General features: G+C 35.2%; 5 protein-coding genes across 8 annotated transcripts; 4 read left to right on the top strand and 1 right to left on the bottom strand.

Annotated features, from left to right (window-relative positions):
- Positions 1-19,329: 19,329 nt before the first annotated feature.
- Positions 19,330-23,270, top strand: LOC115994406 (G-type lectin S-receptor-like serine/threonine-protein kinase At4g27290). Its single transcript, XM_031118544.1, has 7 exons — positions 19,330-20,642; positions 20,768-20,893; positions 21,652-21,809; positions 21,911-22,121; positions 22,248-22,485; positions 22,560-22,710; positions 22,792-23,270. The coding sequence occupies exons 1-7, from the start codon at positions 19,346-19,348 to the stop codon at positions 23,083-23,085; spliced, it is 2,475 nt and encodes an 824-aa protein (XP_030974404.1). The 5' UTR covers positions 19,330-19,345; the 3' UTR covers positions 23,086-23,270.
- An 18,653-nt stretch (positions 23,271-41,923) lies between these two features.
- LOC115949694 (serine/threonine-protein phosphatase 7 long form homolog) lies at positions 41,924-46,339 on the top strand. Its single transcript, XM_031066982.1, has 5 exons — positions 41,924-42,342; positions 44,875-44,965; positions 45,079-45,471; positions 45,684-46,248; positions 46,335-46,339. Exons 1-5 carry the CDS (start codon positions 42,071-42,073, stop codon positions 46,337-46,339), a joined length of 1,326 nt encoding a protein of 441 aa, XP_030922842.1. The 5' UTR covers positions 41,924-42,070.
- Positions 46,340-49,638: 3,299 nt separating this feature from the next.
- LOC115949693 (COMPASS-like H3K4 histone methylase component WDR5A) lies at positions 49,639-52,368 on the top strand. The gene is made up of 3 exons (XM_031066981.1): positions 49,639-49,734; positions 51,752-52,095; positions 52,176-52,368. The coding sequence occupies exons 1-3, from the start codon at positions 49,639-49,641 to the stop codon at positions 52,267-52,269; spliced, it is 534 nt and encodes a 177-aa protein (XP_030922841.1). The 3' UTR covers positions 52,270-52,368.
- A 1,403-nt stretch (positions 52,369-53,771) lies between these two features.
- LOC115949691 lies at positions 53,772-56,225 on the bottom strand. The gene is made up of 3 exons (XM_031066980.1): positions 56,039-56,225; positions 55,290-55,819; positions 53,772-55,190 (listed from the first exon to the last, which is right to left on the bottom strand). Exons 1-3 carry the CDS (start codon positions 56,223-56,225, stop codon positions 53,772-53,774), a joined length of 2,136 nt encoding a protein of 711 aa, XP_030922840.1.
- Positions 56,226-58,552: 2,327 nt separating this feature from the next.
- Positions 58,553-61,792, top strand: LOC115994407. Of its 4 annotated transcripts, none has more exons than XR_004093206.1 (5): positions 58,553-58,909; positions 60,485-60,561; positions 60,853-61,261; positions 61,396-61,488; positions 61,570-61,792. XR_004093206.1 is itself a non-coding variant. In XM_031118546.1 (5 exons), the coding sequence occupies exons 2-5, from the start codon at positions 60,543-60,545 to the stop codon at positions 61,675-61,677; spliced, it is 294 nt and encodes a 97-aa protein (XP_030974406.1). In that variant the 5' UTR covers positions 58,553-58,909; positions 60,485-60,542; the 3' UTR covers positions 61,678-61,792. The 4 variants fall into 4 exon arrangements, 2 of the variants coding, with proteins under 2 accessions (XP_030974406.1, XP_030974407.1); XM_031118546.1 differs by having other exon boundaries at positions 60,853-60,926; XR_004093205.1 differs by lacking the exon at positions 60,853-61,261.
- The last annotated feature ends 10,297 nt before the right edge of the window (positions 61,793-72,089 follow it).

Below are 72,089 nucleotides of genomic sequence, written 5' to 3'. Positions count from 1 at the left end.
ATGGGATGTCCGTCCTGGCTCTTTTGGACATTGAGCTATACTCTTTGGCTGAAGATCGAGATACTGACAATACCCTGGAAGGACAAGAGCCAGTCCTCCCCGGTGCAGCAAAAATAATGTTTATTGTGCCAAGGGGGAGTCTTGAAGAAGCATCTCCCCGCATCTTCGAGCCTGCTTAGCCTACCTGACTACTGGAGTGGTGCAAGTGTTGCTTCAACTTCCCTTCTCTGACTAGTTGTTCCAAATGGTTCCATAAATTCCTGCAATCCTTAGTTGTATGTCCATGATCTTGATGATAATGGCAATAGAGATTCTGGTTGCGTCTTGTAGGCTCTCCTGCCATCTTATTTGGCCATTTAAAAAATGGTTTGTTCTTGATCTTCTCCAGTACCTGTTGCACCGACTCCCGAAACCCAGCATTAACTGCCTGGGTGTTGGCAGAACTTGACTGCCCAACAAAGTCTTTCCGAGGCCAGTTATTGTTGTACCGCTCCGACCTGAAATCCCTCCTCTCCTGAGGGATTACCTTAGCCTTTCCTTTTCCCTGAAGTTGGTCTTCTTCTACTCTTCTGTACTTGTCAATCTGATCCATCAATTGATGTACACTAATAACAGGTTTACCAGTTAAAGACTTCCTCAAATCATGCTCGGCTGGAAGACCGGCCTTAAAAGTACTTATAGCCACATCATCATGCTCTCCTTCTATCTCATTAAACATTTCCCAGTTGCTATCCGAATAAGTTTTAAGAGTCTCACCCTCTCGCATGGACATAGACAACAAGGACCCCAAAGGCCGAGGAACCTTGCTGCAGGTAATAAAGTGAGCGCCAAAAGCCCGGGTAAGTTTCTTGAAGGAATCGATAGAATTAGCCCTTAAACCGTTGAACCATCTCATCGCCACCGGGCCCAAACTTGATGGAAAGACCTTGCACATCAAAGCCTCATCTCTAGAGTAGATAGCCATCCTTTGACTGAAATGGCTAATGTGTTCTACCAGGTCTGTCCGACCATTATATAGGGTGAATGTAGACTGATGAAACCGCCGAAGAAGATTCACATTCTCTATATTTCTTGTGAAGGGTGATTTGGAAACTTGGCTTAATGCTTTGTTCATGGCGTTATTCCCCAAGCCTCTGCGAGGCGGACTTTTGTACCTACGTCAATGGTGATACTCCTTTTCATAGGAAAAAGTCTCACTGGGCGGAGTTCTGGACTTTCGTCTATAACTAGCACCATTTGTCTCTTCGGAGGAAGGCTCGGAACTGGGTGGGGAAAATCTTCATCGTGCGTGACACAACTCTCTTTTCAATTCATCAATTTCACGTTGCATGTCCCTGTCATTCTTTGCATGGGAAACATGACTCTTCCCTCGAGACTGGCTTTTGCTGGTATGAGTCGTGCGTACACTTCCCTCACGGCCCTCTCTCCGTTCAAGGCTCCGGTGCGGATTGCCATGCTGGGAACCCCTTGATTCTGCTTAGTGTGGGCCAGCATCTATCTGGTGCGGCCCCGCTACTGCCTGGTGTGGACTTGCTTCCTCCATTGTGAACGTTGTAACTGAATTTCCTTTGGCTTAGATCAAGCTCTTCCCACAGACGGCGCCAATTGTAGGGACTGAAATTGTATTGATCCCAAAACCGGATTGGGCTCAAATGCTAACGGTCCAAACAATAAATTTGTAAAGCGTGGATAGAAGAACTAGATTTATCCCAGAAGAAAAACGATTAAACTTAACGATTCAAGATGGTTTGACCCAAATAAGATTATCAAATTTATCCTCGGAACAAACTAAGTTATTTGTTTCATATGGTTTTCTTCAAGACAGAAATTGTATAAGAATTCCAATCCTCCCTCTCAATGCATCTTTCCATGTTATATACCGCAATCTTCGGGTTATCCTTACCACACACGTGTAGGTTAGATTTGGGGGATTCCTTCCTGTCCCATCCAACACTTCCTAGAACCATCAACCAGTAGCTGTAAGGTTGCTTGATCATTGTTCAGGTATCACTTCCACATTAATGCGATCAGAGAGTTGGTTGAGAGACAATTAATGCGGAGGTAGCAGCCTTTGAAGATATTTGTCTACCTTTTTATTCTTATCCCTGGTCCAATGTCCTATCCTTAGTTGTGACGTAACCTCGAAGTAAGTCTATGATGATAAGGCACTTGGATTAACCTCGGACACAAGTTGCTGAGAAGGTTTCTGTCCTCGGACGTTTATTGGACCCATCTCACATTGTCTCTACTCCTCTCTTAACTTTATTCTACTCATAGCTTTATTTGGGCCTCCTCGGATGGTCTAACGTCCTCAGATAGGGCCATAGGCCCAGTTAATACGACCTTTAACAATACTCCCTAATTAATTGGCCCCCACAATTTATTTTTAGTTGTGGCTGGTCACAGTCTCATATTTTATTATTTTATTTCGACTTATAAAAAATTGACACATCAATAATTGTGAAAATATTATGAAATTTGTTGTGTCAATATAACAATATATATACCAGCTTACATAAATATTTAAAAAAAAAAAAAAAAAAAACAAAAGTGGCTCACCAAAATGACACTGTAGATGAACAATGCAAAAACACTAAATGAACATTGCTAAAATACTGTAGCGGCACTGCCACTTTTCACAAAACATTTATTTTCAGTTGTGGTTGGTCACAATTTCATATTTTATTATTTTATTTTGACTTATAAGAAATTGACACTTCAATAATTATAAAAATATTGTGAAATTTGTTGTGTCAGTATAACAATATATATAAAAAAATAAAAATAAAAATAAATAAATAAATAAATAAAACAAATGGAAGACTAAAAGGAAAAAGAAAAAAAAAAAGTGTGTAGCTACTATAACTATAGTGCTGCTTGGTACTGTAGCTACTGTTCAAAACTTAAAAAAAAAAAAAAAAAAAAAAAAAAAAGACAAGTGCCTCACGAAAATTTCACTGTAGATAAATAGTGAAAACCACTGAATGAACAGTGGCAAATCATTGTAGCAGCATTGCCGCTTTTATATATAAGAAATAAAAAATATATATATAAAATCAACACTTGACATTGAAAATTACGGAAAAGATCTATTAAAAATATTAAATAGTAGAGTTAATATATGGAAACTCATTAAAAACTGTTGAAAACACCCTTTAAACAATAAATTAAGAATATTAAATTCCATTACCCAATTAGGTGCTAAGTCTAACAAACGAGTATGGAATAGTGGAATCTGTATTATTTTCTTTATCATTTTCTCCTTTGTTTCTATCATCATAAATACAGTCCTATTTTCTCTAGCATAACCAAAAAAAAAAAAAACTACACTAAGGGTCCGTTTGGATTGAGCTTATTTTTGTTGAAACTGAAAATACTATAGCAAAATAATTTTTAAATGTGTGAATAGTATCGTGGGACCCATTTTTAATGAAAAAGTTGCTGAAAAGTGAAATTTGTGGGTCCGTGAACATTGTACGGGTGCACTGTTCACGGTTGACTTGGTCAAATAGTGCGGCTGGAACAAAAAAAAAAAAAGAAGTCAGAAAACGCAAACGCAACTACTTATAATTCGAATCCAAACACATACTAAACATAACCTATACATATAGAGTAGCCTAGAGAACCAGACACATTTACATATCTCTCTCTCTCTCTCTTTTGAGGGGAATCTCTCTCTCTTGGGTCTGTATCATATTTTTACTAAAAATAGTGCAAGATTCTCAACCATGGTTTCGTGCTTGTCTAATACATTAGTTATGTTTTTTTTTAGATTGGTCGGGTCGGGTTGGACCCGAACCCAAGACAGACCCGAATATTGGATCCAAACCCGACCAAAGCATCCATTCAACCCGCCCAAGACCCTTCAGGTTGGGTCAGGTCGATCGGGTGGGCCGGGTTGGCTGGGTCTAAACTCATCCCTAGGTATAGTCATTCTGCTAGATGTAATTCAATTGAGTGGTCTGATGGAACTCACAATGTGACCATGTGAGGAGTCTGGTTTCTTGTCTCTATTAGGTAAAGGGAATTCACAGCTTTAATGTAGAGTTTGCATTTAGGAATGGTTTGTTCCACCCAACAAGAGGGGATGGAGCATTGGGAGTGTAGGTACACTACACTCCCAATGCTCCATCCCCTCTTGTTGGGTGGAACAAACCATTCAGTGATGGTAATGGGTTGGGGAAAGTTAGGTGGCTCGCAAGACTCACAAGTCACAACCCATTGCTGAGGGGCGTGTGTCTATACTACACTATTAAGGAATTAATAATTTGAGGGCACTCTAATTGGAGGTTAAATGGAACATATAGAACACAACACAATTTAGAGGTTAAAAATTTATAGATTTGAGTCCTATTATATTATACTAATTCTTCAACTTCTTTAGGGTTTTGTTCATGTGAGACTTTCAACATGCACATCTTGTGTTGTGTGAAAGAGAGATCATAAAATAAACGGCTCAGTTAACAAGTGTCTAAGACATTGATAAATATTGATTTTTTTTTTTATTATAATCGTTCACTTTTTTCTACAAAGTTGCACATAAGTCAATTAAAAAAAAAATGATCTAATTAATTGATGCCTATAAACCATTTGTTAATGGACAATTTTAGAAAAAAAAAATTTAATACTACTTTTATTAGAAATGTAAAAAAATTTGAAAAAAGTTAATTTCTTTTTTCTTTTCCCATAAATAATTTCTAAAAATAATTTCTAAACTAAACTTTTCCTTTTAAAAGAAAAAAGAAATGCATTTGTTTATTTAGATAACAAAAACTGTTGTTTAAACACCGCAACGCGTATTTTTACATATTTTTTCACCCACATATATTTTCACAAAACTTAAACTATGTTACTAGAAATTTCTTATTAAACGAGCTTTAAACCTCTATGCTAGATGTTTAAATAAGGTACTTAACCACTATGCTCCCATCAACTCTGGTACTAATGCGTCGACTTGAACCCAAGTACCAAGTTGAGGTGAATAAGGTGTTTAATTACCGTGCTCCCGAATCAGGGTCAAACCAACATGATTAATGATAGCCAAGAAAGAGAGCATGATAAATCCATGAGCACGCAGGCCTTGTCTCCCTAATGAAATTCATACCACATGAAATTCTAACCTAGAACTTCTTGGGAAATTAAGCAACACAGAGACGTTTGTCCTAATACATAGGAATATGGGGTATAAAATCAACCATGCCTACCCGGCGACCAAAATCCAAGAGTATTGTGACTAATTTTGGGGGTAGGGTGCACCAGTTTAGCCAATGGCCAACCTGACCCCCATGTGATTTTACTACTAATTCCTTGATCTTCGTGCTTTGAACTAAGGGTGTGTAAAAAACCGACAAACCGAACAAACCAGCCGAAACTGATCGAACCGTTGCCAAATTTTCAGTTCGGTTCGGTTTTGCTTTTGACTTTTTAAAACCGAAATTATTCGGTTCGGTTTGGTGGTAGGCTTGAATGCACCAAACCGACCGAACCGAACTGAATCATATTATAATATATTTTATATATAATATAAATTTTATAAATATCTGGGCCTCCTATACATAGTTGGGCTTTTCATTTTGTTTAAAAACATTTGAGCCTTTCTTTTTTAAATATGATTTGGCCTTTACGTTTAATGTTTTCAATTTTCATTTTATCATTAGATTAAGTAACTATAATTAAACTAATTACTAATTATATATCTAATTAAACTTAATCTAATTAAACTATAAAAATTAAAAAAATAAAATAAAAAATACCCTACAAACCCATATGTTCTCAGTTCTCACACTCACTCTCAGCCTTCACTCCAATCCCTCTCAGCTTTCACAGTCTCCTTTCATAGCCTCCACTCCAATCCCTCTCACAGCCTCCACTCCACGCTGGCTTCCACGCAAATTTTCCTTTACGCCGCCTCCACACGAATCTGTCTTTGCCACTACCTCGATCTGCTCCTGCCGCCGCCTTCACACGTTGGCCTCCGCATGAATCTGCCTTTGCCACCGCCTCGATCTACCTCTGCCGTCGCCTCCACACGAATCGACCTCTGTCGCCACCTCCACACGCTGGCCTCCCCACACCGGCTTGATCTTTTCATTCTTAGTTTCTCACAGTGACATTTCTCGATAACCCTCTCTCTTTTTTGTATTTTGGGTTTTGTTTAATACTGAATCAATGCTATTTTTTGTGAATCTGTGATTGTGATTTTGAGTTGTTATTTTCTTATTAAAAAATCGATAACCCTATGTGATGTTGAGTTATGTTTTTTCTTTTTGTGACTGTGAATCTGTGATGTTGACTGAAACTGAAAACCAATTGAAACTGAAACCGATCGATTTCCAATTATTTTGATCAGTTTTGATTGGTAATCTCACAAACCGAAAATTTCACTTTCGGTTGGCCAAAACTAAAAAAACCGACTGAACCGAACCGATTACACCCCTACTTTGAACGTAGAATTCCTCACTTTGACTTTTATAATTCTTGACAATAATTAATTCTTTGTTGGTAATAGTTTTTTTTTTTTTTTTGGTACAAAAGAATTTAGGCGATAATGCATTTTTAGTTCCCACATTTTGGGCCGATTCTTGAGTTGGTCCCTAAATTGCTTTCGCTTCTAGGTTAATCCCTGATTTTGAAAAATTGTTTTTATTTTGGTCCCTACCGTCAATCCAATAACAAAAAAATCTAAGGTGGCAAACGGAATACATTGTGTGCACAATAAATGCTGATGTGGCTAATAAAATAATATTAAAAAATCTTATTTTACATTTTTAAATGCCACATTAGCATTTAAAAAGCCACATCAACATTTAAATTAATAAAAAAATAGCCAGCTCAGAAAAATAAAAATAAACATTAATCTAATAAAAATAAATAATTTAATTATATTTAAAAAAAAAAACAACAAACGTTGAATTAAAAACAAATTTATGAATTTCTAATTTTTTTAATTTAATTAAATTAATTTTTTTAATCTTAAATCTAAAATTGTGGTAAAAAGTGGTCACAAGTTTTGATTCTTAAAAAAAAAAAACTTTAAAACTATTTTTGGAGTATGATTTTCTATCATGTTTACAGAGATATATCTGGGTTGAGAGAGAGAACAATATGGGTTTAGAGAGAGAGAGAGGCTGAGATGTGGCCGGCGGTGGTTTGACTTCTCCCTTGTCGACCAACGACGAGTAGATCTGCTTATCTTTCTTTGGAGTTTTGATCATGGAGGTTTCGGTGCTTGATTGGTAACACAGATCAAAGAAAACGATGGGCAACACGACTTCTCCCCCTTGTGTGTGTTATGAAACTCAGATCGGTGGTAGTGGTCATGGTTTCCTTCCTCGCCACTCACCACCACCAGCCACCATCAAGGTAGTCTCCTTGATCTCTTCCTCTACCTCTTCTTTTCTTGGACTCACCCACTCGGTGCCTCTTTCTTTGATCCGTGTTGGTGTGGGGGGTTTGGGTTGTTTAATGGTTCAAAATATGTTTGAGTTATGGTTGAAATTTGATTGTAGGGTCTGGTGGTGATGGATTTGGTAATGGTGGTGCTAGAGGTCATTCGGGTTTGGTGCTAGTGGATATGGGTTAGTGTGGCAGATTGTGGTGGTGGTCATTGGGTTTGATGGTTTAGGTTTTGATTTTTGTGGAAGAACACAACACCATTTTTTATTTAATTTATAATTGATTTTTGATGGAAGAATGTATACAAATTTTGGAATAGAAATTCAGAGTACTGTTCTTGTTATCTGGGTTTGTGTTCTTATGATCTGGGTTCATGTTCTTGTGATCTGTGTTCATGTTCTTGTTTATTTTTATTCAAATCTGAATTGATGTATTTTTATGTTTTTTTTTATTATTGTTAAAATTGATATTTTTTAAAAAAATTAGATGCTGACATCGTATTTTTATTAGTATTATTTTTTGGTTGCGTCAGCATTTAATATGTCACCTATGTACTCTGTGTGTCATCTCAGATTTTTCTGTTACTAGAATGACGGCAAGGACCAAAATAAAAATGATTTTTAAAAAGAGAGATGCTACATCTACAACATTTTTACAACAAATCACAGGTGGTTAGTTGTTATTGGTCAAATTTCAAACTAACGCTAAGATTACTTTTTTGCTTCAACAATAACAACTAGTAACAACTTGTCACTCAGGATTTGTTGTAGAAATGCTGTAAAAATATTGTAGACATATCATTTCTCTTTTAAAAATCATGGACTAATCTATGAGCGAAATCAATTTAGAGACCAAATCGAAAATCGACTCAAAATGTAGAGACTAAAAAGTATATTTTCGCCAAGAATTTAACTCAACTGTTAATAAGAACTAGGTCGCATGAGTCAGAAAATGCGGCTGCACCTAACTGAACAGCACAAGCACAAAGCCATGCACACAGTCCAATAATCTATATTTATTTTTTGCTAGATCAGTACAATTGCCAATTACCGGTATCTTTACTTACTGATTGTACATTCTACCACGTATTGACTTTTTTTTTTGGTTGAATAAAGATTTCAGTAGAATGATCAAACAAGATCAGCGTAGTTATTAATATTTATTTATTATAATTTTTGAGTTTCAACTTTCAAAATCAGTGTTATTGAGGTAAGGTTTTACTGATAATGGTTTTGATTATCGTCTTCTTATAGGTTAGTAATAATTACAGTACTAGGATGAAACATGGTCATCGTTATTTGAGATAAGGATTTATTTTTCCTAACTCAAGGTTACGACGTGTGGTGTGGTATCCTATATAATTTATAAATATTACTACTACAAATTTCAAGATCAATATACAAACCTCGAATTAATGAATTATTTAAATCACGTGAAAATCCAGTTAAAAAAAAAAAAAAAAAAAAACTAAGAAAAACCATGAAATTTAATGGACAAAAGTTAGGCATAACACAATCCAATTTCTTTCTTACATAGTATTATCTATGATTTTACAAAGATATCAGATATGATTTGTCACTGAATGTTCACTATTTTTTTTTCCCAGGAAAGTGATGCATCATGCATAGAACTGGAACTGGATCTTAGACAAAATTAGCACTCACAACTTCTCAAGGTTAAATAAATAAAGGGGTTCTATTTAAACTAGTTAAAGGTCCAAACAACAATACTATCAATCAACATCTATAGCCAATGAAAGTTTGAAACATAAGGCACACTCAATTGCTTTTCCTTATAATAATTGGGCTATTTCATGATTGTTAATTGCTTTGATTTCGGTGAAACGGACAAACCATGATTGGTAATATGTATGAATCTTTGTAAGCCTAATCTTAGTTTTCAAGAGGGCATAGCAGCATGGCCAGAAGACTTTTTGTAGTGCTACCCAGTTATATCACTATCACACAGAGTCATAGTGTGGGGAAAATATTAACAAGATTTTCAATGTTCCATTATCAATGATTGTTCATTTAAAGATTGGACTGCTAATAAGTCTTGACAAATTGGTCAAAAGTATGTTGACAAATGAACCTCAGACAACTTGTCAAGTATAGTCCATATATATACCATATCCTTTAAGTGTCTTGCCAAGTATAAAATTAAAGTATTGGGTTAGTGTTTCAGAACTTAAAATTAAAGTATTGTCCTTATCTTACGTGTTGTGCTTGTGTCATATGGCTTATTATGATGCAATATGTTTTTGTCATATGGATCATTTTAAGTGTTAGATTATAATTAATGTCTCAACTCTCAAGTTTCTAATTTGACTTTGGTTTAGGTTCTTATTTTTGGTCTGAAATGAAAGTCTATTATTCGTCTGTTAAGAAAATTATTCATTGTGTAAAAAAGAAGAAGGCAAAAATCCATCCAGGAATAGGTATTGAAGTTTTATAAATAAACAATAGTATCATGGGTATCAATTTATATTATTATTATAATTATTTTTAAATCAATTTTAGATATGTTGTCAAATATAAAAATGATACCTATTTTTAAGGGAAATTTTAAAGATCTCTTAGTCCTCGTTTGAGAGAAGGGAATAGAAAAGAATGAAAATAATAATTTTAGAATATTATTCACTTTCCTTGTTTGAGAGTTTTAATAGGAGGTAATGGAATTAGTAGAAGGAAACATTCATTGCTCTGTATTTCCATAAAATCTTAAATTTTTATTTTCTCGATATTAGTAGGAATTGAAGAGAATGAAATAAGATTTAATGAATTTTTTTACTAAACTTTCAAAATACCCATATATATTCAATAATTTATTTTAAAATATAAATCTAATAGTAATATCGTCGTTTAAAAAAAAAAACTCCTGTAGCATCATTTTCAAGTAATAAATTATATATATATATATATATATATATATATGCGTGCGCGCGTAAGTTTGCAGAGAGTGCATTGTTTAGTTCAATGTGACTCCGTCTCTGTGCCCCCATATACATATACCTCCATAGTCCAAACAAATTAAGCCCCCAGCCCCTAAACCCTCATCCCCATGCAAACACCATGTGATTCCTCACCTGCCTGTCAAAAAGTCCTCCTCTTTCTCCTCCTTCCACGTGGCATCTGGCATGACCGAAATTTGGTGCATTCATTTTTGAACATTTATATACGATGGATCCAGTTAACATATCTGTTTTTGAAAAAAAATTTATTAAAAATTGAGAAAATTGTCAAAACTTTTTTAGTTTTCAATAAATTTTTTTTCCAAAATAGTATACTATTGTGTGCCCTTAAGGCACACATAAGTAAAATTCATATATTATTACTGTTTCAAGTTTGAACCTTTTGGATTAGGAATGTACAAAGCTAGGAGGTGAATATTATTGTACCCAGTGATGTCATGCTAGATTTTGTAACTAAACACAGCAAATTTTGGATCTCAAGCTACCAACATTAAATGTTGTCTCAGGGGTCTCAGCACCCGTGCAAGTGCAACCCTTGTGACTGAAATACAAGTTGGCGTAGGCAAATATCCAAAGACTTCTGCATCATTCACAAAATCTTCAAACATAAACTTCACTTACAAAGCCCCCAATCTCACAACAAAGCAATCCATTGTGAGTAATACACACTTTCTATCCACTCTTGTTGGCATGAATTTATTACTATCACTCATAATAAATCACACTTAATTTCACAACAAAGTAACAGACAATAAGTACTCTTATTTATATGAACCTGTCTCTCATAATAGCACGAGGCAGCAAGCCATAGAATTGGGTGTATTTCTAATATTGTTTTTTTTTTCTTAATAAAAAAGAATCTCTAGTATAGACTCATTGACCCACATCACGTGATGATAATAAATATTAGAGGTATCACTCGCTCCCCAAATGATGCAAATTTCAAAAACAACTACGCTAGGTGGTGTGTGACAAGTATTGTTAATCCAAAAACTAGTTAAGATCAGGGTGCTACAATCTAGTAATACATGGAATTTATTTTTTTTGCTGAATAAGAGCATCCACAACAGTAGAGCTAAAAATTTAGCAATTTAGCTCCACCAAAAGTTACTTTATCTATTTTACCTACACATATGCTACAGCAATGGATCTATTTTAACTTTCAACACAATAAAATAATATAAACATCACAATAAAATATTCATTATATACAGCATCATCATCTCTATCTTTTTCTCTCTTCCTCTTCATCTCTCTCTTCTCTGATACAGAGCAATCAAACCACCACACCACAGCAACAATCACACCACAGCACACCACGACAATCACACCATGGCACACCATGGCAACAATCACACCACAACAAAAATCACACCACGACAATCACACCAACACACCACGGCAACCCATGGATCAACAACCCACCACCACTGACCCACAAGCCACAATCCACCGACCCACATCCATGAAACCCACTGATCCACAGGCCACAATCCAATCAGACCACACCCACAACACAAACCCAGCACAAACACAAACACAAACTCAGCACACATACACAAATCTAGCACAAACTCGGCGATGATGGGGCTCGGGTAATAGATCGGCGATAAGGCTTGGGGAGATGGGGTCTCGGCCTGCTAGAACCGCTCAACCCGCACCCACCAAAACCGCTCAACCCATGGCCACCAGAACTGAAGGCCAATTGACCTGAGCACCACCTCTGTCGGCGAGCTCGCCGACGAAGCAGAGAGGAGATAAGGGAGGCGTTAGAGGAAAAAAATGAGAAGCCCAATCCAGTTTGGATTTAAAAACCATGTGTCATGCCGTCCAGTGGGCTTCGCTTGATCAGCCCTCAATGCTCCTACTCTAGCTTTGTGATGAATAGAACAAGATTATTTATAGGCCATGGAGCGATTGGTTGAGCCATGCTTGGTGTTGCTGAGCAGGTCATACACCTTGTGCAACTTAAATTTTCTGCCTACAACTGTCTACTCAACTAGTCAAGGCCTTCGTTGGGTGGTCTTGGTGTCCTTGGAAAGTTTATGAAACCTACTTTCTAGAGCCTCCACATGTTGTGTAGTTTTGTACAATGATCCGAAGGTTATAGTCTCCTGTGAAGTTAGGTAGTTGGTGAGGCAATATTGACCCAATCATAGATTTTTGTCGGCTTTCCATTTTAGTGCGAAAGACCTGATAATCCAAACTTCCTCAAAAAAATCGGGCTTAGCCAAGTTGTACAGAATTTTGACTAGTTTTTTGAAGTACATGCCTTTTGAAATATCATTAAGCAATTTATGGCAACTTAGCGCGCAGATTTAGTACCCCAAGATGATTTTGGGACTTACAATATGCTTTTCCTAATTTTCAGATTTTTCACATAAAATTACCGACAATTTGAACTTCCATGTAAAAATTCTGTTTAACCAAGTTGTAGAAAATTTTGCATGGTTTAAGAAAGTTTTAGAAAATTTTACATAGTTTAAGAAAGTACATTTTTTTCAGATGAACTATGTGTGGTTCAAAACAACTTTGCATGGAATGGTTCTAGTGCAGACTGATTTTGAAAAAGAAATCCAAGATTTCCATAGAATCCATCCACTTTCATGCTCTTAATTAACGACCTTCTTGTTGTCCGTTTAACTCAAATGACTTATCATTGCAAAGCTTTAATAGTGCCAAAGTTGCACTTACAATTTCTTGACATGAAAAGTCATGATCACTACAACGTAACCTGAACCAGTTTTGATTATTTTTTGTGAGTGTGAGTGGGTCTTTTGGAGTTTCCATGTCCAAAGCATATAAGATCAAAGTTTTTATTTTATTATTATTGTTTTTTTCTGTGATCTTTCCAATAGTTTCCAGTTTGCATCGATTCAACAACGGTTGGCCCTGGTTTGAGCCATTTTCCCTTAATTTCATGATATTTTGCTTGTTCCAACTTTGATTGTAGCCTGCAAGTAGTCGTTTTGATTTTTGATTTTTTTTTTCGTTCTTTTTAGAATGGAACCAAATTCACGCCAATCAGACAACAGAGCTCTAGTTAGATTTTGGTCAAAATTAGTCAAATTTGCAGTTTGACCATAAATCGATAGAATATACTGGTTTGATGCCTAATCTAGGTAAACAAGTACGTTTGGACCTTAGAAAACCCCTAGCCAAACTTAGACAAAGTTGGTCAATCCTAGGGTTTGGACATGAATTGATGAAATTCACTGATTTGACACATAATCACAATAAACATGTACATTTGGACATCAATAAACCCCTGGTCAAATTTGTTCACAGTTGATTAATCCTAAGGACTGTAATTTGAAATTTGATCGGTCAAATTTGGTTGAAGTTCATTAATCCTAGGGATTGTAATTTGACACAAATAAATTTTTCCTCCATTATATCAGGGCAAATTTCTAATTGATTTAGGCGAAATTTGGGGATAGTGGGGGTGGTTGGTGTACAAAACTGGTGTTAGCTAGCGGCCGGTGCATGTTGATACTCGATAGGGATATCTGTCCAAAAAAGAGCTCCGCTGTAAGGTCTTGCCTTCAACTTATAATATGGAATCAAAGTTTTTAAGAACTAGCAATCAATTAGCACACGTCTCTTACATGTCTTTTTTTTTTTTTTTTTTAATCAAGGTCCCCACTCGAACTTGACAATATTGGCGCTTTAGTTTGCATTTATCTATAGCTTAGTTACCATAATATGTGGGAAATTTAGTAGTCATTAGGGGATTTGCAAAGAGTTATGTTACAGCCATGGTGAGACAAACTAAAATAGAAAATCTGCTCAATAAACTTAAGTATATTGTAGTGAGCCTGAGAATAAATTCCATCATATGGGAGGAGATGTGAGTTTTCAACAATTTGCATAATACACAAGTCTCTCCAGTGTCGGCTCCAGGAATTTTTTCTAGGGTCTTTCTTAAGAAGCATAAATTACACAATCTAATAAAAAGAGATCATATATTGATAACAACAACAATAAAAAAAACATTCAAATACATAAAGTTTACAATTGCATTCTACGAGTTTTCATATTTTGAAATTATTAATTATTATTGTTTAGTTGTTTTATTAATTTGTTTGTCTTTTATAAACTATAATTTGTTATATTGTTGTTTCATTAATTATAAAATTATTAATTGTTGTTTAGCTTAACATAGTAACATAATTTAATTTATTGTTTATCAGTTGCTTCCCCCAATTAATTATTGGTTAATTAAATGATTGTTTATTAGTTGCACTATTGCACTAGCACACAGCCACACACCTCATGTGCATTTACCTCGGCCCCATGTCCCCATCCACCCCCCCAATTCAACAGACAAGCCCCAATGCCCCACAGCACCCAATCACAATACTAGAGCCAATCAGATAAAGCCAATTAATTGTATCTCACCAAAAGACCGATCCGATCTGATGTGTTCCACCGTTCTGGAGCTCGAGTTTGAGGCCTGATCTAGCGATCTCCTTCTCCGTCTATTGGTTGTTGTCGTCCTTTCAGTGGCGGCGATCTCCTTCTCCATCCGTTGGGTTAGGTTTTTTTTTTGTTTAGGTTAGGTTTCTTTCTTTCTTTCAACATCTATTAGTGTTTGGTTGTCCATTGGTAAGTTGGTTTCTGATTTCAGTTTTTTTTTTTTTTTTTAAAGAATCCATGGGTTTGCTACCATCTATAATCTGTTGGACTTGCCGTGGGCTTGATGTTGGGCTTGCCATCCGTTGTTTTTTTTTTTTTTTGAGAATCTATGGGCTTGCCGCTTGCTCTGTTACAATTTTTTTTTTTTTTTTTTTGCTTGAGCGTAGAACAAATAAAATTTTTTTTCTATTTGAGGATGTTCCTGATTTTGATTGAAGGTGTTCCTAACTTTTTTTAAAGGGTAAACAAATAAAAAAAAATTAATTATTATATTTTTTTTTTCAGGTCAGGGTGTTTTTGGGAACACCCTAGACTAAACATAGTGCCCCCACTGAGTCTCTCAGCTATTTGTAAGCCTAGATCAAACTTCACACCTAGTCAAAGTTCCTTCTAGCCCTACTCCCATTAAATACGGAAGCAAAAACAAATAAAAAAAAATCTGGCTCCTAATTAAATGTGTGATGTGCTACATTTTTATTATGAAAAATGTTACATAATTACGTGCATAATATTTTTACAATAATTTCATAATAAATTTTAGGTGTTAAGTTATTATTGGTGGGACAAAAAAATAATATGTCAATGGTGATTCATATTAGAATCAGTAATAACATGACAATCAGGATTTATTCTGAAAAATGTTGTGTTGTAACATTATTCTTTATTTATCTCTTTCAATCAGAAAATGTAACATAATACTGCTATATAATTTCTAGGATAATTCTTTTTTTTATTAATTTTTTTTTTTTGGATAATTCAATATCTTAGGAGTGCAAAATATTCTACTTCCCAAATATGGTAAAATCTTTCATAACATTACCTTTCCATTCCTCTTGTCAACCTTCCACATTCTTGTCAAAAATTGTCCAACAGAAGACAAACTAAAAAAAATGCAACATCTGCAAAAGAGAATAACAAATTAACAATACAGCAGGAAATATTTGTTCACCAAAAAAAAAAAAAAAAGTGGAGTTTTCTAACAAGCAAGTCATTGTTAATGTACCAATGCTCAAAAGAACAACCACATGCCTAAATCAACGCACGACCTTCAATGATCTATTCTTTGCTCATTATAAGAGCATTTACATTCAGTCTTCTATATGCCATGTGTTGGTATATTTTAGCATCAAGATACAAAAATAGCCCATTACTTGATCTTGCAAAATCTTACAATTGCAAAAAAATTTGCAATTGTGCTACAGTGCCATCCTAAATGTATGATGACATTGTAGCATAATTGTAAACCAAAATATTTTATTTTATTTCTTTTTACCTTTTGTTTTCTCGCACTTCTCTCTCTCTCTCTCTCTCGCACGCGTGCGTTCAGAGCTTGCGCTAGAGCTGGGTTGGATTCTGAGTGGTCATGGCATGGCAATTGACGTGGTCACGACATGGTCACGGCGTGGCAAAGATTGGTGTGGGTTTTGGATTGGTGTGGATTGGTGGAGATTGGAAATCATGGTGGCGTGGGTTTGGATCAGTGGGCTGTGTGGGTCAAGTGGGGTTGTGGTGTGGAGATTGGTGGGTTCTCTTGGTTATTTTATGGTGGTTCTTCTAGGTTTGGGTGTTGTGTGTGGCTTCGTTAGTGGCTTCGATGGTGGCTCCATTGAAGGCTTTGATGGTGATTTTTTAAAAATTGGTTTGCTGGGATATGTGGGGTTTTGGTTTGGTTTGAATGGTTTGATGGGTTTTTTATAATGTGGTTTTGGCTTGATGGTCCAATGGGTGGTGCTAGGATATGTAGGGGTGGCAGTGTGTTGTTGGGTGGCATGGTGGTGGCTATTGAGACTGTGGTGGCCGTTGTGGGCAATTGTGGTTGTTGTGTGTGTTTTTTTTTCTTGGTTCCTTTGGTTTGTGGTCGATGCAGTGGTTTTTGGTGTGGTTGTTTATGGTTTTCTATGGTTTTTTTTTTTGGTCGGTGCCTAGAAGTAGAGGGAAAAAGAGAGGAAAAGGAAGAGAGAGACAAATAGTAAAAAAAAAAATTTAAATAAACTGAAAAAAATAGAGTTTGAGATGTTAAGTATGTTGTAAAATAGTATGATATAAATGATAAAATAACTCTTGGTGTGTGTTTGGCAAAAATTATTTTTGCCAACTTATTTTACTATTCAGCTTATTTTTGCTACTAGTCATAGGGCCCACTTCACTTTTTGGTACTATTCATAGGTCTCACTGTACTATTTTAACTAACTTTTACTTTTATTTATAGTACTTTCAGCAAAAAAAATTCAGTTTCAGTAAAATAAACAGATCCCAAACAGACCCTTGATATGGTAAAATGAGATTTTTTTTTAACCAGATGTAAATGCTCGTAGACCTAACTTTAAAATTTTGGCTAAAGAGCTCTAAGAACAAGAAGCATTAATGGACATCTTTGCTTTGTCTCACTTAGTATATTGTAGAGAATCTGACAATAAGTGTCCGTTTGGTAAAAATTATTTTTTTGCCAACTTATTTTACTATTAAACTTAATTTTGTTACTATTCATGGGTCCTATTACACTTTTTGATACTATTTATGGGTCCTACTGTACCATTTCAATTAATTCTTACCTTATCTATTATACTTTTAGTAAAAAGTTTTCAGTTTCAGCAAAATAAGCAGATCTCAAAGAAATCCTAAATTGCATCATATTGAATGAACCAAACTTCACTCCTAGTCAAGGTTCCTACTAGCCTTGGTCCCATCAAATGCGAAAGCAAAAACAAATATTAGGCAAAAATCTGGCTCCCAATTAAATGTGGCCCTATTTATTTATTTATGACATGGCCTCATTTATTTAAGAGCAATGTTATGTTTACAATATTTTCACATAATTTTATGCTAAATCTTAGATACTAAGTTATTACTATGAAAATGTCATGCATGTAGTATATTGTGGTGTACTTTTATGTTAGAATTCATTTTCCTTTTCCTTGGGTGTGTTTGTTTCAAAAAAAAAAAAAAGAATGGAGATTGTCCCACGTTGCTTAAGAAAGTGTATTGTGTATAATATAATTTTCCCCAATCTCTTTTAAAAGTTACCATAACTTTTGAGTGCAATTATAGTATACCTTTGTGTTTGTTGTGTGTAAAACTCTTTCTCTTCTTGTGTTTGTTTCTTTAAAAAAAGGGTAATAATGGATCTACCAATATTCCTTAATATTCCATAACTTCAAATCCTGGTGCTTACCTTTCCACTCTTGTCAACCAAGGGCGGTTTGATTTATTGGGGGGCCTACCACGAAAACTAAAATTGAAACCTTTTATATATTTAAATATAATTTTTAAAAAATAAATATTATTTAAACTCTACTATCTTGTTTTAGATGCAAAATTATTACTAATAAGCATGAACAATGTAGATTTTTTTTAGAAAGTCTTTAGACACAAAAAAAATTGATAAAACTTTCACACCTATTGATATAGTAGATTGATAGTGGTAAGTAAAAGAGTAATATGTGGTGGACCTAGATAAAAACTAATAAAAGTATGTCAACTCAATTATTGTGGAAAACGTTGTGAATTTTTTTTGTGTATTGCTCTCTTTTTTTAGATATGCTATATTCACAATATTTTTCACAGCAAATCCTAACTGTTAAGTTGTTACTGGTTCTAATTTGAACTCACTACTGAAATTATTTATTTTGCTATCAACAAGTAAGAGTCTTTAATAACCTACCACTTCAGATTCGTTGTTAAAATATTGTGAAAAATATTGTAAGCATAACATTTCTCTTTAATAAAAAAATTTACTTCACGTAATGGCTAATATTTTTTTTTTGAAACGGAAACATATCATTTAATTAATTAGAAAAAACAACATCCTGATACAAAGCTTCCCTAACTATTGGAGGAACATCTTCCATCCAATACAGATCTTGACTAATGTTTCTAGCAAATTGAGCTAACTCATGAGCCACTCTATTCCCTCCACGCCTAGTACATTCAATCCTAACCCATTGCAAGTTCCGAACCAAATGATGAATATCCCCAACAACATTTCCAATCAAAGAAAAATCATCCTGCAAAGCCGAAACAGCTTTCATGACAGAAGAATTATCCCCTTCAATGACAAGTTCAGAGAAGCCAGCATCAATGGCAATTATTGACTTACACTGTCGCACTTTTTCTACTAGTATTCCATAATTTCAAAACCTGGTGCTCACCTTTCCACTCTTGTCAACCTTTCACAATCTTGTCAGAAACAGTGGGCGCGAGGCCACCAGCCTGGGTCAAGAAAGAACGACCACCGGCCTGGGTCAACGCATGACCTTCCATAGTGTAGCCATTGCTCATTATAATAGGCCTAACTTCAAAATGTTGGCTAAGACTAAGTTCTCTAATTAAGAACAGAAAGCAATGGACATCTTTGCTTTTGTGTTGTTGAGTTCCAGTTTGCTTCCTTTGTCCTTTGTACTGTCGGATGCTGCTGACAGCATTTCAAAATCCGAATCCCTCAGTGAGGGCATAACCTTGGTCTCTAAAAATGAAAGCTACGCTCTTGGGTTCTTTCGTCCTGGTAATTCCAGTAACCGTTACCTGGGAATATGGTATAACAATATCCCAGTTAGAACGGTTGTTTGGGTAGCAAACCGGCTCAATCCAATAAACGACTCGTCTGGCATGTTGATGGTAAACAGTTCAGGTAGTCTTGTTCTTCTCAGCCAGAATAGAACAGTTGCTTGGTCGGCAAACTCAACAAAACAGGCCCGGAATCCAATAGTCCAGCTTTTAGATTCCGGAAATCTAGTATTAAGAGAAGAGAACGAAGAAAACCCAGAAAATTATTTGTGGCAAAGCTTTGATTATCCTTCTGATACTTGGCTACCGGGGATGAAGCTTGGATGGGACTTAAGGACTGGTCTGGAACGGCGCCTAACTTCTTGGAAAAGTCCAGATGATCCATCTCCAGGAGAACTGAGTTGGGGGGTTGTACTTCATAATTACCCTGAGATATTCATGAACAAAGGCACCGAGAAGTTCTTCCGGACCGGACCATGGAATGGCCTTAGTTTCAGTGGTTTACCAGTCGTAAAGGACAATCCAGTTGTCACCTACAATTTTGTCAACAACAGCGATGAGGTATATTTCATATACAATTTGATTAATAATTCTGTAATCTCAAGAGTACTTTTGAACGAAACTTCGTTCTTATATGAGCGCCACATATGGGTATCAGAAGATAAAAAATGGAGCCTGTACTTATCCGTGCCAAATGACAAATGTGAAGGTTATAATTTATGTGGTCCTTACGGAAATTGTATCATTGGTGAGTCACCTATCTGTCAATGTGTAGAAGGATTCAAGCATAAGTCAACAAATACATGGAACCCAGATGAGTGGTCTAAGGGATGTGTACGTATTACCCAATTGAGCTGCGAGGATAAAGATAAAATTGGGTTTGTTAAATTTGTTGGGCTCAAAATGCCAGATACCACGTATTCCTGGGTAAACGGAAGTATGAATCTTAACGAATGCAGAGTCAAATGTTTGAACAACTGTTCCTGTACGGCTTATGCAAACTCAAATATTATAAATGGAGGAAGTGGCTGCGCCATGTGGTTTGGGGATCTAATTGATATTGGACAGATTGCAGCTAATGGGCAGGATGCTTATATGCAGGATGTATATATTCGAATGCCTGCTTCAAAGCAAGGTAATAGGCCTATGGTCTTTATTGCTCTTTAATTTATATTTTTACATGCCATTGAAGCTATAATCTTTGTTGTTTCCATCTATTTTATTGCACTACTAAAATATTTTTGCTTTTCTTCTGCAAAGTCGATCGTAAAGAGGAGAAAGACAAGCAAAAGATGAAGGTTATAGTAATAGTTGTGGTCGGAATTGCGGTCGTTTTTGGGGTGCTCTTGACTACCTACCGCATAAGCAAAAGGACAAACTTCAGAGGTAATATTTCTCTCTGACCCACTTTGGAAAAGATATTTTAAGATTGTTTAATTGAACTTCTAGAAACGTACAAAGCAGCTAATAAGATGTTGAACAAGAAAAGCTAAGAAGTTTAGCCATTTGATCTTAAGAAAAATAATGTTAAGGCTAAAATATGTTGTGGCCTAAAGCAGGGGGGCCAAGAGGTTGACTCAAGCTAGTAAATATAGATGGGCTGAAATTTGCTCCAAAAAAAAAAAAAAAAGATGGGCTGAAATGGCCCATTGAACGAGAATCACAAAAAATAATCTAAATCTTGTTTTGATTAGGATCATAACCGTATATGTAAACACCAATTTATACTATTTTATGCACGATTTCCAGTAAAGTTGGAAAGGCAGAAGCTAGCACAATACTTATAGTGAAAAACCACATAGCATTTCTTCTAGTTAGTTGACTGTAGATCAAATATTCAAGGAGGCACCTTAATTGGAGTGCACCAAAGGTTCTAGTTAATTTACACAGATCTGCCGTTCATGAACGAAACCATATAGGAAGAAACTCAAAATTTTAAAGCTATTGTGAGTCGCAGCAGTGAATTATCGATTTGGAATGTAGAGTCTCGGTAGAATGGTTTTTGGATCACCTAATTAATTTATTTGATTTGAAATCAAATAATAATTATGTTGTATAATTAACTAGTTGATCTAGACGGAACTTAACAAGTGCCATACTCTTATTTCTTATGTATAATGTGAAGCTCATGTTGATCTTCGCAGAGAGAATCGAGAATAATGTGATGATAGACCAAAACATTGAAGGCCAAAGTGAAGACATGGAGGTCCCATTCTTCACCCTGGCTACCATAGTCATTGCCACTAACAACTTTTCAAGCTATGACAAGCTTGGTGAAGGTGGCTTTGGACTTGTATATAAGGTAACTTTGCAGCAAGCTTTTTTAAAGATCACAAAAAATAAAAAAGCAATTCTCAACATTTTCAACTTCAATAAAATCAATTTGAAAATGTGAATTTTCAGGGTACATTGATAGATGGAAAAGAAATTGCTGTGAAAAGGCTTTCACAGAAATCTGGACAAGGATTACGTGAGTTTAAAAATGAAGTTATACTAATCGCCAAATTGCAACATCGAAATCTTGTTAGGCTTTTGGGATATTGCATTGAAGGGGACGAGAAAATGCTAATCTATGAATACATGCCCAATGGAAGCTTGGACTCCTTCATTTTTGGTTTGAACTTCATGAATTTTTATTACCAAACTTCATAAAAAAATTTATTGTTATTTAAAGAAATGCCAATTTCTTGTTTCATATTCAAGTTAAACTTAGTATTAACATAAGTGAGAAACTTTTCAGATCAAACGAAAGCTAAAGTTTTAGGTTGGTCTATGCGCTTCAATATTATCTGTGGGATTGCGCGAGGGCTTCTATATCTTCATGAAGATTCTAGATTGAGGATTATACATAGAGATCTCAAAGCAAGCAATATTTTACTTGATAGTAAGATGAATCCAAAAATTTCTGACTTCGGTATGGCTAGAATCTTTGGTGGAGATCAGATTGAAGGAAACACAAATAGAGTCGTCGGAACTTAGTACGTATTCTTAACATGTTTTATTGTTGATATTTTTTAATCAAAGATTTTCATGCTTAATGATGTGTTTGCAGTGGTTATATGGCACCCGAATATGCCATTGATGGCCTGTTCTCAGTAAAATCTGATGTCTTTAGCTTTGGAATATTGTTGTTGGAGATAATAAGTGGAAAGAAAAATCGAGGCTCTTTCCATCTAGACAATACTCAAAACCTTGTTGGACATGTGAGTTCTCAAAAGATTTCATCCTCTATCTTATTACATATAATGATACAAATAATGATAAATAATTTTAAAATGTCTTAGGCATGGAAATTATGGAAAGAAGGCAGACCTTTAGAACTGATTGATACTTTCTTAAAGGGCTCTGTAATGCAATCGGAGATTCTACGTTGCCTCCATATTAGTTTCTTATGTTTGCAACAACATCACAACGATCGACCAAATATGTCATATGTGGTTATGATGTTACACAGTGAGAGTTCATTACCTGAACCCAACGAGTTGGGTTTCTTTGTAGGAAAAGAATCAACTTCATCAAGCAATGGCCAATCATCCTCAACCAATGAAATTACTGTTACCATGTTAGAGGCTCGATAGTCAAATAGCATATCAATTGCATTTTATAATATATCTTACGAGTGATATTTACATCTTTACATTTTGTATCATACACATTTGTATTCTCCATGTATGCAACATCAGTCTTACTATGAGAAACCGTGCCCCTGTCTCGTTTTGAATTGATTGCTTTAGGCTAAATTGACATGAATGGGTGGAGTCATATTATTGCCTCTCAAAATGGAGATTCTACTAATTACATTTTTCCCTTTAGATTAAGGGTTTTACAATGGAAAACTATAATTGAAAAATTCATCATTTTATTGATTTGGGAATGAATGTACATTGATCATAGGAAATTACATGGCTATGGTCCTAGATAGAATTAAGATAAAATAGATGGCTTTGTTTCCTAGTTACAATGTAAAGATTGAAAATTTCATGGACAAGCATTTGATCTACTAACTCTTGATCTAAGCTTAGAGGCTATGTTATAAGATGGGAAGGTGTTAGGCACCCACCTTGCCCAGTAAATTGGTCTTCTAAACTATAGTGGCCAACATTTATGTCATATCATCCAAAATATTATCAATCAATTGCTTTGCTTGAATTTAATGTGTGTGCATATGAGAAACCCTAATTTCATTTTTTAATCACTACATTTGGATTAAAAAAAGTAACCTCCAGTGAATGTGTGTGAATGGTGATGTCATTGTGAGAGACCACAAAGGTGCCCTCAAAAAAAAAAAAAGAGATTTTGAGTGCTTTTTCAAGACACCTCTCTTTTTGGGTAAGTGGTGTGGAGTCACCACTTACTTTTTATACTAAAAAATAAGAAAAAAGTTAAATACAACTTTACATGAATATATTGTTCCATTCTCATTGATTGAATAAAAAAAATACAAACTTGATAAATTAAGTATTACATGACTTTGGGTCCTTGTTTGTTTTTAGACCCCTTAAAACACAACCAGATTAACCTAGTTAATTAATCAAGTGATTACTTAGTCAAATTAAACAGATCTAGGTTAACACAAATATATCATATCATTGTAAAGTGTGGAAAATAAAGAACACAACGATGTGATAACTCAGGAAAACCAAACCGGTAAAAAACTTGGAAGAATTTAACCTAGCTATCCTCAAGGTAAAACGAATCCACTATGAAAGAATTGAAGTTTACACAATAGCGACTTAGACCACTAACATCTTATTGCTATCTCGAGTAGGAAACTTACTACCATGACCACGTGACAGCTCCGAGTCCACTGACTACTTCTTTCCTTAATTTACAACAACACCAAGTTCTCCTACTTTTGACTTTGAGTCTCCACTCAAAGGTTTTAGATCTTCTTGAAAGTTCTTTATGCAACAACTAAAACAACCATCAAGTTCTTGATGTGAATCTTGATCTTGATAGCTCTATGTGTTTATTTGAAAGTAAATACCTCTTAGATCTCACAAAAGATTCAAGACACAACTTAACAAAGACCTCTTTAAAACTTCTAAAATGTGGCTAAGGTTTTTCCTTTTATACTTGAAGTAAAACACTTAACCCTATACGTCATATGGGCTTAGGCTGGTTTAGAAATTCTATAGAAAATTCCTGATCCATGATTCTCAATCAATCAAGTCTAATTTTCGATCGATCGAGCCTTGTAGAAATTGAATAGTAATTTCCTGCAATTACTCAATTCCAAACTTACATTAAACCAAACTTTAAGCGAGTTTAAACCTAAATTAAATGTTTTGATCATAGTTTGCCAACATATACAAATTGAAGTTCTAATACAATAGTTCCTAAAGTCTTAAAACCTAACACTTCTTAAGAGGTAATGTCATTTTCTCAACAAAAAAAAAAACTGGTAATGTCATGTCCTATTAAAATTACATTAAGCTAATAAAAGCCGAATTTAAACAAATAAATTAACTTATTTAAAAAATAAAATCCTACAATTTATAACTATTCATATTACTTGGTATATCCTATAAAAAAATATTACTTGGTATAAGTTTGGTAAATTTATAAGTTTTTGAGTCAAATTTGCTTAGATCATAAGCTCTTATAAATTATAGAAAAGTGCTACGCCCACAACACTTTACAACAAATCATAAGTGGTAAGTTTTTATTAATTTTAATTTGAATTCGCAACTTAAATTTCCTTTTACCTACCCATAACAATCAATAACAACCTACCACTTAAAATTTGTTGTAAAAATGTTGTGAACATACCATTTCTCTAAAGAGAGGTTATAATCTCAATTGCCATTTTTTTAATAAATTGATTGTTACAAGTGGGTGGGAAGATTTGAACCATGAATATTGTTGAAGTACAATTTTTTCACTCATGTCACGTGCCCCAATCCTATTTAATCACATTTATTTATTCACAAAAAATACCAAAATATCACTCATAAATTATTTTGGGCCTCCATGAATATTTCTCATCCCATTGGCCCACAAATATTTCCTATTTCATTATCTAAATTGGGTCACAATATAAACCATCACAAAAACCCAATAAAATCATATCTTATTCAATTTCATCATCATTACTTAACTAAGCCCAATACCAGTCCTATGAGCCCAGTGCACACATCACATTCTTTTTAAAGCCCAAGGCTACTTATGATTGACAATATTTCAAAAACCTAATTTTCATTGGAAATATCAAAAGTTCAATTTACGTTGACACTATTAAAAGTCCAAGCTAGCTACTTAGAATTATTTAGTAAAAAACCCAAGGTTATCAATACTTGGAAAAATACTATATCATAAGTATTTCACTTAAAGTCCAATGAAGAACAATGCTTTAAGTTCTTAAACCTATTACAATAATATTACAAGCCCATGAAATCTATTTATACTATAAACCCATGGTAACTATTTATGCTACGTAACACTATTCATTTTTCCAAAACTCATAGCAAACATATATCAAATTCATGGAGACTTATGAATTTGTGTTACTAATATAAAAGCTCATGAAAAGTTATGATTATTTATCTTAAACTCATGACATTTATTTATTTCATACCATATTATAAACCCATGAAATTTATATAAGAACCCATGGTCGCTATTTATCTCATATCATAACATTTATAATATTTATTTCCAAAACTCATGGTAATTATTCACCTTACAAGCCCATTATGATTATCTATAGAAAAACCCATGAGAATATCACATTATTCCACTATAGTGGTTGTTAACCTATTTTATTTGAAATTCATGGATATTGCCTCTATTAAAACCCATGGTAAATATTATTCACAAGAAACATTAGAGATTATGATTTAGCCCCAAAGAAAATATCATTACAAAATAATCCATGACAAAAATTATGAGAAACTATACAAATTATTATTTAAAGCCCATGGAAATTGATACCTGTAAGGACTTGAATTTGACCTCCTGTTCACTAATAGTGGATGAGGGCCCAACAAACCCAATACAATATATTTGTAAGAGAATGGGTTAGATAAGAGCGTAGCTCAGTAAATCAAATATGGGCCTTAATTGTTTGAATTCAAGCCCAGAAGACAAACACAATATTTAAGGAAAGCTTTCCTCAGTCGTGTCCGAGGAGGAAGTGTTCTTATATTTAATCAAGTTATTTCAATACAATGTGTTCTTTTCTCTTTTCTCTTTTTCTCTTCTTCTTCTCTTTCTCTCATTACATGCCCCATTTCTCACAAGGGCCTTTTCTTTATATAGTTCTATTCTTTTCAATCTCAGTCTTCCACTTGTTGATCATGTAGGCAATCTTTTGGATGCTTGTCCCATCAGAAACCTCCTTGAAGTTTTGTGAGTAGCTGTAAACTGAGATATCCTTCTTTAGGGGTCATCTCCACATAAATGCGACCAGTTGGTTAGATGCAAAACATTTAATGTAGTGGTAGCAGCCTTCTTCTCAAATATTTCCTAGGTTACTGTTGGCTTCTTTCCCTGAAAACTTATCTTCAAAAGTACAATTGCTCCTTGCATAGTATCCTCTAGGCATCTAGGTTCCAACCTTCCACAATACTTTCTCGAGGAAGCCTGGCTCCTCAGGGGACACCAACAACTTGCTATCATTTTTTCTTCTCCTCGGCTCATTGACCTCAATACTTATTAAACCTCTTGACCATTCTAAGGTTCTTATAGGTCCTCGGGCATGGGGCCCAACACTCTTACTCGGCTCGTTTACCCTCACAATACCTAAACCCTATCATAAATATTTATTAGAGATCATGAATATTGACAGTTTTTAGACCCCTTAAACAATTGATTAAACCTAGTTAATTAGCCAAGTTGTTACTTAGTCAGATTAACAAGTCTAGGTTATCACAATAATAAAGATCAAATCATGTAAAGCAGCGGAAAATAAATAACACACGATATGATCACCCAGGAAACCAAACTGGTAAAAACCTGGGGAGGATTTGACCTAGCTATTCTCAAGGTAAACTTGAATCCACTATTAGAAAGAATCGAAGTTCATACAAAAGGACTTACAAGCACCCCCGCTCGACTTCCTAATGCTACCAACCAGTAGAACTTACTGACACGACCACGTGCAAGCTCCGAATCCACGGACTCCTTCTTTCTTTGGATTCCACCAGCTACAAGCACCCCCGCTTGAGTATTCTTTAAGCTTTAATGGCAGCAACTGTTTTGATCATCAAGGTTTAGAGAATGTCTCTTCCTTGAAAACCCTAAGTTTGTGTAAAGGAAAGCTCCTCTAGATCTCACAAGAGATTTACACAAACCGCAATATGAGCAATACTAAAATGTGGCTAGGGTTTGCCTTTTATACTTAGGACAAATAAGAAACCCTAAAAACGTTTTAAACACATATGGCTGAGTTGGACGAATCTGCAGAAAAGCAATCTGCCCGATGTTCGATCGGTCGAGCCTAAGCTTCGATCGATCGAGCCAGGCTGAAAGCCATACTACTTTCTGCTTTCCACTCGATTCCAACTTTACATTGACATACAACATTGAGCTAACTTTAAACACTTCTAAACACATTGTTTTGATCATGGTTTGCCAACATTACACATTAGAGTTCTAAAATACATAAAGTCCTAAACTTTAGAACCTAACAAACTCCCCCTTTGGCAATCCGTGACAAAACACAACATATAAGCTCAAAGTTTACAACATGAAAAAGCCCTTTACAAAATAATGCTCATAAACAAAAATTCAATCCTAACTACTATCCATCAGTTGCAAGTGTAGACAGCAGCTCAATTGAATCAACCTGTATATTTCCTGAAACACTAAACAAAATGCATAACCGCATGTGTGACAGAAAAAACAAAAACAGTAAATCAACAAATATGCAAACTAACTCTCCCCCTAAGTTAGATACATCAAAAACAATGTTAACTCAATGTTAACTCCCCCTAAACAGAACATTCTTGTATTTTCCACACATTTCATCTAAATCTCTCCCCCTTTTTGTCATGCATTGACAAAGATAACTCAAACAAAGAGTTGACAGAAAACATACGCAACAGAGTAAGAGAAAATAGAGAAAGAAGGGAACATAAAACAATTCAACTCTATAGGAAATAGAGACAACTCCCCCTATGAACAACAAAGGTTAAAAAAAATTTCTCCCCCTATAAAAATAGGAAAAACAAAACAAGGTTTGGGAAAAACAGTTTTGGGGAAAAATAAAGGGGGTGGGGATAAAGAAAAAGACACAAACCAAGTTTAAAAAAAATTTAGTTGAGGATACACATGAAGAAAAAGTATTCTCTCTTTCAATAAAATGCAAACATGGCACTATGTGACCCATAAACAGTTGCATGAGTAGAGAAAATATTTGCACATTGATTATCCATCATATCTCTTAAGAAAAATATTTTCTACAGTTCACACATAAAAAAGGCATATACTAGACAGTACATAGCTCAAAAATTAATCAATCAATATTTTGATCAAGTTGAGTACCCGATGTAGCAAAGTGTATGCATGTTATGTGTGAAAAACAATCAGAGATATGACTGCAAAACTGCAAGATGGATACAAAAACAATGCAATTCATGTGAATCATAAACATAAATGATGCATGGAAAAATCAAATTTTTTGAAGAACAGAGCAATTTAATGCAGAAACTCCTCAAAGCACAATATTTCATGAATGAAGTGCATGAGTATGAGATTAAAAGTTTAAAAAAAACTTGAATTCAACCCAAAATCTTCCAAAAACAAGTTTTTCAACCAATTGTCCTCAAAAACTTAAACATTAAGCACATTTCGCATCAAAATCAAGGAACTTTAATCTTGGATGGCCACAACAAGATCACACACAATATAATGTACCAAGTTTAACAAAGAGTAACTTGTGTAGTGTGTGCAACTAGCAAAAGCTTGAGATACATGTGAGGTGATATGTGAATAGCAATCAATCACAAAGTCTACAAAATTCATCACATAGAATTTAAAAGAGACTATCACCTAAAGAGTTACATCATATAACTCCCACATCTCCTAGATCATAAGTTTGCAATCATGTAAGTTTCTTGTATTTATGCCTCATAATATACATACCAATTTTAATTATGTGATTTGGCATCAAGCCTAATAGTACACACCAATTTTAAGTATTAAGCAATTAAACCGATGCTACACCTTATGTTCTTTTTGTGCATGTGCTACACTTTTTCGAGCACAAAATCTTATGATATGCACTAAGGTGTTCATGATTGGCTAATGAACAGTGGTGAGATGGTTATTTATGCCTTTCTCTAAAAGTTCAAGTCCAACATTTAAAAACATGTGACTTCAAGATTAAGACATAGTAATAAAAAACCATCAACATCTTTCCCACACAACATGCACTACAAAGCTTCAACTAGTAAAATGCAATAAGTAAGCTCATCAAAGCTAAACAAGGTACATAAACTTGTTGTGTAAAGATAATATGGTCAATCCTTGATTATAAATCCAAGATGTGAAATACAAAACACAAAAATCTTTTTGGTTTTAAAAACTATATGACCAAAAACAAAAAGCACACATTATGCTAAATGAACAATGCAAATGCAATGCATGACAGTGCTTAACTAAGCTATAGAGGGTACACAAACAAGAAATATCAATTTCTTAATTAACCCATGAGTACATGTATAAACTAGTACATATTCACACAAAATCAGAAATAGCTTAGCACTTATTTAACACATACTATTCAAGTTTCTCCACAATGTCAAGCATGTTCTAAATCAAGAGAGAGATATCATAACTCATGTAATCCTCAAGAAAAAAAACTAGACACAAAATAAAATATTTTTGTCTTTTTGAAATTTTTCAATGTTTTTGGATTTTTTTTTTAATAAAAACCAATCTAAAAAACAAAACAACCAAAAACAAAAACAAAACATGTCCATAAACAATTGAAAGAATTAAATCAGGGACAAGTTAACAACACTCACCTTAGAGAATCTTTTCTCACCCATCTAGCACGAGTCTTCGGCTTTGTAGGTGAAAATCCATGTGAAGTAGAGTGTATTTGAGGGATTACACTAATCTTCTGAGAAAGACTAAAATCCTGCAAATTCCTTTCACAAGCCAACAAGCTCAAATTTTTCAAAATAATATGAAACAATTTATATGGACTTCTGGCAAGAGACATATCATCACAAATCCTAGATTGAAACACAGAATGCTTAAATTTCAGTTTATGACAATTAGGACGAATGTGACCATGGACACCACAAAAGTGGCAGACAGGAACAAATTTAGGAACATCAGTATTCCTAACAGCAAATCTAGTCTCAGATTTTGGTTTTTGCCTCAACAAAGAACAATTTGGTCTAATATGACCAACAACACCACAAAGGTGACAAGTAGGCACAAAAACAGATTTATTATGCTCTCTAACAGTAGGTTTAGAGTTAGGTTTAGAAACTTCAGCGTCTATATCAGAACTTTTACCTTTGTCTAACCTAGCAAAATAAGCATTTTCTTTATTATTCCTCTTGAAAGGAGGGATATAAACTTTCTCAGTTTTAGGCTTAAGAGAAACAGAAACACTTCTGTTATCAACAGCAGGCTTGGTATTAGTCAAATTTTCAATTTTAGCTTTAGATTCAACTAACTCTTGTTCCAAGCTTTTCATCTTCTCATCTTGAGAGGAAATTTGATTTCTCAAAAATTCATTCTTTTTATTAGATTCATATAATCTAACAATCAATTCCTCTTTTTCAAGATTAGCCAATTTTAACTCTTCCTTTAATTTCTTAGCAATTTTCATAGATTTCAATAATTCCTTACGAAGAGTTTCACAGGCATCAATAAAATCAACAGAAGCATGAGCAGAAACATGATCAGAAAGACACTTCAAATTATCCATGACAACAGGGGTCAAGGATCAGCTCTTAGATTAAAAGATCTAAAACAAAAGAGGAACCCGCTCTGATACCACTTGATTGTTTTTAGACCCCTTAAACAATTGATTAAACCTAGTTAATTAGCCAAGTTGTTACTTAGTCAGATTAACAAGTCTAGGTTATCACAATAATAAAGATCAAATCATGTAAAGCAGCGGAAAATAAATAACACACGATATGATCACCCAGGAAACCAAACCGGTAAAAACCTGGGGAGGATTTGATCTAGCTATCCTCAAAGTAAACTTGAATCCACTATCAAAAAGAATCGAAGTTCATACAAAAGGACTTACAAGCACCCCCGCTCGACTTCCTAATGCTACCAACCAGTAGAACTTACTGACACGACCACGTGCAAGCTCCGAATCCACGGACTCCTTCTTTCTTTGGATTCCACCAGCTACAAGCACCCCCGCTTGAGTATTCTTTAAACTTTAATGGCAGCAACTGTTTTGATCATCAAGGTTTAAAGAATGTCTCTTCCTTGAAAACCCTAAGTTTGTGTAAAGGAAAGCTCCTCTAGATCTCACAAGAGATTTACACAAACTGCAATATGAGCAACACTAAAACGTGGCTAGGGTTTGCCTTTTATACTTAGGACAAATAAGAAACCCTAAAAACGTTTTAAACACATAGGGCTGAGTTGGACGAATCTGCAGAAAAGCAATCTACCCGACGTTCGATCGGTCGAGCCTAAGCTTCGATCGATCGAGCCAGGCCGAAAGCCATACTGCTTTCTGCTTTCCACTCGATTCCAACTTTACATTGACATACAACTTTGAGCTAGCTTTAAACACTTCTAAACACATTATTTTGATCATGGTTTGCTAACATTACACATTAGAGTTCTATAATACATAAAGTCCTAAACTTTAGAACCTAACAAATATATTTCATTTTTACTAACAACTAAAGCTCATCTGGAATAAAAATCCATGGCAATATATGGTAGCTTTGTCCATTTTGTAGAGATCACAATGAGAAAGTAAAAGGATGGACCTAAGTGGAGAGAACCACCAAGTCAAAAACTCATCGAAATACTCAGCCCTCATGGCCAATCCCCAACATGAAATCTTAGTCAAAACAACTCATGTGTGCAAACTGACCCAGTTGGAGAACTCCCTTTAGTTCTACCTTCCGCTAGTAAACACCTCAAGAAGCAACAAAGCTCCCAAACCAAATTAGGAGCTGACCACCTGTCCCATCAGCCTCTCTGCCAATTCTAACATAAACAGTACCAAAGGCTGAGATGACACCTAAAAGCTAGTAGGCAATAAATACTCTTCTTCTCCAAGTTTTGGTCACAACTCAAGGAAGCCATAATCAAGACCTCCAAGCTCATGAAATCCTTAACTGAATAATTTATTTTATTACTAAAAACATATGTAATTGATTCATGAATCAAACCCATAAATCCCAAAAGGGAAAAATTAGGGAAAAATGTTTTGGAGAGCATAAGGGGGTGTCCAGTAGAAGCTCTCAACAAAGGCATCAATGGTTGACACTTGGCTTGGAGTGTTAACCAACCCTCTTGAGCTCTGTTCCTAGTTGTAGCAAGCAACATCTCTAGTCCTTATACATGCTCTAATCCTATTAGACAAAATTAATCTCCAAATCCTATCATTTAATGCCTAGATTAGGAACATTTTAGCCTCTAGCTACATTACCCAAATAAGCAAAACACTCTAAAAGCAAGTCTCACTATTTTGGGTCAAATCTCAGAAGAGATATTATGGGATTTTGCTGCGGTCAGACCTAGTCCCCTCTAAGTTTTTCTAATCAATCTCTTAAGTTTCACTATAAAAGGGAACTACCATCAACTCAAGAAAGGGAACAAGATTTTTTCATAAAATTCTTCATCTATCATGTCATTTTCAGTTCATAAGTCAAACCTTTAGTTCATAAATCAGCTTTTGATCCATAAATATTCATGTACACTTACCTATAAACATCTCATTCCATCTCCTCAGAAAATCTCAGCACCTTAAAATAGTCATAAACAGCCCCTTTTTACACCATACACGAAAATGGGTAAACACCACTCCATGTCTCTTCCACACTTCCATATATTCACTCATACTTTCCATAAATCATTCCCACCACTTACTATACACATATATTCATCATTATGGGCATAATATGGCATATAGAGATCTTGTTTAAACATTTGCTGCACTAGATGGACACTCTTTCTCTCCCTTCATTCCATCATAATTTTTCCTCTTTTACTTGTAATTATGAAACTTTTAATTCTTGTTTATTGCTATTATAATGAAGGTCATAATGTCTTGGATGCTATGGAAATTTTCCCTAATAACTGACTTAATAATAATAAGAAAAATATATGATTTGTATCATGTAAGCACATTTATTAACTTATCAGACGTTACCGATGAAGGTTTGTCATATTCACTGCTAGATCATTTTCCTCTTGTCTACTTGTTATAATGGGCCCACTTTTATATTAACTGACTACGGAAGAAATGCATAATTCTTACTATGCAAATACATTTATTAATTTTCCAGACATCTATCACTAGACATTTCTACTGTTTACCGCTGGACTATCATTTAAGCACTTATTGTGGTTTGTCCTCCTTTGTGCTAGCTTATCTCTGCAGGAGGTATTTTTGGGTTTTATTATAATTTTTGTTGGATGCAACCCAGACCTTGAGCAAAATAGGTCTTTCACATTTCACCGATAACCTTTGAGTCATATTCTAAATCCAAAGTCGAGTTTTGGTTTTGGTTTCCCAAATATTATATTGGTAACAAAAAAACTACCCCCGACAAATATCTTCATGATAATCTTAATTAATATTTCCTTTAAATAAGAAAAATACTATGACTACAACATTTTCACAGCGCTTTCACAACAAATCATAAGTGACAGGTTGTTATTGGCTATTACGAGCGGAAAAAATGGTAATTTAAATTGTGAATTCAAATTAGAATCAATAACAACTTATCACCAATGATTTGTTATAAAAGTATTGTGAAAATGTTATAAATATAGCACTTCTCTTTAAATAATATTTTTAAAACACCATAATTCTATTTAAATCATTACAATTATGGATTTTTAAAAATAAGAAATAAATAAAATTACCATTATTTTTAAAAATAATAACTATTATTAATTAAATTATTTATTACTTTAATGTTTAAAGGTTAGTGGTGTATATGTGTGTCAAGTTCTTTTCTAGAGACTTGAACCACGACTTTTGTTCTCTATATTCTATAAGCACCTATATCTATAGAGTGATCATTGCACGAAAGGTACGCGGTTGTTTTTGAAAACTTAAGTTTTCTAGAAAAAGAAAATCTTAAAACTGAAGTTCTAAATTCTATCTTTAATATAAAATTAAAAAATAAATAAAAAAGACATCCTGATCCTGATCCTAGGCGTAGCATATGGCGAAAATGGGTAATTACCCATAAAAACGTAACAATTCAGTTAGTTGGCCCAGTTTTGAAAGAAATTGGGAAACTAACAACTCGAGCCTCAGAGGCTCGATTTTGGGCCCGTAAATCGAGCCTCTGAGGCTCGGTTTAGGTTGTTCCATGTGGCAAAAATCCACGTGGCGTCTACATGGAACTCGAGTCTCAGAAACTCGAGTTCCACGTAGATGCCACGTGTTAAACTCAAGTCTCTGAGAGTGGGTTTACTTAAAGTAAAACCGAGTCTCAGAGACTCGAGTTTCAAATAATACATTTTCAAAAATAACGCCTCACTCACCTCACACAAATCACTCTCCACTGTCACTCACCCTCACCCCCACCCTCTCTCTCACACAGAGCAAACGCTTAAGGTGACGCTCTCACTCACTGTCTCACCCTCTCACACACTGATCCGTCACTGACTTTCTCCACTCACGCTCTCACTCACCGGCTTCTCCATCTCATTGTTCTCACTCTCAGTCAATCTCACTCTCAGTCTCAGTCAGCCTTCGCCAAAAGCTTCGATCAAGCGACAACAACCTTTTTCTTTCTACACGGTCTCTCAAAACTAAAGAAAAAGGTGAGTTGCTTTGTACCCACCGTTTACTGTTTGGTTGCCGAGAAACATGCATGAAAAATTAAAGAAAGTCATCAGTCACGAATTTGTTTTCTATTTTGGGTTCTGTATTGAATTTGTAATAAAACTGTTAAACCTGCTAAAAAAGAGCGAAACTTTATTGTGTTTTGAGATTGAATTGGTTTGTGGGTTTGATTTTTATTTTTATTTTTTTTTGTTTTGTTTTGTGCTTTGTTCTATTCGTGGGTTGATGTGTTGATATGAGGGAAATTTCATACTCAAATCTTGAACTATGCATTGTTTTGCAGTGATGATGTTAGGGTTAGTTAACTGGGTCTTTGTTAAATTAAATTGTTGATGTTAGGGTTTGTTAAAGTTGATGATAGGGTTTGTTAAAGTTGATGATTTAGTGTTTAATTTGATCCATGTTACTGAAAGTTTGATGACTTTCTTCTTGGTAAATTTGATAATGTCTTAAACCCCTTTTTATTTTTCTAATTTTGTGAATTCTGCATCTGTGCTCCTTTAAATTTTATTTACATTTAAATATTTCAATTGGGTTGTCATTTTAATTTTTTTTTGCATTTAGTAATTTTAAATTTTCCATATGAAGCGTATGCTTAGTGTAATTGTAATTGGATAATGATCAAAATATACTTATAATAGATTGATTGAAAGATTTAGGAGATATTGGAATGGGCTTGGTTGCTTCTCTTAGGATTATTTCTGTTCCTTCTTTTTTAAAACAGAGGAGCCCTGTGGCTAATAGCTTCTGTTGACTTTTTTAGAGATTACATGTCTAACTTTTGACGGATGTGATGTAGCAATATTTAGGACTAGTGACCTGACAACATCACATAATCTCTTTCCAAATTCTCCTTTTAAACGAACACTGAAAAAAAATGGGATTCCTGCTCTCCAACCAGGCACTACAAAATACACAATTTATGTCTCCATTGTATCCCCATCAAAGGAGCCTATCTCTAGGGCCAACCTGTTTCTAAGTGCTAAACACGCGATAAAGGGCACGCTAAGGGATGGCTAAAGGGAACCAAACCAACCTCCACCAATTAACCATAGGAGGCTTGGATAGAAATCCTTTCGGGTTTCAGTATGACTAAAATGTAGCATAATTAAAAACATCCGAAATAGATTCTCCACCAAAAAAAATAAAATAAAAAAGAGAGAGAGAAACCACCCAAATAGGCTGATCCACATCTTCTAGCTTAATTAGATATAATTTTCTTTGGATGGAGACTAAGTCATCTGGCCTTGCATGATTTTAACACCAGTCAGAACCCTTCAACACACAGCAACCTTGGCATCCATGTTGCTAGCATAACCATATACTGCTCTGTATCCATATTTTTCATATGCCCCCCATCAGCATGCCACCAATCATGCATAAGGAAAATAAGGATCCCATCCCCAATTGAAACTTCAGATAAGGTCTAGCAAGGCTTCTCAAGCTTAGGATCTTCCTCCAGCCCCAGGTACACTATTGAGGGACCGTAACAACTTAAAAGCTCTTCCCCTTTTGAATGTTATAGTGCACCCAGGTCACACATAAAGAACCTGCTTGTACAAAAAAATTCTAATTATGCTTTAGAACGGCTGCCTTATTCCATTCCTCTATCCTTTTCAACCCCAAACCTCCTTTCATTGGCACACAATCCAAGCCCAAAACAACTGTAGCATCCCAACATACTTCTCTCAAATTTTCTACAAAAAGCTACTGAATTCTTGCTCGATAGCTTTTACAAACTCCTAGGCAGTTGAAACAACTAGCCAAATCACCTAGCACTTGTATAGAATACTGATTGAAGGAGCTGAGGTCTTCTTGCTGAGAGATTTTTAGCTGTCGACCATAAATCAGGAAAACAAGTCACCGAAGTACACAAGAAGTATAATGGGGTAAACAATCAATTACAAAATTGCATAAATCTAATAAATCAACAATAGAAAAAAGGAAAGGCTCTTCATGACTGATAGCCAATCCAATAATGTTCTAAAAAAGAACAACTTGAGATTAGGCATAGAACTTTCCATGTCTTCAAAACTCCTACTATTCCAGAGATGCCATATGCACCACATCAAACAATGATGGATAACCAACCAGATATGACCATTCTGATTACAACCAAAACAGCCTTCCCATAAAGAATAAAAATAAAATAAAATAAAATTGAATTACGGCAAAAAATTCTCGGCAGCAAATTAACTGTGTATTAATGCAGTGCCTATAAAATCATGTGCCACATGAAGCAGAGACAAGATCACTATACAAATGCCACAAGTAGAGATCTTGAAAAAAATTATAGAACTAGAATATCAAATGAGGCAAGTAATAAAGCAACATAGAAGATAGCTAGTTAAAATACTTTTTTAAAAAAGAACCTGAATGCATATGTGTGACAAATAAAATGACCCAGTAGATCAAATCATATACGGTTGAAAATAGAAAAAATATAAAATGGTTCCAGGAAAGAATTTAGTCATGCAGTCAACCTGAGGTTCCGATGTTGGAATTGAAGGCGCCCGATGCTGCAGCTTTTTAAATTCTAATATTTCAGAATTTGCCATTTGTAACTGCCATTTCTTCCTTTTAGCAAATGCATCCTCCACAATCTCAAGATTAGCATCTGGATGAAGCCTCACAACAATAAAGTGTTCAAAGAGTGAGGTAGGCTCCTTGTATTTAGTGAGGTCCTACAATAAGATTCTCAGATAACTTACTTAAATAGGCAAATAAAAATGAAATAATTGGCATGAGAACAGATTAAAAGACATAATTAAAGCAAGCACTATTGTTACCTTCAGAATAAAAATGTCCCGACTGTGTAACTTACATGATAATGGAACATATCAACTTAGAAAAATCCTCAATCCACACACTTTAAGTAAATTGCACTCAATATGGGCAAACTAGTATCTACGAGAGTAGAAAAATTTGTATGATACATCTCCAAACAGCTGGTTTCCATTATAATAACAAATAAGAACTTTGAAAATGTAATAAAAAAATAAGTACTAATAGTTCAAATGCTCAACACAAAGTGACAATGACCTTAGTTAAGTAGTCCTTTGCCACAAAATCAATACGGTGGAATAAAAAAGAAAAAGTTCAACTTTTTGTGAAAACACAGAGAAAGGATGGAAGAATTTGGAAATATTATGGAGCATTAACTTTAAACAGACATTAATAATTCATATAAAAGGTGTTTCCAACCCTAAATTTTTTGTTAAAGCGTTAATAAATACCCTTAAAATTTTGAACTTTTTAACTTAATCAATAGCAATCAAAAAATTCAAATCTACATGCACAACTAAAAACATATAACAAGCTGAAATTTTTTTCCCCATCAAAATATATGTAGATTACACAAAACATAATCATACACCACAAAAAGACTATAGTATAGCTATCAGGTTGTGATCCGCAGGTTGCCTTGGGGTTGTCATTATATGTATCTGATGAGCATGGGTTTTCCACCCTGCATTTTTTGAAGTATTACCAGTCTATTGCTAGTGATTTTTCTCCAATCAAATTAAGGTTTCCTCAAACAATAAGAAAAGAGAAGTCAGGTGTGGCATAAAGCCATTAAAAGCAGGAGGATAGTGAGGTTGTGGTTTCAAAACCCATTGGGTCGTGTATGACTTGCCCATCTAAAAATCTTAGTTTCAATAATCAAAAATAAAAATAAAAAGGAAGAAGAAGATAAACAAAAGCCATTAAAAAAGGACCTTTATAGCACCATCTGAAGTCAGTAAACAGGAAGCTCCCTGCCCTCAATAAGTACAGCTTTTCCTTCTTCCTCTATATACACCATACCAACTACAAAGGACCTTCCTCTGTAGTTAGCCACCAAATCCAACAGTGATCTAGGTATACTGCCACAGACACAGGCACAGAGCAAAACAGAAAAGAGAGAAAACAATTCCTAGAACTGTAGAGTGGACCCAAAGATGGCACAAAACATCACTTCAATGCATGGAACACCAACAAGTGATAAAATGACATCTCTTGATCATACTTCCACCATAAGTATATACAACAAAGCTTTAATGAGCCTAAGAAGGATATGTTCAAGGGAACCCCAAATCACAAATATTTTGCCAAGGGAAAGCATTGCTCTAACTTTGCTGAAGAACCTCATGAGACGACCTTCTTCATGAGACGACCAAACGACAAAATTGTGGCTTACTACTGTCTCAAGCACTGTTTTATGTAATCTTCATCACATCACATCCTCTTATATTACCAAAATCATTCATAACATATTCCAAATTAGGAAAGGCATCATATAATTCATTCCTAGTTAGCTTCGACAAACCTGGCACTCTGGTGAAGTTCCCCTTCCAAATAAACCATAGGAAGCAAATAAGCTTACAAACTTCCACTTCAAATGGACAAAGCATTTTTCGTGCCCTTGAGACGGCATAACATCATTCGGTAATATATTTTATGTGATAATCATATTCAATAACGATTATTGTATTTCTATTCTTTTTGTTTTCTTTTCTTTTTTTTGTTGGGTGGGGTGGGCGGGAAGTGGAGAGATAAGTTATGTTAATTATTCTTGATGCTTCACCTTCAAGGAAAACTAATAAACAAAGGGAGAAAAAATGTTTTATGGTTTGCAAAAGTCTTTGCTTGTGCAGGCAGAACAGATATGGCTAGGGTATTAGTATCTTTTAGCCAGAAAATGCATTTTTTATTGATAAGAGGAATTTTCAAATAGCCTAATCACTAAAATCTATTGAGCAATAGTATATGAACAATAATATACCTCCCATGTACTAGAGCTATGCCCTCTTCAAGATTTCTAATAAGGTCTTATCATATACCAAAAATTTACTCAAGTACGTATTCAGCTTCCTAGGTCAGAGGTCTCTGAGATAAATTATGCAGAACACGCTCCTCTGGGTAACAAAGTCACAATGCCTATACATTAGTGCATAAATGAACAGAGGATGCAGAAATTGAGTGATGACAGATTCTGCATCTTTTGAGCCAAAAAGATGAAACTCGTAATTACAAGGCCGTGTCTCAATTATAACTAGTAACCTTTCTGTGTCATAATGAATTTGTATAAATAGTTTCATAATAGGAAAAAGCTGCTAATTATCACACTATTTAATAACCTTTAATTGGATTAATATATTGAAAATTCCACAATTGTATTATATATTTTATTTGTTCTTACTATGGACACCTATTTTTGTATTAATAGGATTTTTTTTATTGTCTAATCCATGAACTTATGTTTTATGTATACTTTTAAATGAGATAATAATTAAAGTCTAATAATTTTGATATTTAAAACACATAAAAAAAAAGTAATTAAGAAATTTACTTATTATGTGGTTGTCATGACATCAATCACAATTATTATGATGTCATTTTTTTTTTTTGGAGAAGAATTATCATGTCAATTTGTAAGCATTTTGTAATAAAATTGATATAAAAAAAATTGTTTCTTTCATTCAAAAATTAATTTATTTAGTTGTTGATATGAAATCAATCAATAGTATTTAATACATTAGTTTCCTTTTTCTTTTTCTTTTTTTATGTTCCTCAATTACCCTTTAATCTCATGTTTGATAGTAAGTTTATCAAAGCCCTTCATTGTCTTGTGGTATTTGTAACTAAGCATTATTCTGTGTGTGATCTTCTTTTAAAAAATAAAAATAAATACAAAAACTGCGTGTGTTCAAAACTGTAACCTTAAAAATAAAATCCTAAGTCTAAAAAGCTTTGTGTTCATATTGGCCTCTTTTGGTTTAGTCTTTCATCTTTTACTGAATTCTCATTGTACAAAGTGGCTTTAGTTGCTCTAACTCATACCTATATATTTAAGCATATTGTGTGTTCAATTTTGAAATTAACTGCTTATCATTCTTCTTCAGTATGGCTGCTGCAAATGTTGGACGCATTGACTATACACAGCTTGGACCCATTGACTACTCAATGTTGACACAGCAGGCGACGCATCGGTCCAAAGCTATTTGGAATGGGCGGGTAAAACACTCAACTAAAACAGTAACTTGTGCACATGCATTTAATCCATACAATGTACACATATTTGCATATACTATATTAATCCATGATTTTGTTATGTGCAGGATCCAGGGTCCATTACCTGCCATAGTCGTAGTTCAGAGTTCTCCAAGCAACCTCCAATGGTGGACGACCGAGTGAGGAACATCATCACCACAGTTGGTTTGGAGGGACTCCTGTGGGTCCCGGGTAGAGAGATTGACAATGGCCTGATAACGGCCTTAGTGGAGCGATGGCGGCCCGAGACTCACACCTTTCACATGCCACATGGTGAGGTGACCATCACATTGCAGGATGTGGAGGTTCTTCTCGGGCTTCCTGTTGATGGTGACGCTATAACAGGGAGCACACAAAAAACTTGGGTGAATGTGTGCCGGGACTTCCTTGGCTTTCAATCTGTAACTCAAAATAACCATAAGCAACTTGATGGGCAGAGGATTCTCATCAACCGCCTTTTGGAGGAAGTTGCTAACCCATTGCCGCTTGATGCTGAAGAGGATCAGCTGCATAAGTACGCACGATGCTACATCCTAGCGCTATTGGGGGACACAATATTCATGGACAAATCCGGCGATAGGGTGCATCTAATGTGGGTGCAGCAGTTGGAAGACCTTCACAATCCACGGAGGTACAGTTGGGGAAGTGCTTGCCTTGCATGGTTGTATCGAGAGCTATGCAAGGCAAGCGAGGACACCAGTCAGATTGGTGGGTGCTTGCTGTTGCTCCAGTACTGGGCATGGGCCAGGTTCCCCTATTTGTGCCCGACAGTTGAGCGAGGCCCGCCAGTGGGTGCTTACGGTCCTCCAGTACGTGGTCCACTATCCCTGAAGTAAGTCTCTGCCTCATACTGCTATAACATACTGTCTTCACCAAAGCACGAGTCTTATATTATGTTTTGAGTTCTTTTTCTATTTGGTTCTAACTTCTTCTTGAGGAATTTTATTTGCTATTTGAAGTCGTAGTCTCTTTAGGTTATTTATAAAGGCTTTATTGTAATCAGTAACACTCATAGAGAGAGTCTCTTTAGGTTATTTATAAAGAATGTAAAAGACACTACATATAATGAGTAAGAGGTGAATCAACATAAATGCTTTAATTTTATTATATATATATAATTATTATATGAATTATAGTATTATATAAATTTTCAAAATGTCTGCACATTATGATGCACAATACCAAAAAAGAATATAATAATAATAATTGATTCCCAATATGATTCTATATTTGACAACTACAATGCATTACACACACACACACACACAAATGCATCTATATTTGGAAATTTGTTTTACCATCTTTATTTGCATATTTCCACTAGGATTGAGCCTGTCAACAATGCAGCCACAATCCCACCAATGATTTGTCTATTCAAGATGAAAGCCATTTCAAACAATATAAATCTAAATATTACTTTTCAGTTTGGAACTTGGGGATTGTGCCTATAAGAAGCAAGAGAAGATATCGAAAAAACGTAATGATTAAAAGAAGTAGAGAAAACTCAGTTGGAAGGCCAATCAAAAAGGAATATAATATGTTACTTATATAGTTGGATGTTTTCATGTAAAGAGAGTTAGCATTATGACTCAGAATATAAAGTTCAACAGAAACCCCTAGAACAAAGAAATATATAATTGAGAATATATGTGGCCCATCCTGATTCATTAGGACTGTATTTAAGAAAGATCAAAATAAAACACTAGTGTGAAAGCTATTAGCAATATGAGCTTTTCAGTCAAGTTGTGTGGAACAATTTAATGGATGGGAATGTAAAACATTCAATGTCCTTCACGTTCAGCACCAAACCTTATCTCTTTGTTAAAGTTTCAAAGTGAATTATATTGAAGTAAGAAGCAAATTTAAACAGCTATGTATTCCAGCTCACACCATGCTATTGGGGCTTTGGAGTATACAGTAAACATTTATAAATGTTCACAGCTGCCAATTAAGCTAGAAGATGGTTTGGGTTTCAAACCAACGTGATGACGTACCTTGGAAATTAACTGCAATTGTTAGGTTCTCTTAAAATGGTTACTCTGACTAGGAAAAAAAGAAAAAAAAGAAAACTACGAAGCACACACATTGACATAGATATCATTTTTGTTTGCGTGCCTCACAAGGAAGAAGACACTATTACTGGATAGCGAACCAACCAGAATTTATGGCTTTTACAACACATGCTTATGGGTTTGGTAAGTTGGTTCATAATTTGTTGCCTCTAAATTAGGGACGGACCCAAGTGAGGGCCTAAGGGAGCCTGGGCCCCCTTGGGCCCCAAAAAACAAAAACAAAAAAAAAATTAATTAGTAGCTTAAATTTTTTTTTTTAAAAAAAAAAAAAAAGCTTGCCCCACCTTAGTTTTTAGCTTAGGCCCCCCTCGTGAATTCCTAGCCCAGCCAGCCCCCCTTATGAAGTACATTTACAGCCCATATATTTACACATATGTTGAAAAATTAAGCCCATGACCCATGTAAATCAAGAAGAAGAAGAAGAAAACTCAGAAAAACCTAACAGAGAAAGTGAAAGTCTGAAAGATGAAGGAAAAAAGAAAAAAAGAAAAAAGTAAGGAAATTTAGGAGAGGCGAGACAAAGTCACAGAGAGATAGAGAGGCTGAGGCGAGGCAGTTGCTATTGCTACTTCATCTTCTTTTTCTTCTTTCTTCTTTTTCTTCTTCTTCTTCTTTCTCTTCGTTCGCTAGTCCTTCTTCAATTCTATTTTGAATTTTCATTGCCTTGTTTTGTGTTTTCTTTCTTGTTTTGTGAACCTAGCATGTGACTAGTTGTTGGAAATGACAAAGAGACTTGAAAAAAAAAGTTTTAGGCTTTGTTTATGTGGGTCCACACGTAATATATAAGTAATAAAACTAGTACTGCAATATTTAACTTGAGCTTTTATATTTCTGTTTTTTAATAGTAATTTTTTTAGAATATTTTAATAGAAAAATTGTTTTAATAGTTTTTTTTTTTTTTTTTTTGAGAATCAATAGTATTATTATAATTATTGGGTAGAGTTTTAGACTTGAAATTGATATATTAGTTGAAATATGGACTTATAGTTTTAAGACTCAATAAATTATATGGATTTTGACTCATAATATATAAAGAAATATAAGCATATAAAATTATAAATAAATAAAAAGTATAAAAAAGCTAACTTTGAATTAATTACTATTGCAATTCACATGACCTCACCCTCCACCTTACTTTCAATTTCCTTTTATTTCTTATTTCTTCATCTTAAGTGATTACATTATTTCTTCAAATTTCAATTTCCTTTTATTTCCTTTTATTTAATATATGTGATTACATTATAGTTTTAACATTATCTCAGTACTTATTGATCCATTCTTCTTGATTGTAGGTGGTTGTGGGTCCCAAACAAGAAAAATAGGCCCGCCCACATCTTCAGGGACAGGTATCGCGAGCAACTAGCTTCCATGTTGCCAGACCAGGTATGAAAATGCCTTATTTTACGCTTTTACGAACGTCCATATAGGTTTCGTGAACTTTGAAATATAAACATTGTTCCCTAATGTGTTGTGTACTTCTTTTTTGGCTATTGTAGGTGGTGTGGCAGCCATATGAAGCTCATTTTGACGACCTCCCGCCCTGGTGTGTTGCAGGGAGGGCCGTATGGACGGCAACGGTGCCGCTTGTATGTTTCCACCTAGTAGAGAAACATACACCGGATCGTGTTGTTCGTCAATTCGGGATGATCCAAGAAATTCCCCGCGCTGTTAACACTGACAGAGTGCTTCATGGCATTGATTTGAGGGGGAAGATCGGTGTTAATTGGATGCAGAAGCATGCTGCGCATATCCTTGAGTGGGGTAATCGCTTTGATCGGCGTTGTGAAGCTGTGCTTGGTGATATGCCTCCAGAGCACGAGTACCATGACTGGTTCAAAAGGGTGACTCGGAGGTTCATCGATAGGCCTGGTGCTATAGTGACTCTACTGGTAACTTCTCAATCTCTTCTACATGTTACCGTGTTTCTTACCATGAAACCACTGTTTAGAGAGCATGATGTTTGTTACTACATTTTTTGCTTACCACTTCATCTCCCTTTAATTTGCAATTATTAGTAGCAGAACCAACATTTATTTTATTATCAATTGGCATTGTTGATTTCGTATTGCAGGTCTAATATGTGTGGTTTTTCCATGTGCAGATTGAAGGATACGTCCGTTTATTGAGGCGTCATCCAGTGGGCACGGAGGACCACAACGACATTACTGAGGTTCTGACGGCAGTACAGGCGATGACACGTGTCCAACCTCCTATCCCTGAGGCCCCGATTGAGGAGGCAGCTATGCCTACCGGCCCAAGCACGAGCACAGCTCCGGCCGGATGTCAATCCCGTCCGCCTGTTGCTACCCCTCAGCTTCTCCCTACCCCCGATCCCTCTGCATCCACCCCACATGCATCCGCCAGCCCCACCATCCCTTCATCCACCCCACATCCATCCCTTACCGTCATCATCCCTTCACCCAACCCACATTCAGCTCCTACTGCCACCATCCCTTCACCTAGCCCATATCCAGCCCCTACGCCCACCATCCCTTCACCTAACCCACATCCAGCCCCTACGCCCACCATCCCTTCACCCGCCCACCATCCGTCTCCTTGCCCCACCATCCCTCCACCCACCCCACTTCCTTGTTCTGGGTCTGACGTCTGTCCACCCACCCCACAGTCATTTCTTCAGCTGTCACCGATTCCATCCTTTGACCTGGGTACCCCACCTGACATGCAGCAGGAGCCACCCTCCCATAGTTCGTTTAGTACCCCTTCTTCAGCCATTGACCCACCCCATGTTCAGGCTGAGCAGCCGGTTGGGTTACCTACAGCGGCTGAAGGTCGGCCTAAACGCATATCAAAGGCACCTCCGTGTGGGACAGGGGGGCACAAACATGGACACAATGTTGGGCCCGAGGCACTGACGAAGGACATGCAAGACCTCCTCCTCATTATACGAGACGGCGTAAGATTCAAAAAAGGTATCTGAAAGCTTAATGTGAAACAACACACTGTATTCCATTATTATTTCTCTTTTCACATTTCCATAAGATTATTTTTGTTTTCAATATGGTTTGAACCTACATTATTGGAACTAGGTGAATGCCTCAAATAAGGATATTTGTTGCAATTTTATTCCTTGCATCATTTGTTATTTTAATCTAGATATATTTTTATGATACCACAGTCTATTAATAGAACTTCTATTAATTTGACAGGTGATTGGTGTACCTGTTACACTGAATGGAGATCTGAAGAACCAGTTCGTGGAGACCAATGTTGGTTTTGATACAATATGTAAGGTATTAGTCATACTGGCCGGAGAGCATGCTGTGGTGCACGGATCCACGGCGGTGGCTGCTTCCCTTGACCTCTACACCTATGTATGTTTCTCTTTGATTGCAAAGGTTTTGATATAGTTAAAATACTTAACTGCATGTCAATGTAATTGTCATGTTTACAATATTTATTGATAGAGGTGTTCGTAACTTGCCTTGTTTCCCTGTTCATTGCTACTTTTATTTGGACCATGTAGTTCTGCCAAAGGGTATCATTTGATTGTCTTTTTGATTGATGGTTTCAGATGCTTGTTGATGATAAAGATCATAAAATTATGTAGTATTACATGCTCTGCTTAGGGGGGGGGGGGGAAATCTTTTTGTGTTAAGTAATAGATATTTTAGAAAAGAAAAAAAATACAAAGTACACGAAGGAGATCAACGTCATCAAAAGTGTGATTACAATAATGTGTTTGAAAGGATAAAACTTAAATTTGTGGGAGTATTTATTACCCACAAACTTACACACGCAACTCCTTTAATCATTTTCCTAATTAATTTATTACAATAATGTGTTTGAACTTAATTGATAGCCCAATATACATAAGCTCCATCCTTAAAAAATGATGCATATGTAGCATGTACCCCTTTATTAGATACTAAGATTTTTGCACGTACTATATGAAGGGCAGCCAGGAAATTAGATTTCAAGCTACTTAGCCAGAAAAAAGAGCACCAATTCCCGCCTGGGCAGCCCCACTTATCAATCCAACTGCGACCCCTATCCCCAACTGAGGAAAAATGCTGTTAGGCTTCTGCTGAGGCTGCATCTGCGGAGCTGCCTGCCCATACGGCCAAGCTGCTTGCCCATATGGTGGCTGAGTTGCAGGCCCTGCGTGCACAAACGACGAATGCAATCTATTAAAATGACGAATGCTTAAAATGACGAATGCAAGTGGGGAAGTCAAATACCCAATTGAGGTAGGTGTTTGTACATTCTCCACATCTTGATTGGCAAGGTTTTGTAGTGTGGACATATGCTTAGAGGAAACTGAAATCTCCTATATTGTTAGTATGTGTTGTGTTTCTTGTGAACTGCTGGCAAGTAAAATCTTTTGCCTGATATGGCTCAACCTGCTTTTCATTTAATTAGAGACATGCTAAAATTTGTGGATATGAAAGTTGTAATGCCCTAATTGTTCTTATGATGTTCCAGGGAATTAATATTTTGAAAGCTCATGGCAAAAGTGCAAAAGATAGCTATCTTTTGAATGGGTATGCTCTAAATACGGGTCGTGCTGCCCAAGGAATGCCTATTAGAGTTGCCCCTGCAAAGATTGCTTGTCTTGACTTTAATCTTCAGAAGACAAAGATGCAAATGGGTGTCCAAGTCTTAGTTACTGATCCCAGGGAGCTTGAAAAAATTTGTGAAAGGTGATAAGATAATAAAAAGTATTTTCTTTTAGGTTGTGATTGTCATTACTTTATTGATAATTGGATTTGTGCACCAGTGAAGCATACACCGCTTTTTAATTGCTTGCTTCTTTGTAGTAATTGATTTAGTATCCAATTGCCTATATAATAGAGTAGTCTGGTAAAGGAATAAAATCAGCTCTTTTCACATATATACATGCATATGATTTTGTATCTTGTTCAAGTTCCTTTATTATTCTTTAATGCATGTTTTGCACAACCCAAAGAGTCTCATGCTTTATGCTTTTGCTTTGTGTTGTGACAATCTTAATCACCTCTTCTTTATGGTTATTAAGATGAAAATCATTATGCAATATTTGTCTACTTTTTTGCTCATGTAGAACTTCTTTTGCATGAGCAAAAAATCATTATGCATCTGCCTTAGTGACTTCTGATGTTGTGGCAGTATCATTAAATGTCTACATTCAATTAGTTATTGTTGCCATAATTCTATACATTTATATTGGCAATGAATCCTAAAATAAAATTCTGGTTTTTGACCAACTTCCAGCTTTTGGCCTTTAAGGTTGCATTTCAATTGCAAGGTTTTTTACTTCATTAGTCCTATAATTAGTGTCTTTATAGAAATGATTAAATATTATAAAAAATAATCAATTTTAAAACATTTCAAACTTTCAACAAAACTTTACGAAGTTGTCTTTTGAAAGTAATGTGTATTGTGGGTGTTGTGGAAAAGTTCAGAAATAATGCTATAAATTTTGGATGTGGACATGTATTATTGAACAAGTAAAAAATTGCAATTTGCACCACTTTTTATAGAATTGAGTACCATCCTATTCATGTTCTCATGTAAGTGTAGTCGTATGCGTACAGTTGAATATGCTTGTCTCTCTTGTTGGCTGTTTTATATGCCTCTTGGCGAAGTATATGATCCTAGTAGAGGTTTTCTTGTCAATGATTCTGTCATAATTGAAGCTGAGGTTCTACTTTGTAGGGTTGTGGATTATTGGACTTACGACTCAAAAAAGGAGACTGGTTATGTTGGACTTAAGAACCAAGGAGCAACATGTTATCCATGGATGGTCCAAGTGAAAATGGTTCAGAGGCAGCTTCACCTGATGATAATGCTTGGGCTGGTTTTCAGTGTACGTCTCTGCTGAGTACATATTTTCACTTTCTGGATCATCAAAACAGTATTCCTAATTTTGTGCATCTTTTTCCTAACATGTATGTTGCATTTTGAGATTAAGGGTTATGGTTGTGCTTTTGTTTATGGTTGTTGCAGCTGCTGAAGAAGCATCAACAGCTAAGAAAACTGGTCCGACAAAGCCAGTTGAAAGCAGCCCCCACTTAGCTTCTGCAATTCAGGATCTTTTTCTAGATTCACCCTCAGTAATGCCTCCTATTTCAGAGAAACCCAAGAAAGATGTAACAAATGATATTATGAGCCTTTTTGTCTACGTAAATGCTTTGCATTATTTATTTGAATGGGTATGAACTAATTTTTTACTAGGTTTCTACCATTTGTTTGTAGTTAGTTATATTAGATTTATATTCGGTATTTGGAGTACCAGTGTAAAAGTTCATTTTTATTCAATTAAAAACAATTGAGCTTGTGGAACACCCCAACAGTTGTCTATGAGTTTGGTTGGAGTGTATAGTTTTCTGGTTATTGTTATGCGTTGCATGTAAAAATTAACAAACAACATAAGATTATGGTTTGAATTGCAGTCAAATATGGTGTCTCCATTTGCTCTGCATCAACAACAACTTATGATGCTGGCTCAGCAACAGTCCCTTCTCATGCAGTCGTTTGGGAAAGATACTTGATAATTATCATGCAGTCCAAGGAAACTGATGAACAGGCTGATTAGGTTCTAAAGTAGGATATTTTGGATTGTTGGACGCTAGAAAATCACTACGGATGGACTGAATCTGAGTGTTAAACATGTTGGGTTTAGACCATCGGTAATGATTTTCTGGAGTCCAACAATCCAGAATATCCGACTTTAGAACCTCATCAGCTTTTTCATCAGTTTCGTTGGAGCTAATCTGAATGAAGGTTTTGAAACCTTAATTGAATAAAAAGGTATGCTTGTTTCCCAAATATTGCAACCTTGAATTAGCATAACGAGATTTAGCATTAAAGTTAGCTGTTAGCTCTATTGGGTTTCACTTTGTATGATTTTTGACTTTATTCATTGTATTACAGTTGTCATGAAGTGTCATACGCTGCTTGAGTCACTTTGGTAATACTTTGGTAACTTCATTTACTTCCTTTCTCTGCAATTTGGGTTTAAAGTTTTTGTCTTGGTTCTTTGGCATTGCTGTCTTTGTGTTTTTTTGTTTGTTCTCTATGTGTTTGTTTAAATGTCGTAGTGAATAGATAATTGCTAAATATAATAGATGTTGGGAACACAAAGTTGCTGTCCTGGAAGAAACTAAAATTGAACTTATTTTCTTTCATATTTAGAATCAGTAATGATTACACTACTTAGATTCTCTTCTATCCTATGTTTATGGATTGAAATTTTAGCTCACGAATTTTATTAGCAATCCTCAATTCTTTCTCCTCTGCCTTCATATGGGACTTTTAAACTACTTGTATGACCTCCAAAGTTTGGAAACATAGTTTCTGTCTGTTTCTACTGGTTTTGTCAATTTTACTCAAACAACACCCTGTGTATTGATTCTAGATAAGCTACAGGAAGCATTATTTGCTCTATTGGAATGAAGCTATCTTTGTTGGAGGAACCGTCTTCAAAATTTTTGTAACTTTAAATCATCTGTTGGTGAAAAACTGAAAACTGAAGACAGCTATAATGAAACCGTGGAATGACTTATTTTGATCAATTACTTCACTAGCTTCATCTAGAAATCTCTTACAAGTGTATGAAACAGACTTGGAACAAAATCTAAAATCCTTGATTCTTCCTTTACTTAAGAATGTTATTATAAAGATTTGGTTGTGTACTTATGTGCTGACTTTTTATGTCAAGTTGTTCTATTTGGTACCAACTAAATAGATTTGCAGGATTCAAACATACTTGTAAATAATATCATGTAGCACAATGTCTGTAAAAGGCATTCCTTTTAATCTATGCTCTGCCAATTCATGCACCTTTTTTACTTATCAAAAAAAAAAAAAAAAAAAGGTCCGGAAAGCTTGTACTAGTGAAACCGGGAAAATTCTAGAAATTTTCAGGATTATGACGGGGATGTCTATGATGTTGCACTTAAATGCTGCATTACCCCTAACTTGGTTATATGTATTTGTACATAGTGTCTGCATTAAGAACTAAGAAAGGATTTTCTTTTGAAGTATGTTAAGCAATATACTGCACATATAAGCTTCTCTAATGAACTTGCACATTTGTACTTGACACAAGCAGCATTACTGCAAATTTGTAGACTTTGAATTGTTTACTATAACAAATTATTACATTGATGATATTTTGAGCGTTCACTCTTCTTTGAGTAGTAGTTGCTATCCATTTTTATTTTGTAGGCTCATCTATATTGTCTGTGTTGTGTTTTGCAGAGGCTTTGGAACTATGCAACTGGGAAATTTTTGAAGACTTATACTGGCCATGTGAATTCGAAGTACTGCCTTTCATCCACATTTTCTGTAACAAATGGAAAGTATATTGTTAGTGGTTCTGAAGATAGTTGTCTATACTTGTGGGAGCTGCAGAGCAGGAAAATAGTCCAGAAATTGGAAGGTCATACCGACACGGTTATATCAGTATCATGTCACCCCACTGAGAATATGATTGCTTCTGGTGTGCTTGGCAATGACAAAACTGTGAGGATTTGGACCCACGAAACTCAGCCATACATCAATAATTTGAGGTAATGCAGCCACTACTCTGTTGGTCTGAATGTTGAATCTGATAATGTTGAATAACTCAAGTCCATTTAATTCCGTGCAGTTGGTTAGTGGCATCAACAACAGTGGGTTCTAGTGCAGCATATGGAGCACGATACTTGAGGAAGAGATTTGCCTTGATTAGTGGAAAATCTTAGTTTCAATCTTTACCTTGCAGACAACTGACATAACACCATCAGTTTTGAGATATGTACTGGGTCTCAGCATCAAAGGATTTGAAGAAGTAATGGTGTTGCCAAGGTTGTGTATCTGTATTCCGATATTGTTGTAAATTACGGATAATGTTGTAAAATGGATAATTGAGATATCTGTACTGGGTCTTAGTTTTGAGATATTGTTGTAAATTACAGATAATTGAACTATTTTGCTATCCATTTTACTCGTTACATTAGTTGCGTGATGCAGCTTTTTCCTATAATACAATGATATTACTTTGGCAACTATAATTTTATTGAATTAGTTACTGTTTTAATGTGGTTGTAGAACTTTTAATGTATGCTCCCTTCGCCTATGGAAAATGTGGTTTGTGGTTGTTTGATGTGTTCTGGGCCCTGGAAAATTCGTTGCAGGGGAGAAAACTAATTCTGGTCCCATTATGCCTGCGGCAAAAAAAAAAAAAAAAAATCACAGTAAAACTCGAGTATCTAATACTCGATTTCCAAAAACGGAAATCGAGTCTCTAAGACTCGATTTCTATTTATGGAAACCAAGTATAAAATACTCGAGTTCAACTGGGAATTATTATATTTTTTTAAGGACAAATTGAAAAACATAATAACTCGAGTATAAAATACTCGAGTTCTACTGTGATTTTTTTTTTTTTGGTTTTTTTTTGCCGCAGGTCATGGGACCAGAATTATTCTGTACTTGAATTACGTTTTTTACATCTCAAATTGGGGTAAAAAAAAATAATAATAATTCCCAGTAGAAATCGAGTCTTACAGACTCGATTTCTATTTATGGAAATCGAGTTTGAGATACTTGAGTTCTACTGTGATTTTTTTTTTTTCTTTTTACTGCAGGCATAATGGGACCAGAATTAGTTTTTCCCCTGCAACAAATTTTCCAGGGCCTAGAACACATCAAACAACCACAAACCAAATTTTCCATAGGCGAAGGGAGCATACATTAAAGTTCTACAACCAAATTAAAAGGTTAACTATTCAATAAAATTATAGTTGGACAAAGTCTTAGCACACAATGGCAGTTCAATACTAGAAGGGCCTTGTGGTTGAACTTGCCAAAGTAATATCATTGTTCGTATTATAGGAAAAAGCTGCATCATGCAACTAATGTAACGAGTAAAATGGATAGCAAAGAGTTCAATTATTCGTAATTTACAACAATAAACAAAATAACAACTAAGTTAATACAACATAGTCTACATATTCGCCTAGCGGATATAACATATTATACATAGTCACCTAACATTTGTCCATACTGATACAACATACTCTACATAATCACCTAGCTTGTCCATACAGAAGATAACGACAAGTCCCACGTACAATGTCACTTACGAAAATCAAGTCTCCGCTTGCCTGACAAACATGAAATACGGTTATTAGTTTCCAAATGCAAAGAACAAAAACCAAATGACATTCTGAGTATATTATATAAAAACAGTGACGACACTTGCCTAGTTCATAGCACTACCACTTGTCGAAGCCCCATGGGAATTGGGACAACATCTACGGTTATGCCCCTCTTGATGACACACTCTACATCGTTGCCTCGGTTGAATCTTCCTCAACTCCGGATCTTCCCTCCGGCTTCCCCGTTCTCGCCGTACCCCATCCATTTCATTCCTTATTCTTGACATCGTAGGACGACCTTTGGCCCGCAACAATCGTGGGTCAGGCACCCACCGTGGTCCGCGAACGTCTGTCCATAATGACTCTGACTTTGGCACCACAAAATTATGTGAATATGTGAGAATGGCGTTGTTCAGACTGTAACATGGGTCAATATAGCTGGGCGCATCAAGATGCAGACCTTTAAGAACTTTAATTGCATGTGAACAAGGGATCTTCAAGTTTTGCCACTTTCCACAACCACAGGTTCTATCAAATATGCGCACATCATGACTGTGATTTCCCCCTCCAGCTCTATGGTCGTTATACGGGGTAACCACTTGATATATACCCTCTGCATGATTATAATTCCTCAGAGTGTGTCCTGCAATTTTCTGCTCATTTTTGTTATAGATCTCCATTGCATAATCACTCCACACCTTACCTCGAGAGAGATCAGAAGTAATTTGTTTATGTCGGTCGTGGAAATATGCAACAAGTTTAAAATAAGTGAACTCAACCATTGCAGCAATGGGCAAACCGCGGGCACCTTTAAGAACCCCATTAAAGCACTCAGAGATATTGGTTGTCATTGCCCCGTAACGTCTTCCACCATCATGTGACTGGGTCCATTTGTCTACATCCTCACTCATTAGATATGTGTATGGCATATAACGTATAATCCGGCGATCAGTAGGGTCTACACCCCTCAGTAAATTAATCTCGGCCTCCTTAATGGTTTGCATTATGGACACAAATTTAGCATCATGAGTCGCATATCCAGCTTTCAAGGCCAATGCCTTTAGAGTCGGGTTATTAAAATGTGTGTTGAAGTTGCTAGCAACATGTCGAAGGCAATATCGATGATATACCCGTTCTCTTTCGTCTTGCCCTCTAGGCCACTCTCGAATGGCGCATTTGATACCTTTATGTCGGTCAGAAATAATGCAAATGTCCTTGTTTTCAATAACACGCTCTATCGAAGTCCTGAGACACTCTAAAAACCACCCCCAACTAGCCCCTGACTCCTTGTCCACAACAGCAAAGGCGATAGGCAAAACCTTTTGATTAGCATCGGTTGCCATTGCAATCATCAATACCCCTTTGTATTTACCATATAAATGAGTTCCATCAATACTGATCACTGGCCTGCAATACTGGAATGCAGCAATGCATGGAGCGAATGCCCAATATACATAGCGCAGTAACGTAGTACCTTCTAATGGCTTAGGTATGGTGTGATAGCTATACTGGGTACCCGAATCCTGATCCAAGTATGCCAACAACAACTTTCGCAACCTTTGGTAAGACTCCTCCCAATCCCCAAAAATCTTAGCAATTGCCTTTTGTTTTGCGTCCCATACTTTATAGTAAGAAAGCTCATGATCATACTTAATACGGATGATCTCCCAAAGCTCATCAACAGTAGCAGTGTGCTTTTTTCGCAATCTTCCCACAATTTCTGATGCAACAAAATTAGAATCCATCATTCTACCATCTCTTCGCAGCCCAAAGGGTATACAACTGTGTGGACCCACATAAGACGTGACCATCCACAGACCATTGAATTTAGGCTTCATGTATGCCCCAACGTACCACTTGCAATTGTCGTCAATGCATGCGGCGCACAATTCAGTTGTGCTCGACCTTTGGATGGAGAAATTTCTATTATCCTTTGCTGCGTATATTATCAATGCACGCTTCACCGCAGCTTTATTTGCAAAAGTCAACCCTTTACAAAAATGCATCCCATCTTGCCAAGTACAAAGATATGGTATCTGAAGACGTGAAGGATCAACCATATTTTCCCAAGTATTTGCGTAGAATGAGTCCGCAGGAGGTTTGTAGCCAGTGGTCGTATCTGTATCATGCTGGACACCAATATCATCATCATCTGCATCACCTTCATCATGGTACTCCATATTTTCCTCTTCAAAATTAGGAACGACTTCATGCTCATCCACATCGTTCTCAAAGTCACCTCGCTCAATCCTCTCTTCGTACTGATCCATATCATCATTATTTTCACCATCATTCGCAGCATGATCTTCGTCTTCGTCTTCGTCTTCGTCTTCCTCCTCTAAATGTGTCTCTTGAGAGTAGAGGGTTCCACCAGTATTCGCAACATAATCTTGAGATGAGAGCGTATAACCTCCCATTGCATACCCTCCCATTGTAGTGCATCCATCATCTAGGGTTGTAAATTGTAAAGCCGTAGATGTTTCTTGCACCACCTCAGTACTGTTGTCTACACTCGCCTCCAAACTTACATACAACTCAGCAGCATTTACTTGGGGCATTTTCTAGATCCTGTTAAACATCATCTTTACATGTTTATCTTCTTTAATCGCCATATACCCATAATTTATCCGTTCATGAAGAACTTCTTGTGGGCAACGATAAATAATCTTGATGTCATACCAAGCAGGGTTCAATTTCAATTCGTCCATTATTTTCCTCTTCAAATCAGTCAACGTCTTCAACTTACGACGTAACATCATGTAGTAGCATTCGATACCCTCCCCTCTAAATGGGAATCCGTCAATCCCTTCAGGATTGTAAAGGGGTCCACCGAAGTATACATTTATGTCAATATTCTTCAAAGATTGTGCACCTATTAGAGAGCCAACTAAATTTATGTTAGTGACATATTTGATCTCTTTCATTTCACATCAATTACAAAACCTTTTCTATCTACTCAAAGTACAAGAATCACAACTTCTAAAAGTGTAACAATTGCATATACTCACCCCACATCACATACAAACACACTCAATCATTATAATTTCATACTCAAACAAATAAAAAAACTGAAGACAAAACTCACCCCCATTACAAAATTGAAACTCAGCTCTAACAAAAATATAAATAAAAATATCAAACCAAACAACAAAAGTCATGAGGATGTGCAAATGAATGAGTGCAATTATGTAACATCATCATTCAAGTCATTTTAAATTAATGCCATACCCTATTACACTACTATTGATGAAATAACATAGAGCAGGGTTCATCAGACAAAAAAAGAAAAAAAAAAAACACTAATGTGAATATAATCATGATCAATCAAATTAGACATATCATCTAATTTAATATATAAATATAAATATATTTATATATTTAGCCTATTTATACAACTATATAATTAAATATTTATATAAATATATTTATATTTAGCCTATTTATACAACTATATAATTAAATATTTATATATTTATATAAATATATTTATATAAGTATTTATATATATAGTTGTATAAATATATAAATATATTTATATAAATATTTAATTATTTAATTATATAGTTTTATAAATATATAAATAAAAATATGTATATATAAATATTTAATTATATAGTTGTATAAATATAAATATAAATATATATACGTATTTTTTATAAGGAAACAAATATACATATTTTAATACAAACAAATATCTTATCAGGAAACAAATATATTTGCCTAATACAAACAAATATTTTATTAGGAAATGGCATATACACTAAAACAATGCAAGCAACACTTTTTAAAGCAGCTATATACACTAAACAACTAATTAGAGAGTGAGTAGACCCTTACTTGACATAATGATGTGCAAATGTACTGCTGAGATTGTATGAGAGTGAGAGGAGCAATGTTTTGCTGCTAAATATGTATGAGAGTTTGAGTCTCTGTGAGAGTTCTTAAGAGAGGTTCTGTGATTGAAGTTGTTGAAGGTGAGAGTTGTTGAGGCAAGTTGTTCTTCATGTGAGAGAGTTGTGTTTAGTCAAAATATTCTCTGCATCTGAGAGTAGTGTGAGAGTTTTTTATTGTTAGTCTAATATTCATTGAGTACGTTCCTAAACAGACAAAATTGGTTCAACATAGTCTGAGAGAAGTTTTTGGTGCTTGTGCTAGTTTAACATATTTTTTGAATATGTCTCAAAACAGACAAATTATATTCACATGTCCTTCAGCAACGTACTCAATTAACAGTGTACGAAGCAACAAAGACTGTTGACTAGCAAAAGCACCAAAATAGACTAACACAAGCAACAGACAAATTATATTCACATGGCAGCACAAGCTTTAATAGACTAGCACAAGCAACAGACAAATTATATTCACATGGCAGCACAAGCTTTAATAGACTAGCACAGAGCACGTATTCAGCTAATAGACTAGCACAGAGCACGTATTCAGCTAATACTAGCACATAGCACAGCAAAAAGACACTTGATATGACCAGACAACAGGGGAATAATGCTTTGAAACTCGAGTCTCTAAGACTCGGTTTCAAAGTTAAAACCGAGTCTCAAAGACTCGAGTTCAATGCGCGGGTTTTTTTGCTTAAAACTCGAGTCTTTGAGACACGGTTTAACTTTTTACGTAAACCGAGTTTCAGAGACTCGAGTTTAGGAGGTGGCACCTACGTGGAACTTGAGTCTTAAAAACTCGAGTGCCACGTAGACTCCTGCCACATCAACGCCATTCCAAAGCACGTAAACCGAGCCTCAGAGACTCGATTTAGGGGCCCAAAATCGAGCCTCTGAGGCTCGAGTTGCTAGTTTGCCAATATGTTTCCAAACTGACCCTACTAACTAAATAGTTCGGGTTTTATGGGTAATTACCCATTTTCGCCCAAACAACAACAGCAAACTATCTCCACTTCCTTAAACTCTGCGAACAAAAATTAAAAACCAAAATACAATTCAGATTCAGAGAAATTCATTTATTTATTTATGGTGATGAATCAGAGCCGTTGATTATGAATCTCTCTCTCTCTTCCTCCACTTCTTTATCGACCTCATCAACCACATCGTCGTCTTCGTCTTCTTCTTCTTCGACGTCGTGGTTCTCTGGCATTGTCAGAGGCCGCTCCGGCTCTGCCAAGATGAGCACCAACTCCTCCGCCGCCGCCGGCTTTGGTGACAGTGTTTCTCCGATTGTAAAGAAGAATCACTGGCATGGTGTGCTCTTCAAGTACGGTCCCAAGCCTATTCAGGTCCGTGTTTTTTTATTATTTAAAAAAATGACTTTCTTTTTAGTTTTTTGAATGAAATTGATGGGAATGAGAATTCGAATTCATTTTTTTATGAGAAATTGATGAAAACTAATTTCATTGATTAATTCAGTAACTATACAACTGTATATATACATTCTGACTTAACCGCTACAAGCACGTGTGAACACAACGCAACAAACATAACAAACTCACACACGTGTCTGACTCAAAACTAACTAAACTAACTAACAAAACTACAGGTCGTTTTTGTACACTCATCAAGCAGACCAAGTAAACCACAGTGTCGTTTATAAGAATAATTACATCTATTCAATTTCTTCAACTCTGGATTTTTACTTGAATCTTCAATCTGAACTTCACTTGTCTTTGATCTTGAATTTCTTGTCTGAGTTGGTCTAATGCATGAGCTGCTGCACTGGGTAGCAAGCTGTGCTGCACTGAGTGTTGCAGCTGAGTTTGCATCACCTGGTGCACTGGCTGCTGCACTGGGTGGCATGTTGTGCTGCACTAGTGTGGCAGCTGAGTCTGCATCACCTGGTGCACTGGCTGCTGCACTGGGTGACTTGTTATGCTGCACTAGTGTGGCAGCTGGTGCATCCCTTTGCTTTTCATATTTTTTGGTTTTGGATTAGGGTCGTAAGAGTTTGATTTCAATTGGGTTTCATGATTTGGTTTGAGTACTCCATCTCAGTCTTAATTATGGTTATTTTGGATTCTGGGTAGTATAAAATAAGTACTTTTAGTCAGTTTTCTGAAATGATTCAAGAATGAAAGGAATTAGGAAATTTTCGATTTTGTAATTAATACAGTACTTGGTTGGTGCAAATTTTATATGTGATGGTGAGTTGATTTGATGTTGAGCCCAATATTTGGTGAGAGAGATAGAGATGTTAAGGTTTCTGCAATTAAATCACTTTAAAATCAAAATAATTGTTGAAAAATGTTTTCTTTGTTACTGAATTTTGATTGTGTGTTGGTTGAGAATAGTTTGTTCAGGTAGTTAATTTTGGAAAATTGATTTGAATGCTGGTGTAAATTTTAATCATGGTAAACCGTAATATATCTGTGAAAACAAACAAACAGTGACTAGCTCGTGTAATGACCCTTGCCCATATTATTTTCACATAAAATAGTATCACTAGAGGGGAGTGGGGTTTTGGTTTATGTTACACTCAAAACCCCCATGGGGGTTTAGTGTACTACACTCAAAACCTCCAAGGGGGTTTAGTGTTATACAATTGACAGTTTACACATCAAACAATACCACATGGGGTTAAGTGTTACACTCAAAGCCTCAAGAGATGTTTTGTGTCTTATAGGGAAGCCAAAGGGGGTTTTGTATATTTTTACCTAATTTTTGGGATCATGGAAAACCTAAAAATGGTTCATTTGCATCAACTAGAAACAAAGGTCAATGTGAAGACGTGTGTCTGTTTTGTTGTTGCTGTTTGTGGCTTAATTGCCACATTTGTGTTCCCCGGGAGATATTAAACTTGTGTTTGTACATCCATTTTAAAACTTCATGATTTTGTGATTGTTTTCCTCATTGTGCAGGTTGCATTTAAAACAGGTGATTATAAACAACGAGTAATTTTTATTGGTGGATTAACTGATGGCTTTCTCGCCACAGAGTATGTTTTACTTTGCTGTTTTTACATAATTACTTTGATTGAAGTGAAATATTGCTGATTCCTAAAGAACTGATGTCTCAGTCTTTCTTTGCGGTGAAAATGAGAAAATATCTTTTTCAAGATGGTCGTTGAGTGACAGTTCTTTTTTTTCTTTTTGCTTTGATTAGTACTGAGAGGCAGTTCTTTAACTAATTAACAAAGACCCCAGCTCTTTTAAACTATTCTAAATGTTTAAAGCTAAATTTGAAAACTTAAAATTCCTGATTCTTTCTTCTTTCATATGATTTGCAGATACTTGGAACCTCTTGTGTGTTATTTCCAATGTTTTGTCATGCCATAGGGAGTTACAGCTATTCCTATGCACAGTTGGGTGGTTTGTTCTATTTGAATTGTAGACATTGCAAATCTGAATATCTAATATTGTTTTGAAAGTACATTTAGAAGCTAAATGTGTTTTTTTGTTGATGTAAAAATTCAGTTCAATTGGATTTTTTACACCATAAATATTGTAAAAATTCACCTCTAATTGTAAAATGTATTGTGCTTGTGTAAACCCTAAAGTGAGAAAGAGATGGTAATTTTCCTTCTTTTACAGTTGCATTGACCTTGGACATGGATATTTTACATTGGAACTTACTATTCAGATTTTAGATTGTTTAGATACTGAGCCCATGTTTACTTTCATTCTGTGTTGAGTCAGGTATTAATGTATGGAACTTGGTCTTGCCTTTTTTTCTTTTGAAAGGGAGGGGGGATGGGGGTGGAGGGGGTTGGTTCTTTTGAAATTATCCATGCTAACTCTGGTTTTATGACGCTGTTTCATCTACCTTGAAGGACGCAATGGAGCTTGATCAGCAGATCAGTCATTTAATCAACAAAGAAGATTCTGAAGGTGTGGTACTACTGGGGCATAGTACTGGTTGTCAGGTTAGTACCAGTTGCATTATTATCTAAAAACTGGATCATAATTTCATTGGATCACTCACAAGACTGTCTTTGAATATCTAGGATATTGTGCAATATATGCGTACAAATGCTGCATGCTCCAGAGCAGTCCGTGCTGCCATTTTGCAGGTACTCACCTATCAATACCCTGCTCTGCTCCTTGTAATGTAAAAGCTTCAAAGATCTATATATTCATTCCTAAATGTAAACCATTAGTTGTGCTTCTTGATGTTAGAATGAGTTTCTGCAGTGAATGGCATGGCTTTTAGCTGAATACAAAGGCTTTTTTGTGTGTCCTTGTTTAATTTTTGCATCTGAATCCTGGCTCAATCCAACTGGGTAGCAAATACTATTTAGTGGTACTAGTACATCACTACTACTAGCGATATCAGCTGTATAAAAAATTTCTCAAAACAAGTATATTATATACTAGGAAGCATGGGTGTGGATTCGGGTCGGCATTACGGCAATTTTTGAAAAAGTAGGATGCGGGTATGGCACAATATGTTTATTACTTTATTATTAAATATATTTTTATTTTTATTTTCTATATACTACTAAGAAATTTTTTTTTTTTTTTTCCATATAATGGTAAACCTATATCAATTTAAGAGCAATAGTAGATAATAAAATACATAACCATTACATGATGTTCTTAAATTAGAATACAATATCGAAAGTTTGAAACTAAATCTAAATAAAAGATAAATTTGAAATTAACTTTTTTTTTTTAAATCTATAAGTATTTTGGCCCATATTGGGTTTAATTTTGGACCGTTTCAGACCGAATCGGACCCATATCAGGTCCTATTTCAAACCATTTCAGACCGAATTAGGATACATTGAAAAAAAAAAAAATTGTTGGTGGACACGTGTGGAGCCGCGTCCACGGCTGCACGGCATATCGACACGAATCCAACTCGGTATGTAAGTGCATGGATTAGAAGAAGAAGTTGGTAGTGCTCAATAATGTGAAATCGACACCTTCCTTGACCCAAGTTTTGACATCTTCACGTCCAAATGCCTTGCAGCTTCAAGAGGCCTGATATTAAAAAGCAACAATGCGAGAATCACCACCATCTTTACAATGTTTGACTGAGTGTTTCCCCGAAACATGTTTTGCTTCATCAAGCTCTCTTTTTATGTTTCACAGTTTGAACGAGAATTGGTTTTTATAGGAACAAAAGCAACCCTCCGTAACTCAAAAGGCAACGAATGCTGATAGTTCGTCTTTTTCTTCCTTTTTTGCCACTGCTTTTTGTCCTAAGCCCCAAATTAAGAAGGTTGATGTGGATTCTCTCATCTTTATTAGAGATAAGTGTTAGCCCCAGAGTAAGAAAAAGATGTTCCTAAATAAACAAATAGGGATTATGGAATACTCTTATCAGTCAAAAATCGATCTCCGTGTTTCTCTCTTTAGTTGTTTTTCTAAATAAACAAATTGAGCTTTAGGGAATACTATTTTCACTTTTTAGTCTCCAATCTGCATGTACCACCTCCATGAATAACCATATAGGGTCCCTTGTCCCATCTACTTGTTCCCAAGTAAACAAACAGAGCGAGCTTTGGGAATACTCTTATCAACCTCCAATCTCCATGAATGTAACTATAGCGGCCCCTTGGCGGCTTGCCCAGTTGGCCCCTCTTGCAAGAATCAAGATGCATCTGTTTTTGACTAAAAAGTATCATAGAGTGGTCCCATAATAATCCTCTATATCATATTGTATATACTATATAATAAAAGTTAGAATCTAAAACTACAATTACACGGAGTGTTTATAGTCTATTATATTTTTCGGTATATTAGTCACTTAGGGGCTGTTTGGATTTATTGTTTCCATAACACATAACTCAAAAATGGTGGGACCCATGACTAAGAAGTCCGTTTGGATTTTTATAACTCTGTTTCCAGTTTTTGTTTCCATCACTCAATTCTCTGATTTTTGAGTGATGAGTTATGGAATCTGAAAACACATTTTAGATGTTTTCAATTTCCATAACTCAGTTTTCAATGGCATTTTCGTAATTAAAACAATATACTGGGTCTCACGGTTAGAGGTTAGCCGCAACTTTTGACCTTTCTCTCTCTCTCTCTCTCTCTCTCTCTCTCTCTCTCTCTCTAGGTTTGGTGATCTTCTTCTTCTTCTTCTTTTTTTTCTTTTTCCTTTCACACTGGTGGGTTTTGGAGTTTAAGATCATAAACTTTATAAAAAAAAAAAAGATTTTTTTTTGCAAACACAGATCTGAATCAAAGACCTAGAAGGCTTCCAGATCTTAGAAAAACAAGAAATTCGCAATCTTTGTGTACCAAGTCAAATCAGACTCACATTCTCATCTCTCACAATCCATAACCCAGCAAGAAAAACAGAGAGAGAGAAGAGGCAGAGAAAAATAGATAAAAAGTTTCTTAGTGTGAAAATGTGTATAGAATAGTGGGTAAGTACTGAAATTTTGCAAAGGAATTTTTTTTTTTTTTTTTTTTTTTCACTGGGTTCAAGCTCCCTTCCGCACCTCTGCCTCCATTGCCCTCTTCCTCTTTCACTGGGTTTTGGCCCTGGTTTGAGATTTGAGAATGGTCTGCAGCAGAGCAAAGATCGAAGAGGACTTGTGGAGAGTTGGCGGAGCCATCTTGGTGTTGCTGGACAAAACAGTGGTGTTGCTAGGGTTGTCTTCGTCAGCCATAGAGGGTGGAGGGAGGTCTCCATACAACCCAATGTAGAAAAGACCAAAAAGAAAGAGATGAGAGAGAGAGTTATTAGGGGCTGTGAGTGTGTCAAGCATGGGTCCCACAAACAGTGAAAAAATATTGAGTGATGATAAGTGGAGTGATGGTGCCAAACAGAGTTCGTGTAAAGTGATGGGATATTTTAAGTGATGAGTGATAAGTGACGAAAATTGAGTGAGGAGTGATAAGTGATGAAAAATAAAAATCCAAACAAGACCTTAGTTATTGCCACCATGGTATTCCCGATGGGGGCTATACAGAGGAAGCATGTTGAAATTGCACTATTACTTGCCTTGAACACATTCACGTGAGAATTGATATATATTAGTCTCCCTAAAATAGGGTAAGAGAACAAAATAGAAAAGAAAGCCCAAAAATGAAAAAACACCCCCACATTAGCTTCCCTATCCCATATTTGCTACAGTTGCTCCCTTGCACTGTTCATTCCCATTTCATTACTTTATTATTTTTTGTATTTTGGTAACTGTGGTAAAGAAAAGTGTGCACTTTAAAAAGTGTGAGAAATAATTTTAAAATAATATATGATTTAGAATAGATTATTGATAAAGCCTTAAAATGTAAACTTGATATATATTTATGCAAGCGTTATCTCTTTATTACTATGCTTAATTTGTATAATTAAGCTATGATTTGCATTAGTTTCTATTATTTATCTTTACATAATTTCTTGAATAAGATGTCATTCATTATAATTTTCTACCTTTAGGAAATCATGTGAAAAAATGAGTTTACAAGAGTTTGTGAGAGAATGAAGGCCAAACTAGAATTAAAAAGGAGCTAAAGGACCATGCTTAAATGTCTAAGGATGTGCAGTTAGAGTGTTTGGGTCGTTTACCATGTTTGGAAGCTTCAAGTAAGGAAATAAATCAAAAAGACAGAATCTGAAAAGGAAAAATCAGATTTAAACACTGATTAGTATTTTGGACGTATCTCTCTCCTTAAAAATCCAATTGACTCAAAGCTAGATATTAAATATCTATAAATTTCCAGTTTTGAGTTTTCAAAATTCACAATTTTTGAAGGCCGATATTAACTCACAAGTTGCTACTGTAAATTTGGACGAAAATTAAATGGTAAAAATTTTATTTTTCTTTGGACACTTTTACGTTAGGCTTTTGAAGAGAGGTTGTGGAGAACGAGTTTGGCAAAGAAAAAACTTGTATTTTCTTTTCTCTAATGGCAACCTAAACTCTTTACTAGGGTTAAGGGTTATGTTTCTTCTAAACAGTATGAATATTCAATGTGATTCTTTCTAAAATTTTAGACAACGACATATTTGATTGTTCAATTAGATTTTTTTAGATGTATTAGTTTTTCCATGCATTCAATAAGTTCAATCATGTTTTTCTTATTGTTTAGATGAATTTCTAATAGTTTCAAATAGAAATCATGTTTTAAAGTGAAAGAGTTTTTTGAAAACTATTCTAACCACATTATTAATCGAAGTTATCATGCATTCTTGAATTGTCTCAGTTCAACTAAGTCGTAGGCTTTTAATTGTTTAAGAACAATCAATTATGAAATATTTTTTTTTTTAGATCACAAAGAATTTTATATTGATATAGGGAAACACGCTGATGCCCTGGTAATTAAAATATTGATTTAAACCAGCTGTTATTTAATTGTTAACAATCACCAAGCAAAAAAAAAAAAAAAACATTACTTTTGTTATTCATCCAAATTGTTGTTTGATTACATTGTCTTTGAATTTACATTGCTTCTTGTGGTTCAACCTTAATTCTTCAAGAATTATATTGCTATGATCTCTTGCACTTGAGAGAAAGCAAGCAATTTTGGCGTCGCTACCGAGGAGCTACTGCGTATTTAGAGGGATTTTTTTTTTTTTTTTTGAAGCAAAGCATAATTGGTAGAAATTCTTCTATTGGTAACTTCATTCCATTTTCCTTTTTTTCTTTTTTTAATTTGATTTGATTTGATTGTGCATTCACTGTTGCATGAGCATTTGGGTTAAAAACAAGAGAGGTAGATTAAAAATTTTTGAAACTTACTTTGGTAATATTTTTGACACACCTTCACCTTCTTCATCAATCATGGGTGATGAAACACATAATAATCATGATGAGAATAGAAGAACCATGTATGAACTGTTGCATCCCACACAAAATTCTTTTCCTTCATGCATCATGTTTCCACCTAATGCACCAAATGTAGAAGTGAAACAAAGTTTATTTGCAATATTTCCTAACTTTAAGGGACAAGAAAATGAAAATTCTTATGTCCATATTAGAGCTTTTGAAAAGGTAATTAGTATTTTCTATGCACAAAATGTTATTGAGACTGCTAAGTTACATTTCTTTCCTTTTTCTCTTAAGGATAAGGCAAGAAGTTGGCTTTACACCTTAAAACCTAGGTCTATAGGTAATTGGGGGGAAATGGCTCAAGAGTTTTTTAAGAAACATTTCTCTCCCCCACAAAGTCCAATAAGTGAAAAGAATGATATCTAGTTTTGTCCAAGGAGAAAATGAAACCTTATACCAAGCTTGGGAAAGGTACAAAGATCTTTTCAATATCTGCCCAACTCATGGGTATGAAGATTGGAGGTTGGTTAGCTATTTTCATGAAGGACTTACACATAGGGATTGATAGTTTGTTCAACTCTCATGCGGAGAGGACTTTTTACAAAAAGATCCCAAAGATGCAATGGATTATCTCGATGAGATAGCTGAAAACTCTAACACATAGACTAGATCTACCCCTATGGACTCCACTAATAGGACTAGAATCAACACTAGCACTTCTAGTGGAAGTGTTTTTAAGTTGAGGGAAGATGATAACATGAGTGCCAAAATCAATAATTGATGTGGGTGTTTCGGAAAGTAGTTAGCTAAAATAGAAAAAATAAAATTTTATCCAAAAATAGTGAGAAAAAATTTAGGGATTCTATTGCAATGCTATGCAGGTTCAAACTCCCAATGTCTCTCATTGGCCCTAGTGCCATCGATCATTTCATTAACTATTTGTAGTTTGACTGATTACATTTGACTATTTGTAGTTTGACTGATTACATGCTTGAGGAAAACGCATGCATCTAATAACACAGTAATTCTTTTCATAAATGAATAAATAAACAAGTTTTGTATTGCTGATATGTACACAATGCTTTATCCTATATTTATAAATAAAGAGGTTAATGATATAGAATACAAACAAGAACTAATATTAATAAAATATATGAAAAATTATTATTAGGACATAATGTTGCAGAGAAAACACCTTGGGGAGACTCTAGATGAGTGGTTAATATAATATGCAAGAACACTACTTAACCTTAAAGTTTAAACTAATGAATTTAGGTTCAACCATATGATATTAACTACTCATTTTTCTCATAAGCAAATCAATTTATTACAAAAGCGTTGAGTTTTATCAAAAGCCAGTAAAGAGCCACCACAGGCGGTGGGCAGTCAAAAGAAGAAAAGTCCATGGGTTGAGAAGCACCCATTTTAGCCAAAGTATTAGCACTTTGATATGATTCACCTTTTATTTTTCTAATAAATTGAGAAAAGTTTATTCAGAAAATTGAGATACTTTACAAAAGATCTGGCATAATATTAGAAACATGGGCCAAAATGTGCATTTGTCCATTTCGCCAAAATTTTCCAGCAAAATACTCAATGTTTGAAACTATTTAGGGAAATACCTCTGTTTCAATTTAAAACTCGATTTTTAGACAATCAAGTTATAAGGAACTGAAACTTAAAAAAATAATAATAATAATAAAAAAAATTGTTGTTGGGCTCAGAAAATCATTAATGTTTCTTTAAATTTCAAAGAATTATATCAAAATAATATTTATTTTCGGGAAAAAAAAAAAAAAAAAAAAAAAAGACAAATGAGAAAATATTTTTAATTCTTTTAGGCGATTTGGGCAAAGAAAAAAAAAGTTAATAATCAATCAATATCAATCATTAATTGCTAAAAATGGAAAGAAATTGGAAGATTCAATTTTGAAGGAGGCCATTTCCTTGTTAAGTATGCAAAAATTCAAAAATTATTGTTTATTTTTAAATAAGTGGAAACAGTTTTCGCCTTTTCGGTTCTATTGGTCTTATTTTTGTTTGATTACATAAAAATGTTTTTGGTAACTTGCATTTTTCTGACAACGCTTTCCATATTACTTGATCGCCAAAATAAATGGAGTGTTTGTTTCTTTTTGGGAAGAAAAGTGAGGGAGTTGGGTTAATTAGACCTATTTAGTGTAAATTTATTTTCTAGTTTCTACTTCTTTGATCTTTCTCATGGTCTTTTCGGCCATCGTGTCGCGTGGGCTTGTTAACTGCCTGATATTATTAGCTTGAAAGACTAAAAACTCTTCCAGCAATTTATGGGTCAGGCCCATTTGATGCGATTAACTCCCAAGATATCTAACTTGAGGGTGCTCTAAGCCGAAGGTTTGTTCTCCGAGCTAGGCCTGGTGAATCATCAGGTTCTGAGACAAAATTTCTTGGCCTGATTAGTGATTAGTGAGTACTATAAACTTCAGCTGAATCTGTTGCATTTTGTAGAACGCCAAAAATATTCCAAATAAGCTTTAAACAAAGCCCCTTTTTGACCCATAGATTTTTTTTTTTTTTAGAGATAATTACTATATACTGCTAATTTCATAGTTTGAAATATTTCCCTCCTAAATTTCCAAGCATTTAGTGCATAAGAAGGTACTAATTCAACTACAAAGCTCCCTGCTTAAATTAGAAAATTTCAATGGTTTACACTGTTACTCAGCCTGACACAATAGGCCAGAAAAATTAAAATTTCATATTTGGGCTCATAAAGTTGTTAAAGGCTCAATTACTCAAGGCTTGACAAGATGGTTTTATCTCCTGCTGGCTGCTACCACAAAAGGATGACATGTCGGGTAAATACATGAGAATACTTTGAATAGTTAGCCGAGTCAAGACCACTCGCTAGACAAAGAATGAAACAAGATAGATACAAAATCCTAGAGCCCAAACTTGTATTTCGTGAAGCTTTTATTTGGGCTTGAGCGGAAGATTAGTTTCATCATTTGGTCCAATCCTACATGAAAACGCAAGTGAAAAAGTCTGACAAGATATGTTATTGACATATCAGATTTTTTAATGTAGATGGAGGATGTTTTATCACAAATTTCTCATGTACTTCAGGTTGATTTAGCCGGTTTATCTTAATAAAGTCCTAATGTTCACTCTTAAAAAAAAAAAAAAAAAAAAAAAAGGCAATAAAAGGGTTTTTTTTTTTTTTTTTTTTTTTTTTTTTAAATCATTGATTTTGATCTCCATTGGAGGACTTGCAAATGGTTTGGACTTCTTCAGCAGCAACAGTTAGGCCGAACAGAGCTTGGCAGCCACCACCTAAGTATTGGTACAAGATCAACTTCAATGGGGTGATCATACTTAACAAGCACAGTCTCGTCATTATCAAAATGCAAGGAAGAATCATGAGAAGCATGAAGACAACTTGACAGAATCAGAAACAAGGAAAGCTGCAGAATTGAAGAAAGAAGAAAAAGCAACAGTAGCTTAAGGGACTAAACTGTGTGTAGCTTTGTATTTGTATTTATCAATTGAGTAGTTAGTTATGACACGTGAGAAAGATTGTTAAAGTGTAGTTTCACACATGTGAGATTAGTTAGTTTTTCACCTTAGCAGTTAGTTTTTTCTCTGTTTTGGCTTCTCTGATTGTAGATAAGTGGTACAGTTTCTAATTAATTCAATTGAGAAACTTTTCCCTCAGTTTTCTAATATGGTATCAGAGCAAATTCCCAAATTTTTCTAGGGTTTTACACTTTCTCTCAATTTTCTTGAGAAAACTATCTTTTGAGAAAAATCTTCTTCTTGCCAACAATGGCTTCCGCTGCAACTACAAATGGTTCTACAACAGAGAATGCACCTTCTTCTTTTTCATAGGACTCACCAATGGATGATCTCTTGTTCTTGCACCATGCAGAAAGTCTAAGCACAGTTCTTGTTACATAGCCCTTGATTGGTGGAGAAAATTACTCAACATGGGCTCGAACTGTGAGGAAAGCTTCACTTACCAAGAATAAATTGGGATTCATTGATGGTACTCTTACTCTCTCATCACCATTGGTGTCTTCTCCTTCAGCTGTGCAAGCATGGATCAGGTGTGACAACATGGTTGGCACTTGGTTAACCAATTCAGTCTCACCCAAATTTCAAGCAAGCATCATCTATGAAGACACTGCTTTAGAGATCTAGAATGATTTGAGGAATTTTTTTGCTCAAACCAATGGACCAAGAGTCTTCAATCTTCAAAAGGAGATTGCTGAGCTTCATCAAGGTGAGGTGTCTATAACTGATTTCTTTACTCAATTGAAGGTACTTTGGGATTAGTTACAAAATTTTAGTCCTTTCCCTTCATGCACTTGTGGAAAATGTGTATGCAACATAAATAAAAGGCTTAATGATTTATAAGCCAAAGAGTCAATAATGATGGGATTAAATGAATCTTTCTCACAAGTTAGGACTCAAGTTTTGCTTATAGATCCAATTCCATCCCTTAGCAAGGTTTATTCTTTGTTAATTCAAGAGGAAACACAAAGATAAGTCATAAATCCATCTATTGTTAAGGTTGATTCCACTGCTCTAATTGCTAAAATGACAAGTGTTAATGCAAATCTTGGTGCCAATCTTGTTGGTAATGGTCTTGGTGGCAAGAGTAAGGACAAACCAACTTGTACTCATTGTGGTAAAACTAGTCACACAGCAAACAAGTGCTATAGGTTGCATGGTTTCCCACCTAGCTTCAAATTCAAGAATAAGACTGCAATGACTCATCAAGTTTCAGTCTCTCAGCCACAAGAATTGGTGGCAAACACAAGCACTAGTAGCTCAATGTTTACTTCTGAACAATGTCAACAACTCCTAGCTTTGATTGCTCATTGCTCTCCACTTGTTTCTGTAGTGCAAGGAAAGGAAGTACCCTTGACAAATGTAATGTCTTCTTCTACCACTACTATGTCAGGTATCAATCTTTCTCATTTTGTTTTCTTTGCAAAAGTAGTGAACAAAAGGACTTTTAGTTCTGATACTTAGGTCATTGATACTGGTGCTACTGACCACATTGTATGTTCAGTGAGTTTATTGTCTTCCATAACTGCTATTGCTAATACCATAGTTGAACTACCTAATGGGGAAACTGCTTCAGTGACACACATTGGAACCATTGTTTTGTTTTCTTCCCTTACTCTCAATAATGTTCTATGTATGCCATCTTTCACATTTAATCTACTTCCTGTTAGTACTATTACTATAACACAACCATGTTGCCTTGTTTTCCTTTCTACCTTTTGTTTTGTTTAGGACCTTGCCTCTTGGAGAACGATTGGAGTGGGTCAACAATTTGATGGATTATACCTGTTACAATCTAGTAGTCTTCAACAGACCTCTTCAACTGCTCTAGCTATATTTCTGGCCAGTCACAAACTCAGTAGAACTTTCAATTCATTTTCAGCTTCAACTACTTCCCATAGTACACTTTCATCTCTTTGGCACTTTCATCAAAAGATCGAGCACCGGTGCAAACTACTGCTCCTAATCCATGCACTTACAAACCATAAATGAAGAAAAACGGAGCTTTAGGCATTTGGTGTGGTCTTGTGGTGAGTTGCTATATTCAGTTCTAGTTGCGAAGATTTTATTACCTAGATTTGGAATCAATTGTAGCAGATGAAGAAAATAAAAAAAATTATGGTTTATTAGCCCTGCCCGATTGATAAAATGTTGTTGTTATTGTTGTTATCTCTCTCTCTCTCAAACATTCACTTGATCTCTAACCCTTTGGAGTGGTCAATTGATGAGAGCATTGAGAGGTTATT

This window comes from Quercus lobata, chromosome 6 (genome assembly GCF_001633185.2).
Source record: "Quercus lobata isolate SW786 chromosome 6, ValleyOak3.0 Primary Assembly, whole genome shotgun sequence".
NCBI lineage: Eukaryota > Viridiplantae > Streptophyta > Magnoliopsida > Fagales > Fagaceae > Quercus > Quercus lobata.
This window is presented reverse-complemented; position numbering and strand designations above follow the sequence as displayed.

Excerpts from the sequence above, each read along its gene's own strand:
- LOC115949691 (XM_031066980.1), bottom strand. The coding sequence starts at position 56,225 with ATGCCCCAAGTAAATGCTGCTGAGTTGTATGTAAGTTTGGAGGCGAGT. Across the intron at positions 55,820-56,038 it reads AGATTATGTTGCGAATACTG|ATGATGATGATATTGGTGTC; the intron begins GTGGAACCCTCT and ends AAGGTGATGCAG. Across the intron at positions 55,191-55,289 it reads ATGAGCTTTCTTACTATAAA|GATTCGGGTACCCAGTATAG; the intron begins GTATGGGACGCA and ends TACTTGGATCAG.
- LOC115949693 (XM_031066981.1), top strand. The coding sequence starts at position 49,639 with ATGCCTCCTATTTCAGAGAAACCCAAGAAAGATGTAACAAATGATATT. Across the intron at positions 49,735-51,751 it reads TGCATTATTTATTTGAATGG|GCTCATCTATATTGTCTGTG; the intron begins GTATGAACTAAT and ends TTTATTTTGTAG. Across the intron at positions 52,096-52,175 it reads CCATACATCAATAATTTGAG|TTGGTTAGTGGCATCAACAA; the intron begins GTAATGCAGCCA and ends AATTCCGTGCAG.
- LOC115949694 (XM_031066982.1), top strand. The coding sequence starts at position 42,071 with ATGGACAAATCCGGCGATAGGGTGCATCTAATGTGGGTGCAGCAGTTG. Across the intron at positions 44,966-45,078 it reads CTTCCATGTTGCCAGACCAG|GTGGTGTGGCAGCCATATGA; the intron begins GTATGAAAATGC and ends TGGCTATTGTAG. Across the intron at positions 45,472-45,683 it reads GTGCTATAGTGACTCTACTG|ATTGAAGGATACGTCCGTTT; the intron begins GTAACTTCTCAA and ends TTCCATGTGCAG.
- LOC115994406 (XM_031118544.1), top strand. The coding sequence starts at position 19,346 with ATGGACATCTTTGCTTTTGTGTTGTTGAGTTCCAGTTTGCTTCCTTTG. Across the intron at positions 20,894-21,651 it reads CAAAAGGACAAACTTCAGAG|AGAGAATCGAGAATAATGTG; the intron begins GTAATATTTCTC and ends TGATCTTCGCAG. Across the intron at positions 22,122-22,247 it reads CTTGGACTCCTTCATTTTTG|ATCAAACGAAAGCTAAAGTT; the intron begins GTTTGAACTTCA and ends GAAACTTTTCAG.
- LOC115994407 (XM_031118546.1), top strand. Across the intron at positions 60,927-61,395 it reads TACAGCTATTCCTATGCACA|GACGCAATGGAGCTTGATCA; the intron begins GTTGGGTGGTTT and ends TCTACCTTGAAG. Across the intron at positions 61,489-61,569 it reads GGCATAGTACTGGTTGTCAG|GATATTGTGCAATATATGCG; the intron begins GTTAGTACCAGT and ends TTGAATATCTAG.